General features: G+C 39.8%; 2 protein-coding genes, 1 long non-coding RNA gene and 1 pseudogene across 3 annotated transcripts; 3 read left to right on the top strand and 1 right to left on the bottom strand.

The window, feature by feature from the left end:
- Positions 1-13,650: 13,650 nt before the first annotated feature.
- On the top strand, positions 13,651-15,582 carry LOC114929450 (uncharacterized). Its single transcript, XM_029300998.2, has one exon. The coding sequence runs from the start codon at positions 13,651-13,653 to the stop codon at positions 15,580-15,582; it is 1,932 nt and encodes a 643-aa protein (XP_029156831.2).
- A 447-nt stretch (positions 15,583-16,029) lies between these two features.
- LOC114929451 (uncharacterized) lies at positions 16,030-16,683 on the top strand. The gene has a single exon (XM_029300999.2). The coding sequence runs from the start codon at positions 16,030-16,032 to the stop codon at positions 16,681-16,683; it is 654 nt and encodes a 217-aa protein (XP_029156832.2).
- Positions 16,684-42,675: 25,992 nt separating this feature from the next.
- Positions 42,676-60,992, top strand: LOC146722900 (uncharacterized; annotated as a pseudogene).
- A 7,103-nt stretch (positions 60,993-68,095) lies between these two features.
- Positions 68,096-69,656, bottom strand: LOC146722899 (uncharacterized). The gene is made up of 2 exons (XR_014924866.1): positions 68,340-69,656; positions 68,096-68,258 (listed from the first exon to the last, which is right to left on the bottom strand). It is a non-coding gene; the product is annotated as an uncharacterized LOC146722899 (long non-coding RNA).
- Between the last annotated feature and the right edge of the window lie 2,433 nt (positions 69,657-72,089).

Raw genomic sequence — 72,089 nt, 5'->3', positions numbered from 1 at the left:
CCGCGTAGGAATATATCTTTAAAGGTTTTTTTTTTTTCGCTGTTCTTCAGATTCTTTACTTGAAAAATCGAATGATTTCTTCGTCTCGGTAGAATTATTACTTGACGATTCCTAGTTGTTTCTAATTCCCGGGAAAATGTTGTTTTCATCTTTTTAGTAAATTTTTTTTGCCTTTTTATTAATTCATAAACCCTTTCCCTTGACTTCCTTATCAATTATTATTCCGGGTTCGTTGGCCTTTTTTTTGTTTATTTTCTGGTTGCCCCCTTCTTTTTTCGAGAAGTACTTGGTTTTGGGGTTTAAACTTTCGCAGTTTTTTTTGAAATTGTTTCTTTCTGACGTTGAGGTGGAAGATTGGTTATTGTCTTTTTGTTGTTGTTTTTGACATTGTAGGAGGTTGTACGTTGTTATTTCTTCTCCATTGGTAATTTTTTCTTAATCGGTGTTGTTTCGTTGGGTATGATTTTCTGCATTCTTTTGATGCACTGTTCTTTTTGTGCAATTTCTTTTCTTGAAAGTTTTCTTTCGCAGATAATTGAATTTTGCAGCTTTGAGTATAGTCTTTTATTTGGTTGTTTATTTCTTGATCTCTGTACTCTGGCATTTATTACTTGCTGATGTTCGTTTTGCAATGATTTCGTTTTGTTTGCCCCCTTCGTGTTTTCGAAGTTGTTTGATTTATTGGGTTGTGGCTTTGTTTTATTGCCCCCTTCTAGATTTGGATTCTTCTAGATGTTTTCTCGTTGGTTTAAATAGATGCTATTGATGCCACTTTGTTCTTGGTTTTTTGACTCTTTTGGTTGTAGTTTCGTTTTTTTTATTCCATGTATGTTTATTTCTTAATTTGTTTTTCTTTTGTGCCCCCTTCTTTTTTTGATTTTGTTGGTTTTGTCGATGGGGTTCTATTGACGGAATTTTCTTGATTTGGTTGTCCCTTGTACGGCGTAGCCGTTACTAACGCCTCGCGGGCCGATCACCCGCCCGCCACTTGAGGCTATGGCGCCTAAGGCGCCCCTAAGCACAAAATCATAACTGATACACGGGTCACCCTACCCCAGGGGCGCCCCACTACAACCCCAGAGGCGCCCCCACTACGACGCCGGCGTTACCCCCCACCACAGCCTCGAGGTAGAGTGGGGGAACCGCCGGCAGGGTATATAAGCCGGCTCGACGGATGAGCCGGCACCAGTCCTGTTCCGGACCTCCTAGCCAGGCAACGGGCTTTCTCGTTGTTACGACGGGTTTCTCGGTTTCTGGCCTCCTACCTTTAGTATCGGGCACGGGTTTCTCGTTGTTACGCCGGGTTTCCCGGTTTCCGGTCTCTTCCTGCTATACACCGGGTGACGGGTTTCTCGTCATTACGCCGGGTTTCCCGGTTTCCGGTCTCTTCCTGCTACACGCCGTGCAACGGGTTTCTCGTAGTTACGCCGGGTTTCCCGGTTTCCGGTCTCTTCCTGCTACACGCCGGGCAACGGGTTTCTCGTTGTTACGCCGGGTTTCCCGGTTTCCGGTCTCTTCCTGCTACACGCCGGGCAACGGGTTTCTCGTTGTACGCCGGGTTTCCCGTTTTCGGTCTCTTCCTGCTACACGCCGGGCAACGGGTTTCTCGTTGTTACGCCCGGGTTTCCCGGTTCCGGTCTCTTCCTGCTACACGCACGGGCAACGGGTTTCTACGTGTTACGGCCGGGTTTCCCGGGTTTCCGGTCTCTTCCTGCTATCACAGCGGGTGACGGGTTTTCTCGTCACTTACGCCGGGTTTCCCGGTTCTCCGGTTTCTTCCTGCCATAGGCCTAGTACGCCTCCGTACCACCGTATCTCTAAGTTATACACGGGTCAATTTGTAAATCTTTCCGGACACCGCTACAGTCTATACGCCTCCTTATATTTGTTTATACCGAGTAGTCAATAAGTTTCTCTATTTTAGGGCGTTATTGCCAACAAACATTTCGTTTATACCGAGTACTGTTTAAATAGTGTTCTCTATTGAGGCCCTTCTATGCCAACAATCATTTTGTTTTACTTGTTTCTGTTTGAATAAACCGAAAGTATTGTTAATAAGGAATAAGCGAGTCTGAATCTCCCCCTTCCTCCCGAATCCTGGAACCGGCGAGCCGATCCGCGGCGTCGGGAAAGGTGAACCGTTACATGGCGCCCGAACAGGGGACCTGCCCAGTGGAGATCCCGACTCGCTTAAGCCTATCCAGATGCCCGCGTGGGTAAATCATTATCAAAAACCGAAGCTATTGCCTTGGCCAAAAGACACGGAATCGATAGCCAAGGAACTTTAGACGAGGTCCGCCGACGCCTCCGCCGATTTGTCGGGCAAAACCCCGCGCTATTTCGAACTCACCTACCTGTGCCCACTATCAACGTCGAAAATGGCCACCGGAAGCCCAACCAAAGACGAAGAAGCTACCACCCCCGACACCTGTTGAACCAGCCAGGATCATGGACCAGATCCGAAAATGGGGGGTGCCACTTCGAGGGCAAGGACCCCCTGGCATTCCTCGAGCGTACGGAAGAAGCTGTGCCTGGGCTACTGCTACACCGACGCCCAGATGCTGTTAGGGCTACCCGAACTCTTACGGGGGAACGCCCTGCTGTGGGTATCGCAACATCCGCGATACCATAGCCAGCTGGGCCGACTTTCGCCAAGCTGTCCGCCAGCAATACCTGCCAAGCGGGTATGAGAGACAGATGAAAGAGACGATCCAGGGACGTCCAACAACGCCCTAAAGAGTCCTTCCAAAAGTACGCCACCGAGGTCCTGACCATGATGCGGCGCGCCGGGGGATATTCACCCCTAGACCAACTGGAACAGCTCTACGAAAACATGGATCCGGAGTAACCAATTGTACATCCGTCGGGCGGACGTGCTCAGCGTCGGGGATCTGAGCATCCGAGCCAACCGACAATACGAAGAGGCCGACCGCCGAAGACAGGAACGACGAAGGGACGTGCCGCAAAGCCACACCCCGGTTGTAGCTTCCGCGGTCTACAGTCGGGAGGAATGTTGCTGGAGGTGCAGCAACGAGGACATACACGCCTGCACTGCCAGCGACCCTCCGCAAAGAAATCTGCTCGAGATGGTGGCAAAGGACGGGGTCCTCACCCTGTACTTGCCACCCCCCGACGGGAACGGGGTGCGGGCCGGAGACGTCGCGGCCGTCGTCCAGCCCAACTCGGCCTAAAATACAACCCGAGAACCGCACCTCCCGGATCCAGATCGCCGGACAACATTTGTGGGGCCTCCTCGATTCCGGCTCAGAATCTCATTCGTAAACGCTGAAACGGCCCGCCGAATCAACCGCACACCGTCTAGCCAGATCTCAAGGGCAGCCCAGATACGCCTGGCCGACGGGACGCAAGTCCCCATTGCCGAGACCATCGAAGCAACGGTCAGGTTACGAGAAAATCGTACCGCCACCGCTTCTCCGTACTACCACAACTAGACAACGCCGTACTAATAGGCATAGACCTCTGGGCAAATTAGAGTCGAGCTGCGCCCGCCGCCCAGACCTGTCACCGAGACAACAACCAAAGATGGAACTCGCGACAGCCAGTATCAGCCCAGGAACTACCAGCGAGGCGCTAAGGCTACAGGGCCTTTCTAAATAACGAACTTCCAAAGTTCGAATCGGTCCGCGGCCCGACCGACAAAGCCACACACCAAATTCGGCTAAAACCGGGGCCGCCCATTAAAACAACGATATCGGCCCCGTAATCCGGCCATGCAAGCCGTGATCGACCAAGAGGTCCAAAAGATGGAAGCCGAAGAGTCATCGAGCCCTCCACCAGCGCCTGGAGCTCTCCGATAGTGCTGGCAAAGAAGAGAAAGACGGGACCTACCGATTTTGTATAGACTTCCGCCGATTAAAACGCGGCCTCAGAAAAAAGATGCATACCCGCTGCCTCAACATTGCCGCCACCTTAGATAAGCTACGAGGCGCACACTACTTGTCCACGTTGGACCTACGCAGCGGGTATTGGCAAGTGCCACTAACTCCGGAGAGCCGCCCCGCAACCGCCTTCACGGTGCCAGGGAGAGGGCTGATGCAGTTCCGCGTCATGCCATTCGGACTGCATTCAGCACCGGCCACCTTCCAACGGCTGCTCGACACCGTGCTAGGACCCGAGTTAGAACCACACGTCCTCGTCTACTTGGACGACATAGTTGTCGCAGTCCCGTACTTTCGAGGAGCACCTAGGCCACTTGGCCGAAGTCTTTCGCCGCCTCCGTGACGCCCGACTCCGCCTCAACCCAGAAAAGTGTCACTTCTGCCGGCCAAGTCTTCGGTACCTCGGACACGTTATCGATCGGCCACGGAATCCGGAACGGACCCAAGAAAAGTGCGAGCCATTACCGATTGGCCTGCCCCCACGACCCTCCGCAGGGTTCGGCAATTTCTGGGGGTAGCGTCATGGTACCGCCGATTCATCGCTGACTTCTCCACTATCGCCGCCCCTCTCACTCGACTCACTAAAAAGAGAGCGCGCTGGACCTGGGCAAAAGAAGAAGAAACCGCGTTCCGGAAACTAAAACAGGCCTTAACCACCGCACCTGTCCTCGCCTGTCCAGATTTTGCGCGAACCATTTCTACTACAAACCGACGCCAGCGCCCACGGGTTAGGGGCCGTATTAACCCAACACCTCGGCGAAGGAGAGCGGGTTATCGCGTACGCCAGCCGGACCCTCAACGCAGCCGAGAAGAATTATAGCGCTACCGAACTAGAGTGCTTGGCTGTCGTGTGGGGTATACGCCGGATGCGGGATTACCTCGAGGGCTACCGATTCACCGTCGTGACCGACCACCAAGCTTTAAAGTGGTTACAACACATCGAGGCCCCTACCGGACGACTAGCCCGCTGGATGTTCGAATTACAACAACATGATTTCGACATCCAGTACCGGCGCGGGACACTTAACCAGGGTGGCAGATGCCCTCTCCCGCCTCCCGGAAAGCTTTGGCGGTGACCCGGCCGAAATGCCGGTGGTACCACCGTAAACTAGCCGAAGTACGGAGACATCCGACCGATCACCCGGACTATAAAATCCAGGATCAACGATTGTACAGGCATATACTCCACGATCTGGACTTCCGGGAAACACCAGCCGAAGAGCAATGGAAGCAGTGCGTGCCTACAGACCAACGACCCGCCCTGCTTCAGCGAATGCACGACGACCCGGCCGCCGGGCACCTAGGCATTTCCAAAACATTGGCTCGGGTGGCCAGCTATATTACTGGCCCGGCATGTTTCGGGAAATTGCCCGGTACGTCCGAGGGTGCGCTAATTGTGCGCGGCACAAGGCCAGTCAACAACGACCGGCTGGTCGGATGATGGCCACCTCTGTCCGCGCACCATGGGAACAAGCCGCCGTAGACCTGATCGGTCCCCTGCCTCGATCCACTAGCGGCCATACCTGGCTATTAACCATACAAGACCGGTTCAGTAAGTGGATCGAAATGGTCCCGCTTAGAAAAAGCCACCGCCGTAGCCGTAGCCCGAGCACTCACCGACCGCCTGATATACCGGCACGGGTGTCCGGTCGCCCTGGTATCCGATAACGGGACTCAGTTCGTCGCGCAAACGCATTAAGGCCTTGCTAGCTTCCTACGGGGATACAACATCGGACATCCCCCGTGTACACTCCGCAATGCAATCCGGTAGAGGCGAGCGAACCGTACGGTTAAAACAATGATCAGCCAGTACGTAGGCGGCGGCACAAAGACTGGGACGAGCGAATCCCCGCCTTACAGTTCGCCATCAACACCGCCCGACATGAGCCCACCGGATACACTCCGGCCTACATCCTGCATGGCCGAGAGCTCGCTCGCCCACATCCAGAGGATCGACCAGGAACCGCACCAGCACCAGGACCAAGCACCCGCCAGACCCAGTTGGAGGACGCCTACAAGGTGGTCCGAATCCACCTCGCCCGGGCCTTCCAGCGGCAAGAGAAGCCGTACAACCTGAGGCGACGAGACTGGCGACCGCAGCTGGGCGAACGCGTCTGGAAACGCGACCGCCCCCTGTCCAGCAAGGCCAACGCGTTCAACGCCAAGCTGGCCCCGAAGTACAGCGGACCGATGACTGTCCGGAGGATCGTATCCCCGTAATTGTTGACCTCAAGGACGCCAGAGGACGATGGGCACCGCCACATCCATGTGCAGGACCTCAAGGCGGCATCCGAGGAAGAGGACGAGGAAACCAGTCGGGGCGTAGGACCGGGCCAGCCGCCGTGATTCCTCCCGCCATACCGCCCCACGCCACTCGGAAGTTCCGAGCCACCTCCCCTACTGGACGGTGGACCGATACGGTCGACCGATTCGGCGACCACACGTGCGATCGCCGTCTAGGGAGGGGTAGTTGTAACGGCGTAGCCGTTAACTAACGCCTCGCGGGCCGATCACCCGCCCGCCACTTGAGGCTATGGCGCCTAAGGCGCCCCTAAGCACAAAATCATAACTGATACACGGGTCACCCTACCCCAGGGGCGCCCCACTACAACCCCCAGAGGCGCCCCCACTACGACGCCGGCGTTACCCCCACCACAGCCTCGAGGTAGAGTGGGGGAACCGCCGGCAGGGTATATAAGCCGGCTCGACGGATGAGCCGGCACCAGTCCTGTTCCGGACCTCCTAGCCAGGCAACGGGCTTCTCGTTGTTACGCCGGGTTTCTCGGTTTCTGGCCTCCTACCTTTAGTATCGGGCAACGGGTTTCTCGTTGTTACGCCGGGTTTCCCGGTTTCCGGTCTCTTCCTGCTACACGCCGGGCAACGGGTTTCTCGTTGTTACGCCGGGTTTCCCGGTTTCCGGTCTCTTCCTGCTATACACCGGGTGACGGGTTTCTCGTCATTACGCCGGGTTTCCCGGTTTCCGGTTTCTTCCTGCCATAGGCTATACGCCTCCGTACACCGTATCTCTAAGTTATACCGGGTAATTTGTAAATCTTTTCCGGACACCGCTACAGGCTATACGCCTCCTTATTTTGTTTATACCGAGTAGTCAATAAGTTTCTCTATTTAGGGCTTTATGCCAACAAACATTTCGTTTATACCGAGTAGTTAATAAGTTTCTCTATTTAGGCTTTATATGCCAACAATCATTTTGTTTACTTGTTTCTTTTTGAATAAACCAAAGTATTGTTAATAAGGAATAAGCGAGTCTGAATCTCCCCTCTCCTCCCGAATCCTGGAACCGGCGAGCCGATCCGCGGCGTCGGGAAGGTGAACCGTTACATCCTCTTCTTTAGACAGTTTAAGATCGCGTAATCTATTTTCTAGCCTTGAGATGTTTTCTTTTTTCTTCGCGATTCTTCTGGTTGTTCTTAATTTTTCTTTTTCCAACTGTCTAATCTGTTTATCGAGCAGTTGTTTGCGCTCGTTAATTCTACTTTTCTCCTTTCTACTAATTGATGATATTAATTTGACAGGTGTTTTGACATTTTGGAATTTTACATCAAATGTGTCCTCGTGATAATTGATTATCGCGTTGAATTTGATCAAAATGTCGTGTCCTAGAACCATCGGAAATGCTAGTCTGTCCACTACGTAGAACTCGTGAATCAGCTGCTTGTCGTCGATGTCTAGTGTAACTTGTATCTTGCAGGCGATTGTTAGTTCCTGCTCGCCAAATGCTCCTTTTAATTTGCATTTGCGAATTGGGATTCTGTCTAAATTTTCTCTGGCTTTTGTCAGCCTTTCCAGTGTGTTCTTTGACATCACTGATATCTCAGCTCCAGTGTCGATTAATGCACTGATCTGGGTTTTGCCGATTCTTAAGTCGATGATTGGATGACATGGTTGTTCGTCGTTGTCTTCGACGTCGTCATCGCTCAAATCTTTGAGAATCTTGCTTGTTCTCATTATTGAGACTTGTTTAGTCTCGAATTTCTCTTTCGGTTCGCTGGTCTGCGAATTTTCGTCCGAAGATGAGATTGAATCCGTCGACGATAATTCTCTCTGCCGTATCGATGAAATTCCCTTCTTTCCCGGCGCTTTCGTCTCAAAGCTCGAGTTTTTTTGTGCATTGCTGCCTCTCTTTGATTTCGCTGCGTTTTTATTCCGGGTCTGATCACTGTCAGATTCTGGAAACTCCACTTTAGGTTTCGATTTTCTCGTCTGGTTTTGTCCATACCAGGGTAGTGCTTTGAGCTCTCCCTTTGCGGTATATGGACTCTTCTTTGCGTTCCATTGCGGTCTGCGATTGTGTGTAGCCGTGTCTTGCTTCTTTTTGGTTGCGCTCTTGTTGGTTGTTTTTTCCGAAGATTTTTCTCTTGCGGTTTTAGCTTCAGCAGCTGCCTGTTTTTCATCTTGAATTTCTTCTAAGACTTCAGTCAGGTCGGATATATTTTTGGTGGTGGACCATCTAATCTCGCGCGAAACATCTTTTTCGAAGTGTCTCTTGATGCAACGGATTATTTCGATATCCGCCATGGGTGGATCGAGGTATTTAGCCTGTCTCGCTAAGTCCAATGCGTAGTCGGACATATTGCTTGTCTTCGTCGCATGGTACTGTCCCATGTATAATTTCTCTCGAAATTTAGCTTGCTGGTTATCGCCCCAGTAGTGCTGTATAAACGCGTCTCGGGCTTCGTTTATGTGAGCGAAGTCCTGAATCTCGAACCATATCGATGCTTGGTCCTTCAGGCACCTTCCAAAGAAGTGTAATAGATCACGGTCATCGATCTCTTCGTATGTTGCGATCGAATTAAATTTTTTTAAGAATCTCATTGGATTCGTATCCTCGGTTTTGCCGTTAAATCTTATTTCATCAAAAGGATTTTTCAACCATCCACCTTTTGGTAACCTAATCCCGTTCATCGGAGCGACGTACTGTCTTGTGCCGATCACGTTTGTAGCATCGCCTGATTCTGCAACAGAATTCTGCGAATCGCATCGGAACATCAAGGCGTTGGCGTTTTTTAATGCCGTCAGAGCGGTTTCGAGTTTTTCCTCTAGGCTTTTGATTTTTTCTTCGGCTAATTCCAAAGGAGTCTTAATTATTGAAGTACCTTGCAGGTTATTCTCGGACTTATGCATCGGATTCCTGATCTTTCCAGATCTGAGGGTTGAGACAGGTGAGTGTTGTACTCCCTTGAAAACTTTTTGGTCTTCGTCTCTATCCATTGTGCCGTAGAATTTAATAACCGAATTTAAAAGCTTATTTTTGCGCGAAATTGCGTTAGCTTTAAATATTATTATTCGTTTTATGGAATTAATAATATTAATTAGTCAATAATAGACTATTACCTTTGATTACTTTAATGATTTTATATTAAAACGGACTGTAATAATCAAATCACCCGGTATATAACGCGAATAATTGAAAATAAACCGATTAATTAAAATCAACGCGATTTTATTTGGTGGACACCCGTTGGTTGAGTCGTAATCGTTTGACCTTTCGATTTTGACGCAGGTGTTCACGGTGGCCGTTTGACCTTTCGGTCGCTGCGCGGTACGCGTTTCTCGTCGGCGTAACACGAGTAGACTCGCGGCTTCGCCTTTGATGCGCGGCTTCCGTTTGTTGCGCGGTTTCCCTTTGTTGCGCGGTTTATCTTTGATGCGCGGTTCTTCTTTGATGCGCGGTTTTCTTTTTTGGTGCGCGGTTCTAATCGATCGATTTTTTGGAAAATTTTATAATTTCCTTCGTAATTAACTGAAATTAACTAAAATCACAATTAATTAACATGAAGCGGCTAAGCAATATCTTGCTTTCTTTTATTAGCCAACCAACGTTTATTTATTTGCGTTAATTAGGAAAAATACAAGGAAAATCGGGATTTTCTTGTATGCACTACACTTCGTGCCAGACGTCACGCTTTGTTTCGTCTTCTTTTATTGGCGAGTGTATTAATTGTGCATTTACATTCCATGCAAACTTGTTGGTTATTTATCCGTTTTATTTCACTACGGTTTGTCCCAGTCGCTACATATCTTCACGTCTTTGCAGAGATGTAACCGATAGTTATTTTAACGAATTTGATATGATCGATACGCGTCTTATAATTCACGAGAAAACTTTATGAATCAATAAATTGACGGCGGTTTTATTAATTTCGGTTCGTTTCGGACTTAACTTTCACGAACGTTTGCCGTCGGATGCGAATTTGTCTGTTCGCGATCGTTTCGGATATTTATCTTCGCACGAAACGATTTGTATTCGATGCACCACCGTTTCAGGCCAGGGTGACTAACTCTCTGTTTGTTCGTTTCGAATTTAATCTATACGAAAAACAATTTAAATAGTTTTATGATTTTTCGATCAAACATATTTTCGTTTTGAATTTAATCTACTTTGAAAATTCGCGATACTTTTGTTAAAGAATTAAACGCGATATTAGTTTAGTGATTTTTCGATCAAACATATTTTCGTTTCGAATTTAATCTACTTTGAAAATTCGCGATACTTTTGTTAAAGAATTATACGCGATAATAGTTTAGTGATTTTTCGATCAAATATATTTTCATTTCGAATTTAATCTAATTTGAAAATGCGAGATACTTATGATAAGAATTATACGCGTTAATAGTTTAATGATTTTTCGATCAAATATTTATTGTCGCGGTATGTTACTGACGCTACATAATTTTCACGTTCTTTGCGTAACTTTAGTTTTTATTTTCGCGAATAGATTTTAATTTGACTCGTGTTTGCAAGCCCTATCCTATTGACGTGTTATGCGCTCGGTTTACCTTTGATGTATTTGGTAACCGTACGTGACTTTATTTCAATCTTATCGGAACGTTTCGGATTTATTTTCGATGGCTGTCACAGTCATCGTGCGGGGATTTTATCCGCAGATTGCATATTCTATCCAAAAGGACTGTCAAAATACGTTTGACGGCTGTCACGGTCACCACGTGGGGTTTATGGACCCTCGTGGCTCGTATCCGAAGATTACAGATTCTATCCAAAAGGACCGTCAAAATCCGTTTGACGGCTGTCACGGTCGCCACGTGGGGTTTATGGACCCTCGTGGCTCGTATCCGAAGATTGCAGATTCTATCCAAAAGGACCGTCAAAATCCGTTTGACGGCTGTCACGGTCGCCACGTGGGGTTTATGGACCCTCGTGGCTCGTATCCGAAGATTGCAGATTCTATCCAAAAGGACCGTCAAAATCCGTTTGACGGCTGTCACGGTCGCCACGTGGGGTTTATGGATTTCGAAGTACCGAAAACCACGGGCTAATGATCAGGCAATACTAACGGCGACGTTGCGACGAGCGCTATTTCACTGTGACCGAACGTTGTGAGAGAAGAGGCCCTCCTTCCGACTTACCAGCCAACAGACGTCCCGCTTTCACCTTTGATGGTCGCCACTTACTTTAACCTCAACAAGTAAGAAGGTGGAAGTAGCCAAAGTGTCCCTTTGATGTAGGTACGCTCGGTGATGCCGCCAGGCTCGAGCCGTCCTTGATGTATGCCGCGCCGTCCTTTGAAGATGGCCGCTGCTGCGACGCAGGTCGATGTTGCGTCAGGAGAGTGCGAACAATGAAAATTCGCAGGAACTTGACTAATTGCTTTCACTCCTTTGATTTCAGGATACCGACGGACTATTTCTACGCCCTAGGAACGGATTCACACCCGAAGGAGATACGACGTGGGATGCGGATACGTAGGTAAGTAACAGATCACGTTTTTTCAGGTTTCACTACGAACGTTTATTCAATAGCGTCCTACGCTTGAACTCTGTACAATGGCTACGGATTACACTCGCTTGATTTCCGCACGACGGTAAATTTTACCGTTCACAAACACTCGCGATCAGTTCGCTTGCGACAAGCGTTATGCCGCCTATTAGTTTGCGCATTCGTTGAACGGTCTCGTAACGATTGTGACTTTATCGCGGACTAGATTCGCCGTGGCTCGTCTAGCAGTTGCACGCGAATACACTGATCGAACGAAATTAACGAGACGGTATTGTCCCGGACAAGTCGCACAACTTTCGCACGCAAAGATGCTACTCGCCTAATAACGGTATTCACACGACTGCCACTCGCGTTATCCCGAATCACGATACGCGTAAAACAAAGTCTACGCTTCCGTAAGTACGACTGTCTTCGAACCGTGCAGACTACGTCTGACTGTGCGATCGAGTCCGTACCGTGCCGACTGTGTCGAGTGATGTTCGCTCCCGACTTTTATAGTGCGCCTCCCGCTTGCCCTACCTTGGCCCGCCGGCCAATCGCGGAGCGGCGCCCCACCTGCTGGGCTCAGCGCGAATCGCTGCGCGGCAGTGTAGCGCGTGTTCAGCGAGAGTTCCTATTTCGTATTTTATCGGTGTAAGGTGCGTTCGACAAGAGTTCCTATTTAACCAATTTTTGGTTATCGCTCTTTTATCGTGTCCTGATGTTCGGGATCGGTTCACTATCGCATAAACATGCTAAATAATTTATAAAATAAATAATGACGTACGTTATTCTTGTGGGTGTTCCGTAAACAACTAAAAATAAATTATTATTAAAATATTGCCACCACAAGTTTGTTTAGGAATAAACGAATGTCTCGAATGTTTAACTAAAAATGCCAATAAACGTAAATAACTTTTTACAGGTAAACAAACGTAACGATAATGTCTCAACATTCGGGAGTCTCGTTTATTCGACCTTAATATTAGCCTATCGGTTATATACTTAATTTAACTAAGAGAATATATATTGGGTTAACTGATATATTTTAGAATATTTATTTTTTTGTGTTTGGCTCAGCGTGCATCCGATATAGATCATGTGTATCTTAACATCTCATCTTGTCTTTCTGGGCGTATGTCCCCAAATTGACTTGGGATGCTGTTCTATCCCTAGGTCCTTTACGTTTGAACAAAGATTCAAGTTTTTATAGGTTATGGGGTTCCAGGTCATCGGGAACCCTATCTCGACCTTTGATCTCTCGGATGTCCGCTGAGACAATTTAAGGTTTAGTTTTTATTTGCTGTTTTTGTGTTTTTATATTACGACTTATAATTAGGCGTCCAAAGTCATCGCTTGACTTTTCGGTAACTAAAAATTAATGAAAACTAAAACTGGCTTTGGAGAGTCGTTTGCTCCGGGTTCACACTTGTATCTGATTACTTAATGATCTGGACTAGTGATCATGGTTCCAGCGCACCTCTATCGCATCTTGCGATTACGCCTTATTTGGACATTTGCGTTGGAGATTTAATTAACGCAGTTCTTGACTTACTGTCTTACTGCAAGTGTGAATTCGTTGCAAGCACTCTTCCAAATGCTTTGTAAATAAAATAACAAAAAACGCATGGACGCGATCGCTTAACTTAAATCTACGACTGTAATTATACTATATACATATTTACATCTTTTAGGCGACTATCGTCCCGGATGTGCTGGGATCTCTCTGGGGACCTTGTTGACCATGGGTCACCTTGCTGAATACGCAGAGATGCTCATCAGTCGCTCACCTGGTATGTATCAGTTCTGGGTATTTAGATCACTTGCGATCGCTGTCGACTCACCTTCCGGATCATCTGGAATAGTTTCTTTGCCTGTTTCGACTGTAGGGGACCTCTGCGGATCGCGACCAGTGGTCGGTCGCAGTATCGCATAGAAAAACGATTCGAATCGAATCCATCGCTCAAAATCCAGTATATCGACTTTTTACGTGAGTATCGTTCTCTCGATCACATGCGTCCCGTCGCATCAAACCGCGCTCAATCTCGCGAGTTTTTTCTACCGCATCACGGTGTTACGCGTGAAACTAGCACGACAACAAAACTGCGCGTCGTGTTTAACGGATCGCAAAAAACAAATCTCGGCTTGTCGTTAAATGAGTGTCTCCTTGTTGGGCCGAAACTACAAACGGATCTCGCGGACATCCTCATCCGTTGGCGACGGCATCGATACGTGTTCGCGGCCGATATCGAGAAAATGTATCGGCAGATTCGCGTGGACGAGGATGATTGGCCGTTACAGAAAATTCTTTGGCGGGACTCTCTCGACGAAAGGCCTCAAGAATATGCATTGTGTACCGTAACGTACGGCCTCGCGTGTGCTCCATATCTCGCGCTACGCTGTTTACGGCAACTCGCTCTCGATTACGATTCGACTCGCCCTCACGCTTCCGAAACTCTTCGTCGCGACACATACGTCGATGATATTCTCTCCGGCGACGAAAGCATCTCTCAGGCGAAAGAAAAAATCTCGCAACTAAGAACCACTCTCACGGCGGGCGGCTTTACGCTCCGAAAATGGATCGCTAACGACTCAAATCTGCTCGACGATATCCCTGCCTGCGATCGCGAAACATCTCCTACGCTCTCGGTCAACGACAGTGCGATACATCATACTCTCGGTGTGCGTTGGGAACGCCAATCAGACAGTTTCGTGTTTTCTCCGCCGTCGCTCACGATCTCGAAAAATCGCGTTACAAAACGCTCAGTGCTATCGCTTATCGCACGCATGTTTGATCCACTCGGATGGATTACGCCTATCACAGTTACCGCAAAGCTGTTCATGCAAGAACTGTGGGCCATACGTCTCGACTGGGACGACGAACTCCCGGAAGATTTAAAGTCACGATGGACAAGCTACGTCGCTCAACTCACATGCATCTCTCGTCTCGCTATCTCGCGTTGGTTTGGAACAAGTGCTTCGAATCTCGCCGTGGAAGTGCACGGTTTCGCGGACGCATCTCAAAGTGCACTCGCCGCGGTCGTTTATCTCCGCGTTCTCAGTGACATCGACGACGCTCAAATAAAACTCATTTGCTCAAAGACTAAAGTTGCCCCTCTCAAACGAATGACTATACCGCGTCTCGAACTCTCAGCCGCAGTGCTGCTCGTGCGTCAAGTTCTCAAAATTCGCGAAGTGCTTGAACTACAAACCGCGCCAACCCATCTCTGGACCGATTCGACGGTCGCTCTTACGTGGATCAAAAGTCATCCATCCCGGTGGAAAGACTTCGTACGGAATCGTGTCTCCTTTATTCAAGAGCTCTCAAACTCTAGATGGCATCACGTCTCCGGGAAGGAGAATCCCGCTGATCTAGCATCACAAGGCGTGACTCCTCAACGTCTTCAACAAAACGAACTCTGGTGGACCGGTCCTCATTGGTTACATACGCATTCGACATCTTGGCCGTCTTCAATTCCGATTCTCGAGTCTACGGACAACCTTGAAGAACGGCCTCCGCAGTGTACAACTGCATTGGAAAATCATGAACATAAACTTTCGATGCTCGATCGATACTCATCGCTGACGACCCTCATCAGAACTACCGCCTGGGTCAAGCGTGCTCTTCAACTCTTTCGGAAATCTGTCGCATCACGCTCATCTCACGAGCCTCTCACCGTCGAAGAGTTAGAATCAGCGCTAATGCTGTGGGTTAAACTCACGCAGCAAATGTACTTCTCATCCGAAATCAAAACCTTGAAGAGCCAACGATCACTCTCAACCTCGAGCTCTCTCTATCGTCTAACGCCATTCCGCGACAGCGAAGGACTTTTGCGTTTACGCGGCCGTTTATTCCGGTCACAACTAGATCCAGAAGAAAAACATCCTCTGATCTTACCTCGAAAATGTCGCTTATCCATTCTCGTGATGGATTATCATCATTGAAAGACTCTCCACGGCGGACCGCAGTTAACGTTATTATCGATTCGTCAAAGGTTTTGGATTATCGGCGGTCGCGTTCCTATCAGAGCATTCATCCACAAGTGCGTGATTTGTGCTCGTCATCGTGCTACTACTGGTCACCAAGCTGTAGGACAGCTTCCAGCATCACGAGTCGTTCCGCGCCGACCGTTCTTCAACTCTGGAGTCGATTATGCCGGGCCACTGACTCTCAAAACTTTTCGCGGACGAGGCTGCAGAACGTACAAGGGATATTTCATCATTTTCGTTTGTTTCAGTACGTCTGCGATACATCTGGAAGTCGCGACTGACTATTCTACGGACGGCTTTCTAGCGGCGTTCAGGCGATTTACCGGACGGCGAGGCATATGCTCTACTCTGACTAGTGATTGTGGCACGAATTTGATCGGTGCCGACGCAGAACTCAAACGGATGTTCACGGCATCTTCTCGCGAGTGGGCTCACATCGCTAACATTCTCGCAAATGACGGAGTGAAGTGGAGTTTTAATCCACCCTCCGCCCCCCATTTTGGAGGAAAATGGGAAGCTGGGGTGAAATCCGTCAAATTTCACTTGCGGCGAGTTCTCGGCGACGCTCGCCTCACCTATGAAGAACTGACAACGCTCTTAGTGCAAATCGAGGCGATTCTGAACTTTCGCCCGCTCACTGCACTCTCAGATGATCCGTCGGACCCTACCGCTCTCACGCCTGGGCACTTTCTCGTCGGGTCCACTCTCGCTACCGTGCCGGAACCTTCGCTTCAAGAGGTACCTCAAAACCGGTTGTCACGTTGGCAACTATTGCAATGTATGAAGGAATCATTCTGGCAACGATGGTCGTCAGAATATTTACAGCAGCTACAGACTACCTCGAAACAATATCGACCTCAAGATGCCTTTCGAAAAGGCGCTCTCGTTCTAAACAAGGACGAACGATTTCCTCCAACTAAGTGGCCTCTCGCACGCATTACTGACGTGCACCCTGGAGTCGACGGACTTATTCGAGTCGCCACAGTGAAAACAGCTACCTCAAGTTTTAAGAGACCTATAGTGAAATTGTGTTTGCTGCCGATCGAAAATCAATAGACTAGACAAATACTCTGCGCTAACCGCTCGTATATCTTAATTCGATACTTTGTCTACTACGAGTAGACAAGGCGGGCGGAATGTTTCGACACAATAATGTAATAAAATTATATCCATTTTAAGATCACGTTGTATCGTCATGTTTAGTAATATTTGCTTCTAAAATTTAGTAAAGTCACGAACGGTAAATTCGAACGTCAAGCAAATATTGTCTGTAAATGTTATCGAGTTAAATTCTATGGATACTGTCCTCCGCGTTCTTATTTGCGCACCTTTTTGTTGTTTTCGCGCCGACTTCGCGTTCGTAATACAAAAGAGTCATGTGTCCTCTACATTTCTGTGTACACTCTCTCTTTATCTGTACATGAGATATTATAAATCTATCAAAACTGTTTGTCAACCCCCTCTTCATACTTGTTTGTCAAAATTCACGGCTTGCCGTCTGCGGACGGGTCAGTCGTCTCTCAGCGTTCGTAAAGAATAAATCGATATCCACGACAAGTTCTCCTCTAATTACTTTCCTAACAATCTCAAGATTTCGACGTCGCCAGTGCCGGATCACGCGTATATCTCAACAAAATGAGGTATGGAAATATGGAGGAAGGAATATAGAAAATTGGGCACTGGATTTCTGTAACAGAGTATGGAAAGGGGAAGGATGGCCGGAGAGATGGAAGGAGGGGGTGATAGTCCCGATAAAGAAGAAAGGAGAGGGAAAGGTGGTTGAGGATTATAGGGGAATAACGCTGATGCCGACACTGTATAAGGTATATACAATGATATTAACAGAAAGATTGAGGAAAGAGGTGGAGGAGAAAAGGATTATAAAAGAAAACCAGATGGGATTTAGGAGAGGAATGGGGACGATGGACAACATCTATGTGATGAACTATTTGATTAATAGACAACTAGAAAAGAAAGGGGGAAGGATGACAGCATTATTCGTAGATTTGAAGGCAGCGTTTGACTCGGTGGACAGGGAGAAAGTAATGGAGGCGATGGAGGAGAGCGGAATAAGGAAGGGATTGAGAAAAAGGGTAGAGGAAGTGATGAGGGAAACGGTATGCAGAATAAAGATAGGAGAAGAAATAGGAGAGAAGTTTTGGATAGAGAAAGGGGTAAGACAGGGATGTCCTCTGAGTCCGCTGCTATTCAATATCTTGATAGCGGACTTAGAGGAAAAGATGGGGAAGGTGAAAAGGGGAGAAATGAGATTAGGGGAGAGAAGAATTTACACACTGGCATACGCAGACGATATGGTGTTGCTGGTAGAGGAGGAGGAGGAACTAAGGAGCATGTTAGAGAGACTGGAAGAATATTTAGATCAAAAAAGGTTGGAACTAAATGCGAAGAAATCGAAAGAGATGAGATTTAGGAGAAAAAGAGGGAGGTGGAAAAAAAGGGAGTGGAGATGGAAAGGGGAGAGAATGGAGGAAGTGAAGGAATTCACGTATTTGGGGTATAGACTACAAAGGAACGGAGGACAAGAAGGACAGGTGAGGAAAAGGTTGAGGAAAGCGGCGTCGATTATGGGACAGGTGTGGGAGATAGAGAAAAGAAGATTCGGAAAGGACTGGGGAAGAAGGATGTGGTTGTTCGATAAACTGGTGTGGACAGTGATGAGCTATGGGGTGGAAATATGGGGGTAGAAGGAGAGAGAGGGGATGGAAAGATTAGAGGAAAGGTACCTGAGATGGACACTAGGGGTGGATAGGAGGACGCCAGGATACATGGTGAGAGAGGAACTGAAAAGAGAAAAGCTGAGAACAAGAGCGGGGAAGAGAGCATGGAGCTTTGAGAAAAGAATGGAGAAAGGAAGAGGAAGTGAGCTGGCAAGAGAATGCTGGGAAGAAATGAGAGAAAGGGCGAAGGAAGGGAAGGTGGGCTCAGAATGGGAAAAGGAAAGGGAAGAATACTTTAGGAAAAGAGGGAAGAAGATAGAAGAGGTAGAAAAGAGGAGAGAGGAGGAAGAGGGATGGTTCGGAGAATTGTTGAAGAAGCATTGGGAGGAACAGAGGAAAGGAAGGGAAGAAAGAATGGAAAAGTCGGAATATAATAAATGGTATAAGGAGATTAGAGTAGTAGGAATTCCGGAATATTTGAAAAAAGGTTGGGGGGAGAGTAGGTGGAGGAGGGTGGCGAGGTTTAGGTTAAGAAATGAGATGTTAGAAAGTAGGTACTGGGAGGAGGAGGAAAAGAGAAAATGCAGGTTATGTGGGGGAGAGGAGGAATCATGGGAGCATACATGGGAAAGATGCAGAATAAGTAGAGAAAGGGAGAGGAGCTGGCAGGAGGTAGTCAAAGAAATTTTAGGAGAGGGAGGAGAGGGAGAAGGATGGATGATAGGGATTGAGGAAGAGAGAGAGAGGGAAGGAGAAAAGAATAGGGGGAATGGAATGAGAGAATAAGAAAGGGAGAAAAAATGTAAAGAGTAGAAAGCAATAGGAAACGGAAGTCCCGCGCGGCGAGATGTGTGTGTGTGTACTGGGGGGTTGAGCGGAAGCTAAGGGGAGAAGGCCATAAGGGCGACCCGAAGTAGAAGCTCAACCCCTTAGAAGCGTTTAGGTTAAGTAGGTTAAGTTAGATTAAGAAGATAATATAAGCGTTTTTTGTTTTTTTTTGTTTTATGTTGTGTTTGTTTTTTAAATTGTAACCCTACGGGGAATCAATAAAGTTTATCTATCTATCTATGTAATATATTGTATATTATGGTAGAGGAGAGAAGAAAGGAGACTGTAAGGGGTTGGCGTCCTCTGAAAACGCCCCGGCAACCTCAAGGGGAGTCCGGAATAAACCTAAGTCTAAGTCTAATAGAGGAAAATTAGGAAGAAGAAAGCGGAAAGAAAAATAGGATTTTCAGGCAAAAAAGAAGATGACGCTAATAAATTGTTTGCTAAAGAGCGATTTTCAAGGTCATTTAAAAGTCTTTATGTTATATATATATTATATTGTTACGTCCCTGATCTTTCATCCCCTGAATATCATCCCTTGTGTCGTGGAGCTTCATCGTTAAGGGGGGTTGTTTATTGACAACCGCCCGGTGGTTGTTTTCAGGCTCCATGACAGTTTTGGTCTAGCTGTCATCTCGTACGGACGTGACTTGACCAGAGAGCAATCTTCTTTCTTTCGCGTGTACATTAGTCATTGTATTTCATCATTGTATAAAGGATCATTTCTTCATAAGAGAGTGTATTTATTTCGCGAGCCGCGAGTGAGTGAGAGTGTGTGCGAGAGACGTCTTTTGCGAGAAAGAACGTCCGGAGGTCGTAACATTTTGGGGGCTCGTCCGGGATCGGATCGAAGGAATATCTCACCGCAGTGGAACGGAAACGTCGAGAATGATACATTCCCCGAGAATTACCCGTTCACAAGCTCCGTCTCGAACGACTGGCAGCGAGGAATCAGGAGAGCAAACGGGCTCGTTACCGGACGCAGGAGAACCGGCGGTAACAGAATCTACAGCTCTTCGGGTTCTCCTTCTTGAAATGCGAGAGATGCGACAGGAACAGACTCGTCGAGAGGACGAAATTGCGGCGATACTGCGTCGTCACGACGAGGAACTTCTAGCCTTGAAGGAGATTCATTCTCGGCCACAAAATCTACAGCTAAGTCCTTCTAATGATAGAACGTGTGGAAATTCGGGTACGCATTTTTTAAATGAGAGAGAGAACGATTTTCGCGCGATATTAGGGTACAAATTAAAACCTGATACTTATGACGGGACAGTATCACTTCGTGAATTTTTCTCGCAGTTTAACTTAATTGCTCAAGCGAATAGTTGGGATGATACGACAAAGACTGTTGCACTCGCTTCGAGTTTGAGGGGAAAAGCGCGTTCAGTATTAGAGACGGTAGAAGACGTGTCCAATTTAGAATTCAACGAATTAAAATCAAAACTTGAATTGCGTTTTGGAGAAGGACTCTTATCACAAAATTATTACGTTCAATTTACAAATCGGAAACAAAAGTTTGGGGAAGATTTGGCAACATTAGGTTCGGAACTTGAAAGATTGGTTCGCCTTGCGTATCCCGAGTGCCCACACGAAATCCGAGATAAAATTGCCTGCGCGCAATTCATTTCAGCGATATATGATAATTTTGTCAAACAAACTTTACAATTAGAAAATATAACCTCATTGAGTTTGGCAATTGAAAGGGCAAAAGCCATAAAAATAATTCAAGGGCAGGGTTACGAAAGAAAGAGAGGAAATTTTAATTTTAATAAAAATTTTTCGAGTATTGAAAAAAAGAACGCGCAGGGTAATAAATTAGAAGGCGAACGGGATGAAAAAGATAAGAAAGAAAAGAACGGAAGAGGGAATTGGCCAGGCAGCAAATTTAGCGCCGGCCAAAGAGAATGTTGGACGTGTGGGAAAATCGGACATTTCCGGTACGAATGTCCTATTGAGAAGGGAAACTTGGTTTAGCCGAGCTTACCGGGGAGAGTTTGGCTTCCGTGAAAAATTCCTCGGAAGTTATATTAAATGTAAATAGAATTAAGGATAATGATTATTTCATTTTTAAAGGAAAAATAGATGATAAAGTATGTTCTTTCAAGGTTGACACGGGCTCCGATGTTTCCATAATAAATAGCAAATTTGTTGAAAAAGAGAAAAGGGAGATTTCTAAGAATTTTGTTAATTTAAGATATCCCACCGGAGAAAAAGTTTGTGTAGAATTTTGGGCAGAAGTTAAAGTCGAATTAGGGAAATATTCGTTAAAAATTCCAATGTTTATTGCAGACATAAATGATGAATGTCTTTTGGGAATAGATTTTCTAAAAATGGTAAATTTGGAAAAAATCTTTGATTCGGCTTTTGGAATTCCGACGTTTGAAAAAGAAATAGCTAGAATTGAAGATTCTTTTAAAAAAGTTCCAATTCCCTTGAAAGAACTCTATGAAATGAATTCTCAACATTTAACTGAAATAGAAAAGGAAAGTTTTGTCGATTTTCTTAATGAATTTGATGATTTATTTTCTGAGAACATTATTGCGGGAAATTGTACTGTTGTAGAACATAATGTAAATGTGCGAGATTCTCCTCCCATAAAACAGGTTCCTCGTAGGATTCCGATTCAAATGAGGGAAGAAGTCGATAAGATTTTGGAAGATATGAGTTCACGTGGAGTAATTGAGGAGTCACATAGTCCATGGGTTTCTCCTGCTGTCATGGTTAAAAAGAAGGACGGTTCTATAAGGTTCTGTGTTGATTATAGAAAATTAAACGAGGTGACTATTAAGGATTCTTATCCCCTTCCCCGAATTGATGACATTCTTGATCAGCTAACAGGTAATTCTTGGTTTTCCACTCTTGATCTTAAAAGTGGGTATTGGCAAATTAAAATCCGTCCCAAAGACAAAGAGAAAACGGCTTTTTCAATAGGAAAAGGACTTTGGCAATTTACAATTATGCCCTTTGGGTTGTGTAACGCCCCCGCAACATTTGAAGGCCTTATGGAAAAGGTCTTACAAAATTTATTATCAAAAATTTGCCTTGTTTATTTGGATGATGTGATAATTTTTGGGAAAAGTTTTACTGAAATGATAAACAATCTTAGAACAGTATTTTTACAATTAAGAGAAGCAAATTTAAAAATAAATCCGAAGAAATGTGTGTTATTTAGTAAAACTGTAAAATATTTGGGTCATGTGGTTTCCGCGGAGGGCGTTGTTACAGATCCCGATAAGATTTCCGTTGTTAAAGATTGGCCAATACCTCACACAAAAAAACAATTACGAAGTTTTCTGGGATTTTGTTCTTATTATCGTAAATTTGTTAAAGGATTCTCTTCCTTAGCTAAACCCCTTTACATGTTGACAGAAGGTCAAATTAAATACATATGGGGAGATGAATGTCAAAAAGCTTTTGAAAAGTTAAAGTTTTTATTATGTTCTTCTCCAATTCTTTCTTTTCCAAGGGAAAAGGGAGAATTTTTATTAAATACCGACGCATCGAATATAGGAATCGGTGCAGTGTTGTCTCAGAAACAAGATGGAGAAGAGAAAGTAATTGCTTATTTTAGTCGTGTGCTTAATAAAGCCGAACGGAACTATTGCGTTACTCGCCGGGAACTTTTAGCGATAGTAGATTCTATAAAATTTTTTCGTCATTATCTTTTGGGACAAAAGTTTTTAATCCGTACGGATCATGTTTCGTTACGATGGCTTTTATCTTTCAGAGATTTGGAAGGTCAATTAGCTCGATGGATGGAAAGATTACAGCAATACGAGTTTGAGATTATCTATCGTAAAGGGATTTCTCACAATAATGCTGACGGATTGTCTAGAAGACTTTGTGAATCAAACAATTGTCAATATTGTGCAAAAGTGGAAAAAAAAAATTCAGAGGAGAGAGAACAAACAGTTTCTCGTATTGTGTTCGAAGGCGAAAATTTGGAAAATTGGCGTGAAATGCAACGACAAGATCCTGACATTTCATTTATTCTTCGTGCCAAGGAAACAAAAATTCGTCCCCCACGCTCAGAAATAGTCGGAGAGAACATTTCAACTCTAATATATTGGTCGTATTGGGATTCTTTGATTGTGAAAAATGGGATCCTTTATAAAAAATGGGAAGCTCCAAATTTAAAATCAAATTTTCTCCAACTCGTGGTTCCTCGAGTACGAATAAAGGAAATATTAGAGGAGACGCATGATTCTCCAACAGGAGGACATTTCGGAGCCAATAAGACTCTAGGAAAAATTCGAAAACGATTCTTCTGGGCAACCTGCAAACAAGATGTTGAGGAATGGTGCAAAACCTGTAAAATCTGTGTTTCAAAAAAAGGTCCTTCAGGAAAAGGGAAATCTCCTCTACAAATTTTTAACGTTGGAGCTCCATTAGAGAGAATACAGATGGACATACTTGGTCCTCTTCCTTTGACAAAATCCGGAAACAAATATTTGCTTGTTATCGTAGATTGCTTCACTAAATGGGTGGAGGCTTTTCCTATTAAAAATATCAGAGCTAAAATGGTCGCTGAAATCTTTGTTAATCAATTTATCTCAAGGCATGGAATTCCAACTGAAGTTCACACTGATCAAGGGAAGAATTTTGAATCACAACTTTTTTCAGAATTAATGAAATTACTCGGGATAAGAAAAACCAGAACTACCGCCTTGCATCCTCAATCTAACGGACAAGTAGAACGCCAACATCAGACTATTTCAAATTTCCTAGCGAAATACGTATCGGAAGATCAAAAAGACTGGGATCGATGGATTCCCATGTTTCTTTTAGCTTACAGATCTTCGAAGCATGAAACCACTGGCGTGACTCCGGCAGAGCTATACTTTGGTAGTGAACTAAGGTTACCAGTGGATCTTTTACGAGGAAATCCTGAATCTTCTGAAGGAAGACTTCCAAGAAAAAATTTTACTAGAAATCTAAAAGAGAAATTAAAAGAAATTCATTCTTCGGTTAGAGAGCGAATGAATCTAAAATCTTCTCAGATGAAGATTCGTTATGATCGTAGTGCCAGAGGAATTCTTTTCGAAGTAGGACAGAAGGTTTGGTTTTATAATCCTCGTAGGGTTAAAGGGAAAGCTCCGAAATTACAAGGAAGTTGGGAAGGTCCATTCCGGATAGTAAAAAAACTTAGTGACGTGGTGTTTTGCATAGAAAGATCGTCTAGACATAAGAGGAAAATTGTACATTCAGATAGATTAGCTCCTTTTCTCGAGAGAAGTTTAGAAAAATAATTAAGTAGATTGGAGCCCGAAAATGTCGATTTTTATTTAAAATTCGGGGGGATGTTTTAATTAAAAAAAAATAGAATAAGTTACTGCGCATTTTATTTTTTGTTACAGAGTCTTCAATTTGGAAAGAAATTTGTCTTTGACCTGAGAAGAGTTTCCTGAATGGCGGAAAAATTGATCTCCCAGCTTAGTCTTCGAGGGAGAAAATCTTCATCCGTCTTTATTCTACTCTAAGAAGACTGTCTTGCTCGCGGTTTTTGATCCGTGGTTTTCCCGCGGGACTTTGGGCAAATGCCGAGACAGGGACTTGGGGAGTCCATGAGAGACGATGGGTCCACGGAAGATACCCCCCCCTTGTCTGAACCGGAGGACGAAGGGAGACTGGGACTTATCTTCAAGGAATTTTGAAAGTCGATTGGGACCAAATTGACGGAGTCGCTCGGTAACCTGCGGCAGCAGCCCAGGGTAGGGCAGGAAGACTCGTCGGTGCCCTGGAATCGACAATTGATACAGTTGTACTGTGGACTTGGATTGGCGAATATAGTCCAACGAATGTGCGACGGGATCCAGAATGGCGGATTGTTTGGTAACCTGTGGCAGGAGCGCAGGGTAGAACAAAAAAATTCGTCGGAGTCCTGAGGTCGGCATCGGAATGCAGAGTTATTGTACAGCGTTGGATAGCCCTCTGTTTTTGATTGTCGGGACGACAATCTTGAAGAAGGGGGCAGTGTTACGTCCCTGATCTTTCATCCCCTGAATATCATCCCTTGTGTCGTGGAGCTTCATCGTTAAGGGGGGTTGTTTATTGACAACCGCCCGGTGGTTGTTTTCAGGCTCCATGACAGTTTTGGTCTAGCTGTCATCTCGTACGGACGTGACTTGACCAGAGAGCAATCTTCTTTCTTTCGCGTGTACATTAGTCATTGTATTTCATCATTGTATAAAGGATCATTTCTTCATAAGAGAGTGTATTTATTTCGCGAGCCGCGAGTGAGTGAGAGTGTGTGCGAGAGACGTCTTTTGCGAGAAAGAACGTCCGGAGGACGTAACAATATATATAATATCGATTTGTTGCAATATTCACTATAAAAAATTGTAAGGGTAAGATGGCTAAAAATGAATAATTTACAAGATAGTTAACATAATTTTACATAAACTGAAATATTTCATAAAATAAAATATTTGTAATATTTCGAAGTTTATGTAAGATTATGTAAAAATTATACCTTTATAACTTTTTATAGTAAATATTGCGAGGAATCGATTTATATAAGAAAAATTAAGGTAATTTTATTTTGAAAATATAAGTGACCTTTAAATAACCTTGAAAATCGCCGTTTAGGAAAAAGTCTGTGTCAACTTTTTCTTTTTCGAAATCCTGCAACTTTTGTCTAAATTTAATAGAAAATGTATAAAAAATGCTCGACATTAGTACACACACACACGCACACGCGTGCGCGCGCGCGCACACACACACACACACACACATATGGGTACATTTATATAAATAGGGTGCTTCAGGAGGAATGATCAGGATTCTAGGATATGATTGTACACATCATTTTAAGCAAAGAAGTTTAGATAAACATGTTTAATAATTGTTCTATTCTGGTCATAAAAATACGTATTTAGTCTAAGAACGTATCTATTTATTAACTTATTAGAATGAAATTGTAAATGTATGAAACATTTTTTAAGCTTACACTTTTAAATAATTATTATAATTTTGGCATAAGTAAATACATGAGCCATTCTATAATTATATCAGAAACCAAAAAGTTTAAACTAATAGGAAATGGTAAAAGTTTAATATAATTATTGTTTTATAGTTCGGTTCTTCTAAGTTAATAAATGTATTTGTTTTTAAACTTGAATATGTTGTATCTTTATAACTACCCAGAATCCAAAATAGAATACATGTTTATATTAACATTTTTGCTTAAAATGATGTGTACATACAATTATGTCCTAGCTTGCTATACGTTTAAGGCCATTCCACAATAGGTTGCAAATGTTCTTGTTGCAAGTTGACAATTGCGGATTGACCAATCAGCTGACAAGTTGCTTTGCTCTGATTGATCAATTCGCAATTGTCAACTGGCAACGGGAACATTTGCAATTTATTGTGGAGAATGGCCTTTAAAAGTATACTTCTAAATGAATCTAATAAAAAATTTCTCAATAAAGTAACAAGCTAACAAATTATAACATAAATGTTATAATTTCCCATTTAACAATGTAACTGTTACATATGTATAAAGTATGTTACATTGGAGTTATATTGTTGAGTAGTTCTTGTACGTAGTTTTTCTTGTATGTTTGTGATGAACGTTTTCATTTTAAGAAATAAATTAAATATCTTCATTTTGAATACGTATACAAATAAAATTGATTTGTATGACAAAATAAATAAAAATAAACAAAAATAAATAAATTAAATTTATTTAATAAGAAAAATAAGATTTGTTTGTCAAATTTGTTATAAATATTTAAAATGATAACCTGAAATATGAAAGAACTGACAATTTTTCATTTTATTGTATCTATTCATATATTATAATTTTACATTTCAATATCATTTGTAATGTATGAATAGACGATATATTTAAAAGAAATACAATTTAGGAAACTTATAAATAAAGTTTGGAAAATTGTGGGTTTTATCGAATTTAATTATTTTCAATGTATTCAGATTTACTAAGTTAAATGCCGCATCTCGTATATAGAAAAATAGAATACTGGCAACATTTCCTTGCCATATAAATCTTTATGTAACCAAATTAAAATTTAAAATAAAATTACGCTTTTATTTAAGAAGACGTGCAAGAAGATCAAGAAAGAAGAAAAGAAGATCAAGAAAGAAGAAAAGAAGATCAAGAAAGAAGAAAAGAAGATCGAGAAAGAAGAAAAGAAGATCAAGAAAGAAGAAAAGAAAAAAATTATAAGGCTGCTGTGCGCCTGTTATGTTTTGTGACGTGACGCTTTTGGAGCGCCGTCACAAGGGCGAAAACGCCCGATCGGGTAGGCCGCGGAGACCTGGAGCGCCCCTCACTTCGGGGAGGGTGCGATCCGTCGTTTTTTTGAATTTTGTATTACCGTATTTTTGCGAGAATTGCCGTTGCACGCAGCATCGGCCTGTCGATGCGCGTGCGACGCGATTCATAGGTAGAGCGACAAGGACGGCTCGAGAGAGCGGCCGGAGAGAGACATGTTAAGCAAGAGAGAGAGGGAGGATGCCGGAGTGCCGCAGCAAGAGAGAGAAGGAGGATGCCGGAATACCGCAGCGCGAAAGGAGGATGGAGCGATCATAAGAGAGAGAGAGCGCGGGACCTCGCGCAGTTAAGTATCAAATATTCGTAGTTTAATTTGATATATCTCGCGCAGAATCTAGGCGTTGGCATATTATAAATACCGAGAGGACTCCGGGAGCCAAATAAACCACGGGGCCGATCCTGAAGGGGGACTACGGAGGGCCCGGCCAGCCTCCCGTTTGTTCCCGAAGGAGAGAGGCCGCGGGAAGAAACCCGGAGAAAAATCCTGTCGACCAGCGATACATTACCGGCGTAAGAATTACCTCAGCTAAAGGGGGAGGCGGGGGGAGACCTTAGGGCCCCCGCCATCGACCCTATCATCGAGGGATGCGCAAAAGATCGGCGCGGAAAAGAAGGTACCGAGACGCGCGAGGCCCGGCTCTCCACTGTTCGGTGTGCCGTAGAATAGAGAGGGTGCCTCCAGGACTCCCCTAGTGCGACTCAAGGACCCGAGATCACCGCCAGAAACTGTAAGCCGCCTCTCGAGTAGTCGTAGTTACGTGTTGGTTGGTACCGTAGAGATTGATAGTATACCGTAAGTACCGTGAGTACCGTACTCTCTCATTTTTCGTATCGTTTTGTGTGTGAGAGAGCGGTCTCTCTCTTTTCGTTTTTTCGGGATATCGTATCGCGGGGCCAGCCGACTTTGCGTTTCGCGAAGAGAGCCCTCTCCGAAAAGTGCCGCCGACAGTCTATCGTCTCGAAATTAATTATCGTAAATTCGGGTTACCGAAATATTCAGAGTCACGTTTGTATTAGCTCGAGTATTAGATTTTCGGGATTTGCGTGTAGCCGTCTCCGCGAGTTTGGTAACTATTTCATTGTTCTCGACTCGGCGGGAGAGTCGTGCGAGAGAATCACGAAATCTCCGTCATCTAGTGGTTACCTTGTTTTTTTCATACCGTGCCGTGTCTCGGCATATCGTATTGTGACCTCTGTCTATTCCGCGTGCCCGCGAAAATAAGTTAGACCATCATAATGTTTACCGATTTTGTATTTGTTATTCCGCTTGTATATTATTGTCGCGAAAGTACATAGAATGTTTCACCGTGTATAATTAATACTGATTTTATAAGTCAATTCCGAAAATACCGTTACTCACAGATTTTATTATATTCTATTTCTGATTCGCTACCGCTAGTTTATATCTTACTGTTTGTTACATAATTTTATTGTCCAATTGTATGTATCCGATGTCAAATTGTAATTCCTAAGTGTCAAATATATATATCTGTCAAACTCTAACACCACGTGTATGTCTCTCGATACCTCTCTCCCAACCATAGACCCATCACTCCTATAGACCCGCGACTCTGTATGACTTTTGGAAAAGTGACGTTAAGTACCGTTCACAGTATTATCGTGGCGCGTTCACACGCGCCTGGCGCCCAACTTTACCGTGAGTTAATGAACGCCCCTAAGGGCGTAGAATTAACTCTTCTGATACCGATTTTTTACCGTTTATTAGTTAAACTTGGAGAATCTTTAAATTGAACGCTCCCCTGTCCGAACTTGGCGTTTCGGCACAGGAAAAGACGTTGCAAATTTTTGGCGCCCAACGTGGGGCCACGCCAATAGAATATTATAGGAAGAGAGAGAGAGTAATATTCCTGAAAATTTTTCCTTTTCCTTTTTGAATCTGTGTACCGAACATATTTTTTTGTAGGTGAGTTATTATAGTATATGTTTTTTTTTCATATTATCTGGAAAATTTTTTTTTTCTCGTTCTTTCGCCTTTTTGGTTCTCGTTTTCGTTCTTTTTCGTTTATCGTTCGTTTATTAGTGGGGAAAATTTTTAGTGTCGTACAGTGATACCGTAAACTGATCATTCGAAGATTGTGGAAAATATTATCTGGCCGTAAGTAATTGAGCCAGCTATCCACGTCTTTGAAACTTGTGAGCCATCGGGAAATATGCCAATTTTGATACCGCGGCGCCGTAATTGAGTGCGCCCATTTACCGTTTATTTAGTATAATTCGTTAGGGGAAAGTGCCGACAATTTTTCGCAGTTTTTTTTCCCTTCTTTGTCTTTCGTTTTAGGCCTGATATCGACCATTTTGCGAATTTTCTTTTTTTTGTTACCGTCTATCTGGATACCGAATACCGTTCCAGTACTTTCGTCTGTTGAATATTTAAGCTTGTTCGTTTTTCTTTTGGGTTTTTTTTTTCTCTCTCGCCCGTGTTTCGTTTATTTTGGTGACCGTCCGGAAATTTTCGGTTATTCGCCGCCATACGTGTGATTATCGTTAGCGAAAATAAGTCGAGGGAAATATAGGAATATATTATTGTTAGGGATAACTTTGTTGTTTTTTTTGCCTTCTCGCTTTCCGTATCGGTTTTGTCTCGACTTCTAAAGAAGTCGAGCAAGTGGATATTTTTAATTTCAGTTATATACATTTTTTTGTTTTGTTTATTGTGCGCGGATACCGTTACTCAGCCTTAAGGCGAGTACCCTGGCCTCTTGATACCGTTTCGACCTAGACAAATATACCGAACCTGATCGTTTACTTCGTAGTGACTGTTATTAATTTTTTTTTCTCTCTCGTTCGTGTTATTTTTTTTGGAATAATAGTCGTGTTTTTATTTTTCTTGTTCTTTTTTCGGATATCTGGAGTCAACCGTTGAGAGTTAACCTTACTTATTATTAGTTTATATAATTTTTTTTTCCCCTTTTCTTCTCCTTTTCTTCTGCCTTTATCTCGAATATTGTTAGAGTTATTTTTATTTTTTTGTTTTTTTGCTTTGTTCTTTTATTATCATCTTTCAATATTGTTAGAGTTATTATATTTTTTTTTGTTTTTTCCTTTTATGATCTTCACTTCGTGACGGACAGTTATTTAATTTTTTTCTCCGTTTCTTGTTTTAATACCGAGACTTATCATTATCGTTTTTATTGTTTTTGTTTTAAATTCTAGCCTCACGAAATTTCTTAGCGAACCTATATATATTTTTTTTTGTTTTTCATCTCTTTTCCTTTTCGTTCAAACTTATTATTATTTCTTTTTCTATTTTTAATATTTACTTATACGGGTTTAACTTCGTGTCGCATATAAGATTATTATTATTATTGCTTTTGTTTTTTTCTCGGGGCACTTCGATTCTTTATTGTAGCTTATTCCTAAGTATAATTTTTTTATTATTCTTATTATTCTTTTTATTATTATTTTAGTACTACTTCAGATTCCCTTTTATAAAATTTTTTTTATTTATCGCGTGGAATACTTTTTTCTTTTTGTTCTCTTTCTTTCTTTTCGTAAATTGACTACTCACTTTTAACAGTTTTGCTCGGTTACTCTCAACTGCATTCAAACTTTCCGATTTTATTACCGTTCCGTTTAGAGTTACCGATGAGGCCAGGCAGCGATCCACACCAGTGGATACAAAGTCTGACGGAAAGTCAAGCGCGACATCATTTGGCGGATAGGAATTTAAGCACGCAGGGAATTGTACCGGTCTTAAGGGCACGATTGTTACAGTACGAGGAAAGAATAGCGAGAGGGCAAATGTCGACAGAAGAAGGGACCTCCAGTGGGGTATCGGAACCTCAACTGAGTAGGAACCCCTTAGAAGAGGGGGCCGCAGTTGACCCCACACCTCCCTTATTCGAATCCTTCGACGGGATTCATGAGGTCGAGCTGAAATCCGTAAGGCCTCAAGTTAGATACCGCAATCCCGCGCCGGAGGCGAGTAACCCGCGACCCGGACGAGCTTCCACCGCAGAGGCATACAACCTCATGCGGAAATGGAATTTGAATTTCTCGGGGAAGCGGGGTAGCGACGCGGAGGCATTTTTGTTGCGTATTAAGGAGGCCCGCGCCATAGTGCCGATTTCGGACGCGGATCTGTTCAAGTGCCTGCCGTTGTTCTTATCGGATACCGCACTATATTGGGTGAGGTTAGAGGCGGAAAATTGGAGGGATTGGCGGGATTTTGAGACTGCCTAGGAAGGGGGAGATTCGGAAGACCCCGATTATCAGTATGCGCTCCGAGACGAAATTTTCCGACGAACACAGGGAGAATTCGAGAGCGCGGCCGATTATTTGACGTGTTTGAGGGCTTTGTTAAGTCGGAATGTCCCCACAGTGGCCCCTGGCGGAGCAGCTGAATTTCGCACATCGCAACATGTTGCCGAAGTTGCAAATCACGATTCGGCGGCAGGAATTCGAGGATTTTTCGACACTCGAGTATTTGGCAACGCGAGTCGAACGCAGTTTTCTGGCCGAGAAAAAATTACCGTCCCCCGTTACCGCCCGAACAATCTATTTTCCCGGATTTGGCGTATCACGCGCCAAAGGGGAAAACGCGAGCCCCGATTACCGTTGCGGCCGCGACCGCCACTCGCAAGGAGAAGAAGGCCGCGAAAAATACAACCGCGAATACCGCCTCAAATATCGGAGCTCCAGTAAACGCGGCGGCTACCGTTTCAGATACCGTCTCCGGGGATACCGTCAGGCCGGCTGCAGATAACACCAGCACGATAAAGTGCTGGAACTGCAATAAGACCGGACATCGCGCACGCGGGTGCGCGGAACCGCGCCGAAAATATTGTTACCGCTGCGGGAAACCGGACGTTACCGTACAAACGTGTACAAAGTGTGCGGGAAACGCGAACCGGAGCCCGTAGAAAGGGTCCCTACGACTCCGAGTTTGAGGAACGAGACCCGAAATTATTCGTATGTTACCGTCGGGGAAGAAATATTACCGTCTCTACGTTTCTTCTGTGTCACGATACGCGGCCATAGTCTCACGGCTCTCGTGGACTCGGGGTCCAATCGCACATTAATAGGCCGCGAAGGGATGAAAATAATCGAAGCGCTAAACATCCCGACTTCCCGTACTAGAGGGATTCAGATCCGCACCGCAAACGGTCAGCTCGCGGATATTATAGCCGAAGCCACTGTACCGATACAATTAGAGGATAGATGCCGCGAAATTACCGTTGGTTTGTTACCGAATTTAGCTGTACCGTGTATACTCGGGATTGATTTCTTAACAAAATTCGGAATAGTGATAGATTTCGCCACAAGCGAATGGCATTTTTCGCAATCGCCACACATCCGTTACCGCCTCACTACGGAAAGTACGCAGGGGATTTCGTGCTGTGGATTATCCGACTTGACGCCCAAACAAGAACAAAGTTTAGAATTTTTTTTACGAACGTTACCGCCAGTTTCAGACACCCCCGGAGTTACCGCATTAACCGAACACACGATAGACGTGGGTTCAAGCCCCCCGATTAAACAACGCTGCTATGTAGTATCGCCGAAAGTGCAGGAAGCAATACGGGCGGAGACCGAGAAAATGCTCGCGACGGGAATTATTGAGCCATCCTATAGCGAGTGGTCGAATCCGATCGTAATGGTGAAAAAGCCGACCGGTAAATACCGCTTTTGTTTAGATTTCCGCAAGGTTAACGGGGTATCAAAGAAAGACGCGTACCCGTTGCCAAACATGAACAGAATTTTGGACAAGTTACGGTCGGCAAAATACATCTCGACAATCGATTTAAGTCAGGCATACTTTCAGATACCGTTGGCAAAGAACAGTCGAGAAATTACCGCTTTTAGCGTCCCAGGGATGGGATTATATCATTTTACGCGAATGCCATATGGTCTTACGGGGGCTCCGGCTACCTTCCAACGCTTATTAGACCGGTTGATAGGGCCCGAAATGGAACCGCACGCGTTCGCGTACCTAGATGATATAGTAATAGTTACGCCTACATTCGAGGAACACATGATTTGGTTGAAGAAAGTGTTAGATAAAATAGTTACCGCCGGACTTCCAGTTAACCCGGACAAGTGCGAATTTTGCCGCTCTCAGGTGCGTTATTTAGGATTTATCGTGCAACGAGAGGGCCTTACAGTGGATCCCGAAAAGACGCGACCGATCTTGGAATATCCCGCGCCGCGAAATATCAAGCAGTTAAGGAGGTTTATGGGGATGTCATCTTGGTACCGTCGCTTTATACCGCAGTTCGCGACGCTCAGCGAGCCTATAACGCGTCTGTTGAAGAAGGGCAGGCGCTGGGAATGGGGGGATGATCAGGATCGCGCCTTTCAGGAGATCCGAGATCATTTAGTTACCGCACCGACTCTGGCTTGTCCAGACTTCGAGATACCGTTCGTGCTGCAGACAGACGCGAGTTCGGTGGGATTAGGCGCGGTGTTAACGCAAATGATAGACGGGGAAGAAAGAGTGATAGCGTTCGCGAGTAGAGCACTGGCAGATCCCGAAACGAGGTACACGGTTACCGAACAGGAATGCTTAGCGGTCGTATGGGCGATTAAGAAGTTTTCGGCCGTACCTCGAAGGATACCGCTTTACGGTAGTTACCGACCATAGTAGCCTACGCTGGCTACATAATTTAAAGAACCCGACGGGTAAATTGGCAAGATGGGCGTTGGAATTATTGGAGTATGACTACGAGGTCATACATCGTAAGGGAGCGCTGCATCATGTACCGGATGCCCTATCGCGAATGTACGAGGGGGAAGATACCGACATGATACCGTATACCGAGCACACTAACGCTTTGGTGAATGCCGCGATAGAGACAATAGATGTAGAAAACATTACGGACGAATGGTACCGAAAGCGATTGAGGGAGGTTATCGAAACCCCAAATAAGTTCACGCAATGGAAGGTGCTGGACGGTAGACTGTATTTTTTGAGACCGAAGCGCGTAATTTCGGATATCGTGGAGGACTTAGACCGATGGAAACTTGTACTACCGAAGGAATACCGTATAGAAGCCCTAAGGGAGTCGCATGACATGCCGCAGGCGGGACACTTGGGGGTGGAAAAAACTTATCAGCGCGTGGCCGTATCGTATTTTTGGCCGAATTTGTTTCGGGAAGTTACCGCTTATGTGCGAGATTGCGATTAGTGTCAACGGACAAAGGTGGATCAGGCAGGTCCGGCGGGTCTGATGGGACGTCGCATCGCGGACGGCCCGTGGACCGTAGTCGCGGCCGACATCGTAGGTCCGTTGCCCCGTAGCAAGGCCGGATTTTAGTATCTTTTAGTGATACAGGATTTATTTACAAAGTGGGTCGAATGCAAGGCCCTAAGAACGGCCAACGGGAGTAAAATTAGCGAGGCCCTCGAGGATTTAGTGTTATCCCGATGGGGTGCGCCGCGATTTTTGTTGACCGATAACGGTACCGAATTTATAAATAAAGTCCTGAAGACGTTCGCGGAAGAACACAATCTAACGCACACTACCGTACCGCCATACCACCCCCAGGCTAACCCCGTAGAGCGAGTGAATCGAATTCTTAAAACGATGATAATCTCGTTCATAGATAAAGATCATCGAGAATGGGACGAACACCTTCCCGAATTTCGGTTCGCTTACAATACCGCATGTCATTCGTCGTTAGGCGCGTCTCCTGCTTTCTTGAATTTGGGGCGGGAATTAGTACCGGTCTACTCCCTGAGTAGGCGCACTCAGCAAGCTACCGAAGTTACCGCCGAAGATACCGCGAAGTGGGCAGATAGGATGCGGAAATTACAGTCATTGAGAGAATGGGTAGTCGAGAATTTGAATAAAGCGTACGAGAAACAGGCCTCCCACTACAATTTACGTAGACGGGATAAAAGATTTCGGGTGGGAGACCTGGTACTGAAACGACAACACGTTTTATCGTCCGCCGCGGAAAGGATCGCGGCGAAATTGGCTCACAAGTTTCAGGGACCATATAGGATAGCGCGGGTGATCTCTCCAGTTGTGTACGAATTAGAGCAACTGGACGGGACCCCCGCAGGCAAATGGCACATTAAGGACCTTAAAGCTTATCACGTTCCGGATACCGTTTTGTAGATGCCGCGTAAATGTTACGGACGTGTCGCAGCCCGGACGCTGCTGCGGAACTTCTGGAGGCGGCACCCCGAGGTCGCGGCCTTCATCGAGGAGCACGAGGAGGGCTTCTGGCCCGACATGGAGGATACGGCCACAGTACCAGGAGGCCGTATACACTACCGAGGGGGCGGTGGTGCGGGAGTTCCCGGAGACCCGGGAAACTCCGGTTCAGACGCCCGACGAGCCGCGGGTGGAGCCCGAGCCGCGAACACCTACAGCGCCGCGGACGACGGAGCGGGCGACATCTCCGGGGCGAACCCCGAGGGTGCGCTCCGGCCGAGTGCAGCGCACTCGGTCTCCCCGAGGGATGCCGGCCCGCGAACTCCAGCGAGGGTGCTGGAACTGTGGCAACCAGGCCCACGCATACACGGCCTGTCCGTTGGGGCGCACCCACGACTTCTGTTATGGGTGCGGGTGGCGGGGCGTAACCCTACGCCAATGCCCCCGCTGCGGCCCAAACTACCGCCGGGCAGAGCCGTGTACGGCCGGGCGAGGACCGCGAGCACCCCGAATGCCATCGCCGGCGCGCGAGGACTCGCCGACGCGGGACGGGTGGCCGTGGGCCCGTGACACGGACGGGAAGTCCATATAAGGACGTCGCGGGGGCCGCGGAGACGAGCGAGGAGTTTTCTTTTTTATATATACCTCTTTTCTTTGTTTTCTTTCTTTGTTTTTCTTCTTTTGGTTGTTCGATTTTTTTTTTCTCTCTTTCCGCATATTTTTCTTTTTATTTTTATTTCGTGTTTGTTTTTTGGAGAATTGTGTGTATAATGGACGAGGGCCAATGAGGGAAATAAACCCATAGTATTGGAATCAGAGTTCTTTATTTCCTTTTTCCTAATTTCCCCCTGTCGCGAGGTCGCGGAGCGGCTCATGCGAGGTTTGAGAGCGCGGACGGTAAAAGAATATGTCGCGAGGTTGCTGTCGGGGCAGTCAGGGAGATACAGGGCGGACTACCGTTTTCGATTTTTAAGCATGTGAAAGAGAATCTGCCGGAGAGGCGGCAGGTGAGGGGTTCGTAGCGAGACCTCCTCGGTCCTCCCCTAGGAAGGGGGGAGTTGTGACGTGACGCTTTTGGAGCGCCGTCACAAGGGCGAAAACGCCCGATCGGGTAGGCCGCGGAGACCTGGGAGCGCCCCTCACTTCGGGGAGGGTGCGATCCGTCGTTTTTTTGAATTTTGTATTACCGTATTTTTGCGAGAATTGCCGTTGCACGCAGCATCGGCCTGTCGATGCGCGTGCGACGCGATTCATAGGTAGAGCGACAAGGACGGCTCGAGAGAGCGGCCGGAGAGAGACATGTTAAGCAAGAGAGAGAGGGAGGATGCCGGAGTGCCGCAGCAAGAGAGAGAAGGATGCCGGAATACCGCAGCGCGAAAGGAGGATGGAGCGAGCATAAGAGAGAGAGAGCGCGGGACCTCGCGCAGTTAAGTATCAAATATTCGTAGTTTAATTTGATATATCTCGCGCAGAATCTAGGCGTTGGCATATTATAGATACCGAGAGGACTCCGGGAGCCAAATAAACCACGGGGCCGATCCTGAAGGGGGACTACGGAGGGCCCGGCCAGCCTCCCGTTTGTTCCCGAAAGGAGAGAGGCCGCGGGAAGAAACCCGGAGGAAAATCCTGTCGACCAGCGATACATTACCGGCGTAAGAATTACCTCAGCTAAAGGGGGAGGCGGGGGGAGACCTTAGGGCCCCCGCCATCGACCCTATCATCGAGGGATGCGCAAAAGATCGGCGCGGAAAAGAAGGTACCGAGACGCGCGAGGCCCGGCTCTCCACTGTTCGGTGTGCCGTAGAATAGAGAGGGTGCCTCCAGGACTCCCCTAGTGCGACTCAAGGACCCGAGATCACCGCCAGAAACTGTAAGCCGCCTCTCGAGTAGTCGTAGTTACGTGTTGGTTGGTACCGTAGAGATTGATAGTATACCGTAAGTACCGTGAGTACCGTACTCTCTCATTTTTCGTATCGTTTTGTGTGTGAGAGAGCGGTCTCTCTCTTTTCGTTTTTTCGGGATATCGTATCGCGGGGCCAGCCGACTTTGCGTTTCGCGAAGAGAGCCCTCTCCGAAAAGTGCCGCCGACAGTCTATCGTCTCGAAATTAATTATCGTAAATTCGGGTTACCGAAATATTCAGAGTCACGTTTGTATTAGCTCGAGTATTAGATTTTCGGGATTTGCGTGTAGCCGTCTCCGCGAGTTTGGTAACTATTTCATTGTTCTCGACTCGGCGGGAGAGTCGTGCGAGAGAATCACGAAATCTCCGTCATCTAGTGGTTACCTTGTTTTTTTCATACCGTGCCGTGTCTCGGCATATCGTATTGTGACCTCTGTCTATTCCGCGTGCCCGCGAAAAATAAGTTAGACCATCATAATGTTTACCGATTTTGTATTTGTTATTCCGCTTGTATATTATTGTCGCGAAAGTACATAGAATGTTTCACCGTGTATAATTAATACTGATTTTATAAGTCAATTCCAAAAATACCGTTACTCACAGATTTTATTATATTCTATTTCTGATTCGCTACCGCTAGTTTATATCTTACTGTTTGTTACATAATTTTATTGTCCAATTGTATGTATCCGATGTGAAATTGTAATTCCTAAGTGTCAAATATATATATCTGTCAAACTCTAACACCACGTGTATGTCTCTCGATACCTCTCTCTCAACCATAGACCCATCACTCCTATAGACCCGCGACTCTGTATGACTTTTGGAAAAGTGACGTTAAGTACCGTTCACAGTATTATCGTGGCGCGTTCACACGCGCCTGGCGCCCAACTTTACCGTGAGTTAATGAACGCCCCTAAGGGCGTAGAATTAACTCTTCTGATACCGATTTTTTACCGTTTATTAGTTAAACTTGGAGAATCTTTAAATTGAACGCTCCTCTGTCCGAACTTGGCGTTTCGGCACAGGAAAAGACGTTGCAGTTTGTAAAAAAACGGCTGTTGTGCGCCTATAAAAAGTAGCTGCTGTGCGTCCATACGAGGCTGCTGTGCGCCTAAAAAAAGTGGCTGCTGTGCGCCTATAAATAGTGGCTGCTGTGCGCCCATACAAGGCTGCTGTGCGCCTATGAAAAGGAGCTGCTGTGCGCCCATACAAGGTTGCTATGCGCCTAAAAAAAGTAGCTGCTGTGCGCCTGTAAAGAGTGGCTGCTTTGCACCGATAAAGAGTGGCTGCTTTGCGCCGATAAATTATTACATATTTCAAAAAAATATCTATAAATAATAAAAATGTCTATAAAGACAAAAAGATATAGAATTTTATCTCCTGAGGATAAAAATATAATTGTTCGAGGTGAATGGTTAACTGATAAACATATGGAACATTTTGATTATTTATTACAAAATTTTTCGGATTATAGACCTGTCGAAACATGGCGATTACAACTTCCTGATACGATTCAGCCTATGCCAATTGATAAAAAACATATACAAATATTACATAGTTCGTCAGGTCCATCAGATGGACATTGGATGTGCAGTTACTACGATACAAAAAATATATTTATTTATGATTCATTAAATAATAAAAAATTGCATAGACATCATGAACAATTCTTGAAAAGATTATTTCCAACATATAACTTCGAAAAAAATTCTATCCAATTTCCTACTGTACAATACCAACCAAACAGTAGCGATTGCGGAGTTTTTGCAATAGCCTTTGCAATTTTATTGTTATTCAATATTAAACCCAAAAAAATAAAATATGATCATAGTTTAATGCGTTTGCATTTAATTAAGATTTTTGAATCTAATGTTATTGAGCATTTTCCACAAAATCCACAATATGCTCCTCAAAAGGTGCTTCCATTAGCAGTAATAAAAGCAAAAGAGATTGAAGCATCTCGTAAACGTACTATACGTTAATGTGAGACGGAACGACAATATTTGAATCGGTTAGAAGAGCAACGTCATATTTACCAACCTGAAAAAGAGTTAAATAATAATCAATTTCAATTAACAGTAAATAATTCAAAGAATTTAATGAAAACAAACATTGATATTTATGAAGAAACTAAGCAGCATGACTTGGAAAATCATTGTGTAAATAAACGTGCACGCTATTCACAAGATTTAAAACAAAATCAGGCTAAACAACATGATTTATATGAGCAAGATTCCAAGAATAATTGCATTGAACAGCACGATCTGTATAAACAGAACTTAGAAGATAAACGCGCTAAACGACGTGAAACGATCGTTATAAACAAAATATAGAAGACAATCGCGCTAAACAGCGCAATCGATATAGACGAAATTTAGAATACAATCGCGCTAAACGTGTGATCGTTATAAACAAAATTTAGAAGACAATCGCGCTAAAAAGCGTAATCGATATCAACGGAACTTAGAAGATGAACGCATTAAAGATCGATATCGATATGAACAAGATTTAGAAAATAAACGCGCACAAAAGCGTATGCGTTATTGGAAAAACTTTGAGTATGAACGAGATAGATAAAAAAGATTGGATCCTAATCGCAAATGGCTTTATAATAAGCGATATTATCAGACAAAAAGACAAAAAATCAAAACAAAATCTACATTTGAAATAAAAACTTGCAATATTGCTAAAAAAATTACTAAAATGTATAAACAATTCTGGTCGAAGAATACCATAAAACTTTGTAATTGTTCAGAAATATTTATAAAAAATATTATTGAAAAAATCAATATTAAAGGTTATATTGAGAAACGATTGGAAGCCAAAAAAATTGTACGTTGGTGCATGTGTATTAGGAAAAATTATATTCGCAATATATACAAAATGTTAAGTTTAATTAAAAAGAAATCAGAAGTGTATTTGACTCTTGTCGCAGATTGTTCTACAATCGAAGACAAATTAACTGCACTATGTGGTGAATCTAGATATACAGCCTCATCTGAAAATTATTTTATTGAGTCTACATATCATTATGATGTAAATCCATTGGAACCTTTGATAATAAATGTAAAAGGAAAAGTAGTAAACATATTACCATTAACAACAGAACAAGCTAAAAAATCTTGATCGCGTAATATTTCAGACTATAAAACTAACAATCCGCTTTTAATTGACCGTGTTCTCAGAAGTCTCTTAAAACCATAAATACATGTACCTTAAACAATGAACCAAAACTGATGTGTAATACTGCAAGCTGTAAAATTAACGATCCGCTTTTAATTGATCGTTATCAGAAGTTTCTCGAAACCGTAAATACATGTACTTTAAAAAATGTACCAAAACTTATGCAAAATATTCATAAATGTACAATGAAAATTGCAAATAAGAAATTGGGTCATACGCGTAGAAGTTATATTGATATAACACTTTGCGAAGGAATGTTTCTTCCAGTTCAATTATTATCGCCTCATTTTCCAAAAGTAAGATATATGAAGCGTTTAATTTATCAACTTACATATTTTTATCGAAAGTTGGAAAATCTAGATGATGCTTTAAATAATGTAGATATGAATACTTTGAATGAAATTGTGACTTCTGCACAGGAGAAAGTAGATATGTACAGACATCAACGGATTGATACAATTTTGAGTGATGATGATATTATGTTTAAATATCGTTTAGCATTTAAAGCATTGACTGAACGCTCTGTGGACACATCACGACATGTTTGCGTATCATGCGAGAGATTGTGTTATAAAAAAAAGTGTTTCTAAAGTCAATAGTCTTCAGACACTAGTACATGTTAAAATTTGGAAAGATTTAATGACGTATGTACAACAACAAAAAGTTGATTGTAATATATATGTAATTATTGTGCAGGCCAATTTCGTAAAGGCTTAATGCCTGCATACTGCGTCTTAAATAATCTCTTTACAAATCAGGTGCCTGAAGTAATATCATCTCTTAATACATTCGAAAAAATTCTTATACAGAGAGCTAAAGCGTTTCAAACTGTCCTTAAAATAGGAACTGTTATTAATAATAAGTTGCCTCAAAGACAAATGGTATCAAAAGTTAAAGGTAGAACATTTCATTTACCACTTCCGTTACAGGAGACATTAAATAAATTATGTTCTAATACTGATCCAATAAATATTAATCATGAGTTATATATATTAGTTAGAGGTATCCCGACAAAATCAAAGATTATTTGGGAAGAGGTAGTTGATGTTAAAAAAGTATTTGACGCTTTAACGTGGTTAAAGCGCAACAATACTTTATATTCTCATATTATATTGCCAAATGAATTACAATGATTTACGTTTACCAAAATTAAAAAATTCAGAATTTCAAATAGAAGATGAGACAGAAGATAATGCAGAAATAGCTGATGATGAGACTGAATTATTAAATGAGACAGAAGATAATGTAGAAGTAGCTGATGATGAGACTGAATTATTAAATGATCCGATAGAAGAGATAAAAAATGATATGTTAGAAGGTCGACGGAAAGCAATGTTGACTCAAGTGACTAATGCTGAAAACGATGGCTATTACGAACAATATACCATCTATCCCTTATATGAAAAGAAAGCAAATAAAACTGCGACAGCTTTATATCAAATGTTAAAAATTCAGGACTTGCCTCTGAACAATCGTGAGCAACATTTAGATTTAATGTGTTTTCCAGATTTATATTTTTCTGGTATTAATGGACAACGTGAGATTAGACAAGTGAAACTTCATGATCATGAATTTATTAAATGTTGTTTGACATCTAAACATCCACCAGTATAGATTAAATCTACAATATGTATTTTATTTATTGAACGATGCAAATATGCGTCAATTAAGTCGTGGAATTTTTCATAAAATGAATGTAACTAATCCGCGATTTCGTTATACAGCTGCAGAATACCTAGACGTAATGTCGAAAAAATTGTTGGAATCTAATTTGAGTACAATATTTGCCACACTTCGAAATACGGAGCAATATTAGTGTAAATCGAGAAACGATTTAAATTGTATGACGCAACATTATGGACCTGCGACATGGTTTTTAACACTCAGTCCAAGTGAGTAGTTGTGGGAAGATTTAGGTGAATATATTCGTGAAGTAAATGAATGGCATGACGCTTCCTTAAGCGTTAGCGCACTCGTTGTTAGAGATCCAGTATCAACATCCAGGTTTCTCGATAATAAGTTTCGGGCAATGCTTGACTTCATTAGGTCTAAAGATCATCCAATTGGAGAAGTAACGTACTATTTCTGGCGACGAGAATATCAAGGTAGAGGTATACAACATTTTCACTTATTAATTTGAATTAAAAATGCACCAATTTTCGGTAAATCTACTATTGAGGAAGTTTCCAAATTTATTTCACAACATATAAGCTGCACAATACCGGATCAAAATATTTCGCCATTGTTGTACAGACGTGTTGATACGCATCAGCGACATACACATAATGATTATTGTCTTCGTTCTAAAAAAGTAGGACGTAAAGTTATTCGTCGATGTCGTTTTTGGATTTCCTCGTCCCGTTACTGAAACTTTGAATATCAGGGATGTGGCAACTTCGATAGCCGGTAGAAAACAATTGAAACATAAAAGTAGACTTTACGATCTTCCTCGAACGGATAATGAAGGTAATATAAATGACTATAATCCTGTTCTTCTTACTGCATGGAAAGGTAATATGGATATACAATTTATTGGTAAAAAATCATCGCTGCTAACCTGGTATGTTACTAAATATATGAATAAAGCGGGAAAAAGTGAATTATTTGAGAATATTCTTGATAGTAAGGATAACAAAAATAAATTATTAGCGAGTCATCTTTGGAATATTGCTTTGCGATTTACGAATAATAGAGAATGTGGAGCTCTCGAAGCTGCTGATATATTGTTAGGTATTCCTTTGTATGGAACTGATCGAAATACAACCATCAGATGGTTAGATGTTAATCAAATACGATATAGAAAATTAAAAAGTCGTAAAGAAATTGAAGCTCTTGATTCTGAATCTACAGATATATTTTATCAATCTTTGACAGATGATCATTATCCACATAGACCAAACGAATTAGAAAATACGTCTCTTTATGAATTTGCACAGTGGTACGATATCTCAAAGATCAAACCGAAAAATAAGTTTATTGAATATTATAAAATAGGTAATGGTTGTGTTATCTTAAACGGCGACAGCGCGGATATCTTATTAATCATTTTAGATATAATGTTAATACACAGCCGGAAAATTATTTCTTTGCGTTATTGCTTATGTTTAAACCATGGCGAAAATTAGAGGATCTTAAAAATGAATGCGATACTTATACCGAATCGTTTCACAAAGTAAAACTGCATCTTGTAGAAGCATTGCAATATTATGAAAAATTATAAGAATTGCAAAAAGCATTTGAAACTGCAAAACAGTTAGTTCAGCAATGCTTAGATGACGATTTGCAAAAACAACAGTCTCAGGATGATCCTGAAAATGCAATAGGTATTCAAAATATAGAGGCTGGTGAAGCAATGCAAGATTTTAAAGATCTTGGTGATAGAGCAATTCAAGAAATTGATGTATCTGACATGATAGTAAAATTAAATACGGATCAAAAACGAGTATTTGATAAAGTTACCAATGCTATAGAGTCCGATAAATCAATATTACGATTATATGTTAGCGGAGAAGGTGGTACTGGAAAAAGTTTCTTAATCAAGACTATTAAATGCTGGATAAAACAAAATCTCAACAAAGATACTGCTGTAACAGCACCTACTGGTATAGCAGCATTTAATATAAATGGTTTGACAGTTCATAGATTGCTTCAATTACCCGTTGAACATGGTCAAACTCCTAAGTATAAACAATTATCTGATTGTGTATTAAAAGTTTTACGAACAGATCTTAAAGATGTTATTCTTTTCGTAATTGATGAAGTGTCAATGATATCTAATTTGACTTTAATATATATTCATCTTTGATTGTCTGAGATATTTGATACTAGTGATTGCGATGATGGTTGGTTTGGTCGAAAGCATATTCTTTTATTCGGAGACTTGCTTCAATTGCCTCCTGTACGCGAAGATCTTATCTTTACACATTTATCCGATCAAAAAACTGCTAATTATCTTGGTTCTTTAAATGCTGTTAATTTATGGATTACATTATTTGAATATGATGAATTGATAATCAATATGCGTCAGCATAAGGAGATAATTCATACCGTGAATTATTGTCGCGAATTCGTATTGGTTTAGTGACAAAATCTGATTGTAAAATTCTAGAGAGTAGAAAAATATCTTTCAAAGCTGATTCTTTCGAATCTAGATTAAATGAATTATGTGATTTTATTAACAGTTTATCATCGGACATTGTTTGTTTATTTCCTACTTGTAATATGTGTGATGTCCTTAATAATGCAATGTTAAGTCGCATTACTTCCAAAGAACTATTATTAATTGCTGAAGATACGATTGATTGTACATCATATGTAAAAAAGAAAGTATTAAAAGTATTGTCAAATAACGATGATGATAGTTCTCGAACAGCTGGACTTTCAAAACAAATTACAATTAAAATTGGAGCAAAAGTTATGATTCGGCGTAACATCGATGCCAGTTTGGGTCTTGTAAACGGTACAATTGCTAAAGTAATTTTAATTGTACGAGAAACATCTACTGATGACGTAGAAAAGATTAAACTTCTTTTACCATCAGGTTTAGAATATGAAATTGAAAGAGTAACGGCTAAATTTCAGGTATTGGATAGAGCGTATGTGATTCGAAAACAATTTCCATTATCTTTAAGTTATGGCATCACTATTCATAAAAGCCAAGGATTAAGTTTGCAAAGTGTTGTTATGGATATTGGCAACTCTGTATTTAGTTGTGGTCAAATTTATGTTGCCTTGTCGCGAGTAACATCTCTAGAAGGAGTGCATTTAATAAACTTTGATCCTTCAACAGTAATAGCTAACGAAAAAGCTATTATTGAATATAATGTGATAAAAATAAGGCCAACTTATCGAGCTGAATATTCGAGATGTTCAGTCAACTACCATTTATTACATGTATAAATTATGAAACTACAGTCATTATATTAAAACTAACGCAAATTACAATCATTCTATAAACGTTTCGACCGCACGCGGTCTTCTTCAGTATAATTATTGAAATATAAATTCATACAAATTCACATAATATCGAAATTTAATTATAGTTATTCAGAATCGAGAGTTTTTGAGCAATTAACGCGTGTTCTAATCCGTCCTGTCCAACAATGTTCGCCTCGATATGATCTCTGATTTTGTTCAGATCTCGGATAGTTTCATCGTTAATATGCGAGAAATTAACCCGTTCCGTAGGCGCTATCATCGTCCTTCTTGACAATTTTGCCACTTATTAACAGTTATTAAGGATGACACATAACAAACCAACAATACAGAAAGACAGCTCATTTTAAACTCTCAACTCGCAGAGTTGAGAGTTATTATTATCACTTTATCACCTTATTTTTATCACTTTGTTTTCAGTATACGAGCGACAATTTGTATTAATTTATTGAATATAATCTTTAAAACAGATATACAATCCGAAAGCAGAAATGATTGCTGTGTCAAAAGAACGTTGTCGTAAAGTAAAAGATGTTCCATGGGCGTTACCAAACATAGTTACTTCTGTTCAAAAATCAAATTCAGATCGAAAAATTCAACATACAGTTTCAAATAAAAGAATTCAAAGCACTGCTTGGATCATACGTGGTTTTCAGAATACAGACAAGATTTCATGTTATGCAAATACAGTATTGCAATGTTTATTACATTTAAATATTATTAGGCAGCAGTTGATTAATTGCGATAAAACAGACGTTTTACGTATATTAATCCATCGATATAAAAATGGAATGCGAAATCTAAATACATATGCAATACGGCAATGTTTAGGAGAATATTTTTCGAGTATGGTAAGACGCGAAACGCGTACGATTTTCTTACGGCACTTTGCGAAAAATATAATTGCATTACAAATTTGATACATCAAGTAACTTTTACCAAGCGATGAAAAAACATGTGGTAATACAAAAACTATTGTTGAAAATAATATTGCTATTTCAATTTCCCTTGATAATTTAAAAAAAAAAAGTTGTAATCTTAATGAATTATTAAATTCTACATTTTCACATTGGTTTCACTTACACAACGAATCATGTGAATATTGTACTAGAACTGATCAAATATTTAAAAATAAAGTAATATTAACAAGAGAAATAATTGTTATTCGTTTAATACTATTTTTAGCACAAGATGGTAAATTAATAAAAGCAGAAAACAAATTTAATTTATGTGCTGTTCCAACAACTAAAGTATTAAAGCGGGACAATTGTACAAGACGATGAGTGCTATACTTTATGATAGTTCGTGCACCGATGAAGGTCATTATGTAAGCATATGTAGAGAAGGACTATCTAATATTTGGATCGAAATAGATGATGCAGAAGTAAAAAAGAGGCAGTAGCCTAGAGGTGCTAAAGATGTTTATATAATATTTTTACAAAAAATAGGTAATAAATAATACTAATTCGATATAAAATAAAGTAGTTATAAAATTCTTCCTAAATAGATTTTTATAATATCAAGTTTATGACTATTACTATTTAATCATTTAATATTGTATTTCGATCAGTCCTATATAAAAAAAGGTTTCGTAATATATTAGCAATTTTATGACAACGCTTACATTCTGCATTATTCGTGAAATGCAAAAAAATATTTTTTACTTAAAATACAAGATAGTTATTTTTATCTATAATAAGCAAAGATGACCGTCGTATTTTAAAATATGACGGGGGTGGTGGCGGGTTCTTTGCTTATTTATTTAAAGATCCTTATTATATACAAAAATGAATGATATAATCTCTAAAAACTCACCTTTAAAAAAAGGTAAAAAAAGGCGACCAGTAAAGGGCACGCCATTAACAAAAATTATCCATTGCAAACCCATGTAGAATCCTATCCTATTGCAAACCCATGTAGAATCCTATGAAAAATTAATCATTGCAAACTCATGTAGAATCCTAGGCAAAATTAACCATTGCAAACCCATGTAGAATCGTACCCATTGCAAACCTATGTGGAATCCTATGAAAAATTAACCATTGCAAACCCATGTAGAATCCTATGAAAAATTAACCATTGCAAACCCAAGTAGAATCCTATGAAAAATTAACCATTGCAAACCCATGTAGAATCCTACATTGCAAACCCATGTACAATAGAATTGTATGAAAAATTATCGATTATAAACCCATGTACAATCGTAACAAAACAAAAATTTATGTTCTAAAATTAATATCTCTACAAAAAGTAATGTCCAAAAATTGCGCGAATAAATAAACATTTTTATAAAAAATTAAAATTTAAAAACTTATGCAAATTTAAAATTAATATAAAATAAAAAGAAATAAAAAAATTTTAGTTAAAAAAACTTAGCGCGCTGCTAAATAATATTCTAATGGTATTAAAATAAAATTGTTACTTTTAAACTCATTGCAGTTAAAATATGTTTTGTGTTTAAATTAATTAATGTTACATTAAGGTGCATTGTAATTTTGTAACCAAGCAGCGCGCCCAGTTTTTTTAACTAAAATTTTTTTATTTCTTTTTATTTTATATTAATTTTAAATTTGCATAAATTTTTAAATTTTAATTTTTTATAAAAATGTTTATTTATTCGCGCAATTTTTGGACATTACTTTTTGTAGATATATTAATTTTAGAACATAAATTTTTGTCAATTAATAGATTTTTTTATTTAAAAATACTTTTTTGTTGAACACTTTTTTACATGGCGCATGGACTTGGCATCTTGTTTATCTTTTTTTTTAAAAGATAAGTTTTTTTATAGTACGATTCTACATTTGCAAATTTAAATTTTTACTGATTCATTATACAACTCTATATATGTCTGCAACTTTAATTGCAAATAACATGTGGAAATAAAGACACTTTTATTATATAATTCGAACTCAATCTATCGATTAAGTCTAATACAAACTCGATTGCTTCAGCCGTTATTGAGGATTCGAAATTTATAATAGACTCAAATGTCCGACTCGCGTTAAGATACACGGTGTCTCGGTTACGCCCTTAACTGGTCGCGAGACACTACTGTGTCTCTTGATAAACTCTAATAGTTGACTAATTAATAAAAGGTTAATATCCAAATAAGATATTATAAATGTAAAACTTTATAGTTAATTAGAATATTGTATGTTATAATTAACGATAAGTTAACGCCCGAAATTTAATGATATAAATATATATTCAATTCAATTCTTTATTCTTCCCCTGAGGGATTGAAGGCGCTTTTGAAGGAGCGTTCCCCAACCTTACACAAGCTCTTACAATCTTTACTTATATCTACTCTTACATCTAATTTACAATTAACTTAATTCTACCTTAACCTACTTATCTACTACTTTAGAGAGAGAAAGAGCCGTCCCTACCTACCGCTTCGCTTCGGCTTCCGATTCCCCATATATTCTCCACCACCTCATTCATACCTCACTCATTCTCCTCCTCATACTTCCTTCCTCCTTTTCCCCTCCCTCCCCCTTTTCTTCCGTTCTTCCCTCTTCCCTCTTTTTCTCTATTTCTCTCATCCATCCTTCCCCTTCTCCTCCTTCCTGCAATATTTCCTTCATTCTTTCCCACCAGTTTCCCTTCTCCCCTTCTCCCCCACATTCTCCTATCACATGCTCCCATGTTTCTTCTTCTATCCCACATAACCTACATCTTCTTTTCTCCTCTTCTTCCCAGTATCTTGCCCCTCTCATCTCATTGTTCATTCTGAACCTAACTATCCTTCTCCATCTACTTTCCCCCCATCCCTTTCTCAGGTATTCCGGTAAACCCTCCTCCTTCCATTCCCCATACCATCTATTATATCTCGACTCTCTTATCCTCTCCCATCTTTCCTCCTTTTGCCTTTCCCTGTCTTTCTGCTCCCACCCCTCATATACTTCCTCTCCCCTTCCCCTTTTTTCCTCCATCTCTTTCCCTTCTATTCCTCTTTCTTCCCAGAATTTCTCCCTCTCTTCCTCCCACATCGTTCTTTCCTTTCCTCCTCTTATCCTCTCTTTCATATCCTCAAAACATTTCCTCGCTAAACTTCCTCCCCTTCCTTCCTCCAACTTCCTCTCATACCCTACCGCCCTCCTTCCTGCCCTTATCCTAAATTTGTTTTTTCCTATCTCCTCTCTTACCATATACCCCGGCGTGCACCAGTCTACTCCTAACGTCCACCTAATCCATCGCTCCTGCATTGCCTCCACCTCTCTCCTCTCCTTCCATCCCCATATTTCCGCCCCATATTCCAACACCGTCCCCACCAACCTTTCCATTAGCCATACTCTTTTCATCCAGTCTCTTGCAAACTTTCTCTTTCCCATTCCCCACACTTGTCTTATCACCGCTCCTGCTTTCCTAACTCTGTTCTTTACCTGCGCCTCCTGCCTCCCATTCCTCTGTAGCTTATACCCTAAATATGTAAATTCTTTCACTTCCTCTAACCTTTTTCCTTTCCATCTCCACTCCACTCTTTTCATTCTTCCTCCTCCCTTTTTAAACCTCATTACCTTTGTCTTATCCACATTCACCTCTAACCTTTTCTTGTCCATATAACTCTCCATTTTCCCCAACATATGTATCATCCCTTCCTCATCCTCCGCCAACAGTACCATGTCATCTGCGTACGCCAAACAATGCACCTTTTCCCCTCCCAGTATCACCCCCCCCCCAACCTCCTTTTCTTAGCACTTCCTCTATATCCGCTATCAGCAAACTGAATAAGTGCGGACTCATTGGGCAACCTTGCCTCACCCCCCTTGCCGTCCAAAAATTTTCTCCCTCCTCCTTCCCCACTCTTACCTTACTCCTCGTTTCCCTGTACACCTCTTCTATCCTACTCCTTAAACCCTCCCTCACTCCCCTCCTCTTCATTGCCTCCATTAACACCTTCCTATCTACCGAATCAAACGCCGCCTTCAGGTCCATAAATGCCGCGACTACCTTTCCTCCCTTCTTATTTACCCTCTTATTCACCAGATAATTCAACACATAGATACTATCCATCACCCCCATTCCCTTCCTAAAACCTGTCTGACTCTCCGGTATCATATTCTTCCCCTCCATTTCTTCCTTTAACCTTTCAGTTAAAATCCCCACGTATACCTTGTATAGCGTTGGCATCAATGTCACTCCTCTATAGTTTTCCACTTTATTCCCCGTTCCCTTTTTCAACAGTGGCACTATTATCCCTTCTTTCCACCTCTCCGGCCATCCTTCTCCTCTCCATACTCTGTTGCACATTTCCCATACCCACTCTTCTATCCTCTCCCCTCCATATTTCCATACCTCACTTGGTATCCCATCCTCCCCCGCTGCTTTTCCTTTCTTCAGTTTTCCCAGCATCCTCTTCACTTCCTCCCTGCTTATCTCCTGCTCCTCATCCCTCTCCCTTTTTTCTTTTCCTCCTCTTACCACTTTTACCTCTATCCCTCCCAATAAATCCATAAAGTATTCCTTCCATTCCTCCGCCTTTATCTCCTCATTCACCCCTTCTCTCTTTTTCCTTTCCCTGTTAATAATCTTCCATACCTCTCCTTCCGTTCTTGCCTCTATCGCCTCCTTGTACCATCTTAGCCTCTCCTCCTCCCTTTTTCCTTTACACATTAGCTTATATTCCGCCCTTACTTTTCTATATCCTTCTCCTCCTCCTCCTTTTTTCCTCCATTTCCTTAACTTTTTCCTCACTTCTTTCCTCTTCTTCTCACATTCCTCGTCCCACCACCCTTTCCTTTTCCCTTCTCCACTCTCTTTTTCTCCTTCTCTCAATTCCTCTTCTATTCTTCCTATTTTTTCCTCTAGCTCCTCTTCAATCCCCTCCTTCCACCCCTCTCCCCACTCTATTTCCTCTCTTATTCTTTCTCCTCCCCTCTTTGTCCATCTCCCTCTTTTTCTTATTCCTTTTCCCTCCCCCCCTTTTCCCTTTTCAGCTCCTCCTCTTCTTTCTAGCGTTACAATCAATGGGTGATGGTCCGATTCTATGTTATCTCCCACCTCCATTCTCTTTATCCTTTCTTTTACTCTATCCTCTCCCACCACGTAATCTATCACCGATTCCCCTCTTCCTCCTGTGTATGTGTACTCCCCCTTCCTATCCCCTCTTATCCCTCCATTAAAAATTCCCCATCCTACCTCTTCCAACTCTTTTATCAACTTCTTCCCTTCCTCATTAACTTTCTTGTCCTTCGATCTTCTTTCTTCTTCCTCCTCCCCTCCTATCACCCCCCCCCCTTCTACCTGTCCTTGCGTTGAAATCTCCTCCCAAAATCGTCTAATTATTTTCTTCTTTCTCTTCCATCCATTCCTTCATTTCCTCCAATTTCCTTTCCATGTCCCCGTTGATGTATACGCCTATTACCCTCCACTTCTCTCTTCCTACTTCTAAATCCGCCATCATTATTCCCTCCGCCTTTTCTCCCATTCCTGATACTTTTATCTTCCCCCTCTCCTCCCTTACCCCCATGATCATTCCCCCCATCGGTCTTCCTTTCTTCTTTCTCTTCTTTGCTGCTTGCTTCTCCCATCTATATCCTTTCGGTAACCTCTTTTTAATCGCCTCCCACCCCCTTTCCTCTATCCATGTTTCCATCATCACCACCACCTCCCAATCTTCTATTTCCTTCCAGAACTTTTCTTCCTTATTCTTCAGCCCTGCCACATTCCAAAAACCTATCTTCCATTCCTCTCTTACTTCTCCTCCTTTTTCCTTTCTCTCCTGTTCCTTTCTCCTTTCTGCCTCCGTCTCCCTTTCTCCTTCCTCCTTTCTCCTCTTACTATTGTTTCTCCCCTCCTCCTTTCCTTCTTTCCTCTCTTCTCCCTTCTTCTATCCCTTTTTTTCCTCCATTCCTGTCTTCATACCCCCTTCTTCCCCCCTCATTTTCTCTATACCTTCTCTAATTTCTCCTTTCCAATTTTTAAGCACACCTTCCTCCTCTTCCCATCTCCACCATACATCATTGATTTTTTATCCTTCCATAGCTCGTCCATACATTGTTTCCTTTCCTTCTTTCTATCTCCGCGATCTCCATTAGCCTCCATTTTACCTTTCTCTCTTCCCATGTTAAATCATCTTCTATTCTCACCCTCTTTCCTCTTAATATCTTCTTCCTCTCCATTACCTGTCTTTTTTGTTCTCTACTTCCTAGTTTTACTACCACCATTTCACCTTCCTTTCCCTCCTTTCCTTTCAACATCCTTATCCATTCTATCTCTGCTTTCGCTCCTATCTCTTTCATTAATTTCTCTACTCTTTCCTTTACCCCTTCCTTCCCTTCCTCCATTCTTTTTATTACTATGTTATTTCTTCTCTCTTTTCTTTCCTTCCATTCTAATTTTTTTCCTATGTCCTTCACTTTTCCTATTATTGTCTCGTTTATCCCCTTACTTCCTCCTTCGCCCCCCTCTCTTTCTCTTTCCTCCTTTCTTCCTCTTTCCTCTACTCTTGCTTCCAAATCTATTACTCTCTTCTCCAGGCTCTCTATCTCTTTTCTCAATTCTCTTCTTTCTTCTCTCCATTCCCCCTCCTTTTTCCAAATTTCTATCTTCAATTTTCTCATTTCCTCGCCTAACTTCTCTGTTATCTTCTCCCCTATCTCTTCCATCATTCTCCTTAACTCCTCCTTTTCTATCCCCCCTACCTCTCTATTCAGCCTTTCTGTCTTCTTGCTCCTTCTTAGTCTTCTTTCCTTTTCTTCCTTATCCTCCTCTCCCCCTTTTTCTCTTTTCCTTTTCAAAAAATCCTCTATACATCCCATACTGCTCCTCCTCTCCTTCCCTAACTCCTCTACTCTTCTCGGCCTCCCTGCCTTCTTTTTTATTTCTTCCTCATCTCCCTTTTTTCCCCCTTCCTCTAACATCCTATCTCTATTGATCTCTATCCTCCTATCTCTAATATTCTCTTCATTAATCATTTCCCTCTTATCGCTTTCTTTCTTCGATTCACCTACTCTATGCTCCAACTCGCTCCAACTCGCTAGTGAATTCCCTAGTGAATTCCCTATCTTTTTACTTTACTGCACCTACTCCCTACACCTACTCTCTTTCTTCCACGTGTCTACGTGTACACGTGTCTCACCTTTTCCTACTTTCTACTTTCTAACTCCTTACCCCTTTATCTTCTCCTATCCTTTCAATCTCTCCTCCTCTTTTTTCTACACCCTCTCACCTCTTATCTCCTATTCACCTCACCCCTTTTCTCACTCTTTCCTCACAAATACCTGCCACGCTTTCACACACCTGTCACTCACTCTCTTACCGGAACCGGAAGCCGATATAAATATATATTATATTCTATTTAGGTAAATTTTATTTAGAATTTTGAATTAATATTTCAAAACCAGAGGCGAATGTCTAAATATAGATAGTCTAAATATATTATTATTTAATGTAGCATATTGTAAAAAGCGGATAAATACAACGTCAACGATTTATGCATGTCTAAACATTATTATTATAATAAATGCATATGAGTGAGTTGGATGAATGAAAAAGAAGTTAAATAAAGTAAAATGAGAACCCCTAAGGAGTGTTATTTAGTTACGGCGAAATAAATCTTTGATAGAATATGCGAGCATAAATAAACCCATTAGTCAATTAGAATTTACGTAACAAAAAGTGATTTTTATATTGCCCATATCAAGAATATGTGTCACTAAAAGGGGGAAAAATTTTATATATATATTTTATATATTAATAGTATATTAGCTAATAAGTGCGGGGAATCGTAAATCGGCCGAGAGTGCGGAAGTTTGGCGCACAAGGCGAAGCCGAGTGTGACTCCGCATGATCAGCCGATTTACGATCCGCACATGTTGGCTACGATATTTTGTGTGACTGGTGCGTGGAAAGAGCCCTTTCTAAAATCCCATCAAAGAACGACTTTCCGCGCGCCGGTTGCACAATAACTTTTTTTTCTTTCTAACTCTCTTTTTGCTGTCACTATCGTAATCAACCTTAAAAAGATTATAATATTTTATACAACAAATTAATATTATAACATTACTATTCTTATTGCTCATAACACAATATATCTTTTTTTAATTATATTTTTCAATAAAAACTTTTATTACCCTGAATGATATTTTAGAAGTAGTTTCTTCTTACTTGAGATATTTTCTTATATCTGGAGAGACATGCTAAAGTCATTATATATTATATCTATCTTCACAAAAATTCTATCAATAAACGTAAAATAACTTGATACTTTTGACAAATGTAATATATCGAGTGCAGTATACCTAAAAGTTACCACAATCAAATAATTCAGTATAATTTTCTTATACAATACACATTGTGACGTGACGCTTTTGGAGCGCCGTCACAAGGGCGAAAAGCCCGATCAGGTAGGCCGCGGAGATCTGGAGCGCCCCTCGTTTCGGGGAGGGTGCGATCCGTCGTTTTTCCGTGTTCCGTTTTACCGTATTTCTTGCGAGAATCGCAGTTGCACGCAGCATCGGCCTGTCGATGCGCGTGCGACCCGATTTGTAGGTAGAGCGACAAGGACGGCTCGAGAGAGCAGCCGGAGAGAGACATGTGAAGCAAGAGAGAGAGGGAGGATGCCGGAGTGCCGCAGCAAGAGAGAGAAGGAGGATGCCGGAATACCGCAGCGCGAAAGGAGGATGGAGCGAGCGTAGGAGAGAGAGAGCGCGGGACCTCGCGCAGTTAAGTATCAAGTATCCGTAATTTACTTTGATATATCTCGCGCAGAATTTAGGCGTTGAAAACATTATAGATACCGAGAGGACTCCGGGAGCCAAATCAACCACAGGGCCGATCCTGAAGAGGGACTACGGAGGGCCCGGCCAGCCTCCCGCTTGTTCCCGAAGGAGAGATGCCGCGGGAAGAAACCCGGAGGAAAATCCTCTCAAACAGCGATACGTTACCGTCGTAAGAATTACCTCAGCTAAAGGGGGAGGCGGGGGGAGACCTTAGAGCCCCCGCCATCGACCCTATCATCGAGGGAATGCGCAAAAGATCGGCGCGAAAAAGAAGGTACCGAGACGCGCGAGGCCCGGCTCTCCACTGTTCGGTGTGCCTTAAGACCAGAGAGGGTGACTCCAGGACTCCGAAACGTGCGACCCGAGGACTCGACTTCGCCGCCAGAAACTGTAAGCCGCCTCTCGAATAGTCGTAGATCCGTGTTGGTTGGTACCGTAGATATTGATCGTGTATCGTGATTACCGTGAGTACCGCACTCTCTCATTTTTCGTATCGTTTTGTGTGTGAGAGAGCGGTCTCTCTCTTTTGTTTTTCGGAGTATCGTATCGCGGGGCCAGCCGACTTTGCGTTTCGCGAAGCGAGCCCTCTCCGAAAAGTGCCGCCGACAGTCTATCGTCTCGAAAATAATTATTATAGATTCGGGTCACCAAGATAGTCAGAGTCACGTTTTTTCTATAAGCTCGATTATTAGATTTTCGGAATTTGCGTGTAGCCGTCTCCGCGAGTTTGTTAACTATTTCATTGTTTTCGACTCGGCGAGAGAGTCGTGCGAGAGAGTCACAAAATTTCCGTCATCTAGTTGTTATATTTTTTTTGCATACCGTGTCGTGTCTCGGAGTATCGTATTGTGACCTCTGTCTATACCGCGTGCCCGCGAGAATCAGTTAGACCATCATAACGTTTACCGATTTTGTCTTTGTTTATCCCGTTCGTATACAATTGTCGCGAAATTACCTAAGATGTTTCATATTGTATAAATAATAAGAATTTTGTAGATCCATTTCGAAATACCGTTATTCGCAGATCTTTATATTATATTTTTGTTTCCCTACCGCTAGTTTATATATTACTGTTGGTTACATAATTATATTATCCAATTGTATGTATCCGATGTTAAATTGTAAATCCTAAGTGTCAAATATATATATCTGTCAAATTATAACACCACGTGTATGTCTCTCTATACCTCTCTCTCAACCCTAGACCCATCACTCCTACAGACCCGCGACTCTGTATGACTTTTGGAGAAGTGACGTTAAGTACCGTTCACAGTAGTATCGTGGCGCGTTCACATGCGCCTGGCGCCCAACTTTACCGTGAGTTAATGAACGCCCCTAAGGGCGAAGAATTAACTCTTCTGATACCGATTTTTACCGTTTTATTAGTTAAACTTGGAGAATCTTTAAATTGAACGCTCCCCTGTCCGAACTTGGCGTTTCGGCACAGGAAAAGACGTTGCAACATTTTAAAATAATCAAAAAAATAAAAAAAATATCCAAAAAAATAGACAAATTTTAGAGAGTTGACTTTGGACGGTATTCATAAGTCCAAGCTTAAACATCGTCTTAAGATTTTCTTGATTAAGATCGTCTTGTTTGTATAAGTATGACTTGAGACTTCATGTATTCATAGTTTTAATTAAAATGAGACGATCTTCATAAAGAAATAAGCACTTCCTTTTATTTAAGATTTTATTACTGAAGTTAGTGCTTAAGATGATCTGATTTACTTTCAGTAATCTTCGGAATTTTTCTGATGTATCAGCCAATGAAATATGTGTTTAAATATAGAAAAATTTAACGAGTTGTATGTCTATACCATTTATTCATGTATCAAATTATTGCAGACTCTAAAGTATTGTTAGAAAGTTTTTAGAAAAGTTGTTAGAAAGTTAGAAACTTTTCTGTAAAAGAATGTCAAGCAAAAAACATTATATAGATCCCGAAGAGAATTCTTTCTTAAAATTTTAACAAAATATTCTCCTTGAAAAAAAGTGATGCTACAACTTTGAAAGACAAAGAAGAAGCATGGAATCAAACTTGCGATGCATATATCTATTGTTACAAGGTAAGAAATCTATAAATTTTTTCTAATTAGGTATATTAAATGCTTAAAATAAAAACGTTAATTATATCTGAAGAAAATCTAATATGATATTTGCGGTAGATAGCTTCATTTTTAAGCTAGATTTTAAATACTTTTTATATTCAAAGTAATTTAATTTTTAACATTTTAAAGTGTAATAAATTATTACAGAGAAGCGTTCAATTTAGAAAATTATGGAGTAATTTAAAATCAGTACAGAGAGATGTCCTTACGCAGGAAAAACATGCACGTTTATCAACAGGTGGTGGACCTGAACCTAAATCTGCGAGATTGACCCAGACATTGCCGCAATAGCACCCAATTTAATGACAATTGCACCAACATTATTTTCATCAAATTTATCAGATAAAATACTAGAAGGTAATTTCATCTTTATTTTATTTATTTATAATAAAAATTGAAAAAATAGTAACGATAAATATTTTTCAGAACGACAAAAAAGAATATTAATGATTATATTCCTGAAGAATTAATTGAAAATGTGGAGGGCATAGACTTTATTGATGATGATTTCCAAGAAGTTAATAATGATTCTATTATCACACTTCATACAAATGATAAAATAACTAATTTTATTGATATTTTCTATTAACATATGTGTTTATAAATAAGAATTTAGAATTAATGACAATGACAATTGAATGTTACAGACTCAAGCAGTGATGAGACTAATGATGCTGAAAAAGAAAATAATCCAGTAAATGCAATATTAAAAAATAATAAGGATAAATTTTATTAATATATTTATATTTATTTTTAGACACACTTCTCTCTCTCTGTGTGCGTGCGTGCGTGCGTGCGTGCGTGCGTGTTGCGTAGTATCTTAAGCATTTTAACAATTTGTATTGTACTGGTGGAACCGGCAGACCACGATTGTTAATTTTTGCTAATTCTTCTTCTTTAATTTTTGTTAATATTCCAAATAGGAGGAATCCTTATTAATCTATAGCGTCTTTTAATTGTAAATTATTATAAAAGGGTTTTAAGTCCATCACGAATGTATCGTTTTCGTACACGTTCTCTACTTGAAAATCACGATCAATCAATATTTTCAATATCATCAATTTCTTCCATTAATTCCATAATATTTAATAATAAGCTTATCTTAAAGTCATGTACGACTGACTTGAAAACATAACCTTTCTTTCTAATAAACATGTAGATCGATTCTGTAATTTAAGTGAGATCGTTCGTTTTTCGCACTTTCATCTCACGTGAGTTTATTCGTGCGATTCTGTAACGTCAAAGTGAAAATACGAAATCACTAGATTTGCTAATGTGATAATGTAAATAATTGTGGGAGAGAACTATCGATGGAGAGAACTCTGTGAATACCTCAAATAAAAAGTATCACGCCATTATTGCAAAAACTTTTTTTAACAAAAATGAATGTGACGGAGAAGCAGAAACAAATACTTATAAACTTTATGCGATCTCATCCCGATTTTGGAAGAGGCAGATTACGTTATAACCGCGAAAATAAAAAAAGAATAGTAAATGATTTTATAAATTATTTTATTATGATATAAATATTATTTTTAAAAACGATAAATAATAGAAGTAATAAATTGTAAATAAAAATTACAAGTAAATATGTGCATATTTTTTTATAGGACGAGTTATGGGAGGAAATAACATCAGATCTCAATTGTGCAGGCTGCGGTCCTCAAAAGTTGCCAAAAGAATGGGCAAAGGTAAATATACAATATATATACGTTAAATAAATAATTTACTTGTTAGTTACTATTTTACATAATACTATCTTATTTTACATAATACTAATGGCAAGATTATTCTTTTTTTGTTACAGACATGGCGTGATTGGAAATCGAATTTGTTAAAACGAGTAGCCACATATAAAAGTTACTCAGCAGGCACTGGAGGAGGACCACCAAAGACTTTAGACACTAGCCCCTCCGAAGACGATTTATTAGAATTTCTAACACCTGAAGCCAGTGGAATGTCTAATATTCCTGAAGGAGGAGCTATTGGCGATAATAACTTTACTTCTCCTTACTTGACCGCTAAAAAAATGTTGACGTCACAGAATCTGCAGGATTCTCCTATCTGGCAAACCAAAGAATTCTCAACTTCGCAGAATTCACAGATCAAGAAAACTTCATGCTTCCAAAGATCTCAAGATATGACTTCCTCCTTGCATCTCAATGCTGAAGTAATGTTATTTTATTGTAGAATTTTAAAATTATTATTATATACTATAGTTTTAATATTAATTTTATCTTACAAATTTCAGGAAAATCTCTTCGATTGTGATGTAATAAATGTCAATGATACAGAGAATCTTCCAATAAATGTAAGTGCAATCATAATATATGATGTTTCTTTTGTTCACACAATGTATCTATTTCTTGCAAAGTAGTATATAAAAGTATTCTATTCTGTTTCAGATATCTTCTAATGTACTCGCTTCTATAGGAAATGTACAGATTCCAAAACAAGTACATTGCCAGAACTCCAGTACAATATCAACAAAAAACAAGAGATATTCTGATGACAGAGGTAATGAAAATTAATTACTAATGACCACTCCTTTCTTATGTGATATATCATCACTATTTCATTTTATTTAATCTTTTGACATCTATTATTGAAGAAAACTGATATTAATTATAATATTGAATTTCTTTTAGATATGGGTAACAAAAAAATTAAACAGAACTGGCAAACCACCAAAGAGTTCTTGACCTCGCAGAGTTCACAGATCCAAAAAACTTCATGCTTTCAAAGACCTCAAGATACGACTTCCTTCTTGCATCTCAATGCTGAAGTAATATTATTTTACTGTAGAATTTTAAAATTATTATTATATACTATAGAGTTTTAATATTAATTTTATCTTACAAATTTCAGGAAAATCTCTTTGACAATGACATAATAAATGATGATACAGAGAATCTTCCAATAAATGTAAGTGCAATGATAACATATATAATGTTTTTTTTCTTTACGCTGTATCTATTGTATTTCTTGCAAAGTATATGAAGGTATTTTGTTTTGTTTCAGATATCCTCCAATGTACTTGCTTCTACAGAAAATGTACAGATTCCAAAACAAGTACATTGTCACAACTCCAGCACAATGTCAACAAAAAACAAGAAATATTCTGATGACAGAGGTAACAAAAATTAATAACTATTGACGACTCTTCTCTTGTGTGATATATTAACACTATTTTATTTTATGTTATTTTATCTTTCGATGTCTATTATTGAGAAAAATTGATATTAATTATATTTAATTTTTAGATACCGGTAACAAGAAAACAAAGCAGAATGTTAAACAATTATTTGAACAGCACACCGTGGATTATTGCAGTATTCAGGAGCGATCATTACAATTGAAAGAGGAAAAATTGACTGTAGCAAGAGAAGAGTTACAATTAAAAAAAGAAACTTACCAAGAACGCAACGAACTTCTAACATCGTTGATTGAAAAGGTAGATGAATTAACGAATATAATTCGATCCGTTGCTCCGCAATATTTGGAATAAAATAAGAAAAACAAAGTACATTGATGGGAAGTTTGCACGGGAGAGTTTCATGTCTGTCATAAATATTAAAAGAATTGGTGCAATTTTTTTGTTAATTAGTTTTTATTTTACATGTTATTTTAAGTTGTAGAATTATATTATTTTTTTGTAATATCATTAGTAATTGCTTTGCCACTCTCCATTATGTAGATGGTTTAGAAAATAATTTTACTACTAATTATAAAATTACTTATTAATTACAAAATTAGTTATTCTAAAATTAATTATTTAATTTTTGCAAATTTAATTTCCAAAATCTTGATTGATGTGTAACCTGTTTAGATATATTAAAATTTACAAATAAAGTACACTATTTTTTATGTAAATAAACATATATATTTATCATACAGTTGTTTACAAATAAGATAATATACTTTCTCATTCCCACTATTAAAATAATATACAATACGTTCAATATACATCTTAATTTCTACGTAAAATATTGTACAGATTTGTTGGACAATTCAATAATAGATTTGTTTAAAAAATGTTTCAAAAGCACCTTAAAATTACTGATAAAATTACAAAAAATCTAAAAAAATACTAGTAATATAACATCGAATTAAGGATTAATTAATTAGTAAAATACCATTGAATCACTCGAGTTTGGGTTTGTTCTCCAGTTTCTTCGGCAATATTACATGGTATCGGTGGTTCAATATCCATTTCATCCAGATATATTTCATCGTTTGGAATTCTCCATTTAATTGCCATATTGTGTAGAATGCAGCAAGCATTAACAACGAGAGCTATATAACAAAATATTTCACCAATATATACAGATTGCAAAAAATAGTAAAATTATAAAATAGTGACCTTAAACTAACATATAAAATAACGTAAAAGCAAAATAAAACTTAATCATGGCTACTTTCGCGACAGATCAAAATGATTCAGATTAAAATGATCTCTACGCTATAATTATTCAAATTTTAAATTTCATTAGAACTATTATAATGAAATTTCAAGTTTGAGCAATCATAGCCACAGATTATTTTAATGTAGATCATTTTGATTCTGTTGCAAAAGCAGTTAAAAATACGAAAAAAAGTTATAAAGAAAATTATAAAACAATAAATAGAATTAAAAAGTGAAATTACCAGCAAATTGTGGAGAATAATGTAAAGCTCGTTCTTTCCGTAAGCAACGCCAGCGACCTTTTAGAATGCCGAAACATCGCTCTATAGTCACACGAGTCCGGACATGATGATCTGTATACCTTGCGCCTGGAGTTCCTTCTACTTGATTTAATTGTGGCGTCAGTAAAAAAGGTAGAAGAGGATATGCAGAATCACCTAAAATACGTACAATGTTAGTCTTTAACCAACGCTAATATTTTTGTTTGATAGATGCATAATTAAAGAAAATTATAAGTACTATAAGAGAAGTTCACTGAAGCTTGAATATAATTGAATATAATTCTTATTATGGATTTTGTAGGCTTTCCAGCAACGACACAGAGCGACAAGTGTATCGTTCTATCTTTGCTGTTCACTAGTATTGAAAGATAATAGAACGATACACTGTGTCGCTCTGTGTCATTGTTGGAAAGCCTACATTATTACAATATAATTATTTACCTATAAGCCAGGAATTTATTTCACCTTCTCTGTGCCTTTGCTCTAAATGAGCAAATACTCTCGATGATCGGAGCACTCGGGCATCGTGTGTTCGGCCACCATGGGCACTATTTACGGCAAGAATTTCGCACTTGGAATCACAAGTCTGAAATTACATTATTTAGTAGTTTATTATTATTATCATTAGTATATATATGTATTATTATTATTAATATTATTATTATTATTTATTTATTGTGATACATATTCTAGCATTACACAGTATATTTATATACTTACAACCAATACATTTAATGAATGATATAACTTTCGATTGATAAATAGGTATTCCCTTTCAATTTCTGGTGGAAAAATAGCAACGTGTGTTCCATCAATTGCTCCAATAACTCCTGGAAAACCGCCAGTTTCTGAAAAATCTGAAAAATAAATATTAGAATACTAAAATATTTTTATCCTTCATAATCTACTGATTAAAACTTATATTGAATGTTATATAAAATAAATAATAAAATTATAATATAAAAACTGACTAGAAATTTATATTTATTCGATCTGCATTCTACGTACATACATAAATCATATAATTATTAATTATTACCTTTGTTTGATGCTTTGAATTCTGTCAGCGGTTACTGGAAAACAAATCCAATCGTCAATAATACAATTCAATGCATTGACAGTCGCATGAAGGGAACGGCTTAATGACGTTTGAGACATACACGTAAAGAAATCTTGGCCTGTTCTTCTCTGATAGGATCCTGATGCAAAGAAGTTTAATGATGCTAGTATCTAAATAAAATAACAAGAATTGAATCAGAAAGATTAAAAAAATTATTAGGAATTTAATAGCTTTACACAAATAGAAAATTCAAAATACATTGTACCTGTAATTCATGAGATATTGCAGTTTTCCGTGATATTTGTGGCATGAATGCCACCAATTGTGCAATAAGCATACGAGTTGCATCTTTTGTCAGTCTAAAACAGAGCTGTCCACATTTTGCTCTTTTCGGCCGATTTCCGAGATTCACCGCCCAGCGACCCCCACTCGCGCTCGAGGCCTTAGCAACGCGTTGACCGATAGCCGTAACTAAGATGCACGGCGCTCCGTCTCAGGGACGATGCATCTGTAACGCGATGCCGTTCCGTACCCTTTCTTTAACTTTAAATTTAACTAAATATTTTCAATATTTTAAAATCGCGATTTTTTAATTATTATTTTTATTATTAATTATTTATTATATTTTATTTATATATGTTTATTTTTAGATTATATTTATATTTATAATAATTGTGGCAATAGATTTCCACGTCACCCATGAGGTACTATTGTTAACGCGTTTTTTTTTATAGTGGTTTCCCCTGTAGGCCTAGTCCACTTAAAAAGAAGAATTAAGAAATGAGCAAAAACGATAGAAAAATCAAAAATTAAAATTTTGTGCGACTACGCCGTTCGTACGATTCGATAACAGATGGAACATCTATTTCAATATTTGAAGTACTTATTCGCATCAACGAAGATAATGATGCATCCTTCAAACAAGAGCGTCTGTCGGTTTTTATATATTTCATTTTTGAAAAAGAGCATTCACATAAGTAAGTCGAGCCAAACATAGAAAAAAATCGAAGACCGAAATTTCTAAGCCTCGGATAAGTCGCTACGTCTAAAATTTTAAAAACTTCTATTCCTTTTTCCGGTCGCGTTTTAAGGGAAAGTTCAGATTGTAAATCACAAAGTTCCTGTTGCAATTCTATATTTTGCTCTTCGATTTGCGCAGTAAAAGGATTCTCGAGAAGAATAAGATCATTTCTCAACATTTCAAAATCACTAAACCGTGTATTAAATTGACTAATAAGTGAATCGATTAACTGGAGATGCTTCTGAAAATTGCAACTTTTGCCATGCTCTTCGAAAAGAACTTGACAAGATGGGAAAAAATGTAAATTATCTGTCACTATATGATTTTTAAATAATAATAACTGTCTACGGAAAGAATCAATGGCGCTAACTAATTGAGAAATAACTTGATTCGGTCTTTGAAGCTTCAAATTTAAAATATTTAAATGGTTAGTCAAATCAGTAATAAAAGCGAGCTCACTGAGAAATTCTAAATCTTCTAGAAAAAATTTATATTCGTCGCATTTTGCAACAGATATTTCTTGCAAGAAAAGGAAGATTTCTTTTCTTATTGCAAAAAATTTCTCTAAACATTTTCCGGCACTAAGCCAGCGGACCTCGCAATATAAAGGGAGATCGGTCGGTATAAGTTGCGTTATGCTCTTCGAGAAAGTGTTGAAACTTGCGATGGGAAAGAAATTTATGACCACCTTTAATAAAATTAACAATTTGCGTTACCGTTTGCATAGCACTACTAAGTTTAACAGTTTTCCCGCATAACGCTTCTTGATGAATAATACAATGAATCATCGGAAATTTTAAATCTCGCTGTCTGATCTGACCGAGGAATCCATTTTTTGAACCTGTCATCGCTTTGGTACCATCTGTTATTATAGACGAACATTTTGTAAAATCTAAATTAAATTTATTGAGAGTTTTTTCTACAGCTCTGAAGATATCTATACCCATAGTTGTATCATGCAAAGCAACAAAGTCTAAAAGCTCCTCGACACATGAGAAATCGTTTTGGACGATTCGAATAAAAATACTCAACTGGCTCACGTGTCGATTATCGGTGCTTTCATCAAGACACAATGAGAAGTACGAACAAGTTGCTAACAAAGATTTTAATCTATCTTCAATAGATAATGCAATATTAGTAATTCTACGTCCTACTGTTTGATGGCTAAGCGGAATACTCGTAACTTCGTCAACTGTCAATTTACCGTCAAAGGATTTTACTGTCTCAACGAGACAGTTTTTTATAAATTCACCATCACTAAACGATTTGGAATGCTTCGCGATGAGGAACGAAATAGCGTATGATGCAGCCAAAGCTTTTGCATTATTGTTACCGGCGTTAGAAATTAATAAATCAGAAGAATTATCTGCCTGATAAACTAATTTTAAACCTTCAAGAATTTTTAATTTTTCCTCAGACGTATAACTAGAATATTGTCCGGAATGTTTGACTCTATAATGTCTTTTGAGATTGTATCTTTTTACGACAGACGGCTCGTAACCACAGAGAACACAAGTTGTTCGATTGCGAACAAAAACGAAGAAAATATCTTCCCATATTCTATCATACCTCTGTTCGTAGTTCTGCTTACTTCCATCAGCCATCCTTCAAATAATCGATGAAATCTTGAAATTCTGAGCACTCTCTCGCAGGAAGACGGATCCCACGCAAAGTCTGCGCGGCCAGATTATACGCAATTGTTTAACCGTTATTTATTTGTCTTAACCGATTCTTTACTCCAAAGCGTGTCTCAGCGTAACGTCTTCCTGCGAGAGAGTGCTCAGAATTTCAAGATTTCATCGATTATTTGAAGGATGGCTGATGGAAGTAAGCAGAACTACGAACAGAGGTATGATAGAATATGGGAAGATATTTTCTTCGTTTTTGTTCGCAATCGAACAACTTGTGTTCTCTGTGGTTACGAGCCGTCTGTCGTAAAAAGATACAATCTCAAAAGACATTATAGAGTCAAACATTCCGGACAATATTCTAGTTATACGTCTGAGGAAAAATTAAAAATTCTTGAAGGTTTAAAATTAGTTTATCAGGCAGATAATTCTTCTGATTTATTAATTTCTAACGCCGGTAACAATAATGCAAAAGCTTTGGCTGCATCATACGCTATTTCGTTCCTCATCGCGAAGCATTCCAAATCGTTTAGTGATGGTGAATTTATAAAAAACTGTCTCGTTGAGACAGTAAAATCCTTTGACGGTAAATTGACAGTTGACGAAGTTACGAGTATTCCGCTTAGCCATCAAACAGTAGGACGTAGAATTACTAATATTGCATTATCTATTGAAGATAGATTAAAATCTTTGTTAGCAACTTGTTCGTACTTCTCATTGTGTCTTGATGAAAGCACCGATAATCGACACGTGAGCCAGTTGAGTATTTTTATTCGAATCGTCCAAAACGATTTCTCATGTGTCGAGGAGCTTTTAGACTTTGTTGCTTTGCATGATACAACTATGGGTATAGATATCTTCAGAGCTGTAGAAAAAACTCTCAATAAATTTAATTTAGATTTTACAAAATGTTCGTCTATAATAACAGATGGTGCCAAAGCGATGACAGGTTCAAAAAATGGATTCCTCGGTCAGATCAGACAGCGAGATTTAAAATTTCCGATGATTCATTGTATTATTCATCAAGAAGCGTTATGCGGGAAAACTGTTAAACTTAGTAGTGCTATGCAAACGGTAACGCAAATTGTTAATTTTATTAAAGGTGGTCATAAATTTCTTTCCCATCGCAAGTTTCAACACTTTCTCGAAGAGCATAACGCAACTTATACCGATCTCCCTTTATATTGCGAGGTCCGCTGGCTTAGTGCCGGAAAATGTTTAGAGAAATTTTTTGCAATAAGAAAAGAAATCTTCCTTTTCTTGCAAGAAATATCTGTTGCAAAATGCGACGAATATAAATTTTTTCTAGAAGATTTAGAATTTCTCAGTGAGCTCGCTTTTATTACTGATTTGACTAACCATTTAAATATTTTAAATTTGAAGCTTCAAAGACCGAATCAAGTTATTTCTCAATTAGTTAGCGCCATTGATTCTTTCCGTAGACAGTTATTATTATTTAAAAATCATATAGTGACAGATAATTTACATTTTTTCCCATCTTGTCAAGTTCTTTTCGAAGAGCATGGCAAAAGTTGCAATTTTCAGAAGCATCTCCAGTTAATCGATTCACTTATTAGTCAATTTAATACACGGTTTAGTGATTTTGAAATGTTGAGAAATGATCTTATTCTTCTCGAGAATCCTTTTACTGCGCAAATCGAAGAGCAAAATATAGAATTGCAACAGGAACTTTGTGATTTACAATCTGAACTTTCCCTTAAAACGCGACCGGAAAAAGGAATAGAAGTTTTTAAAATTTTAGACGTAGCGACTTATCCGAGGCTTAGAAATTTCGGTCTTCGATTTTTTTCTATGTTTGGCTCGACTTACTTATGTGAATGCTCTTTTTCAAAAATGAAATATATAAAAACCGACAGACGCTCTTGTTTGAAGGATGCATCATTATCTTCGTTGATGCGAATAAGTACTTCAAATATTGAAATAGATGTTCCATCTGTTATCGAATCGTACGAACGGCGTAGTCGCACAAAATTTTAATTTTTGATTTTTCTATCGTTTTTGCTCATTTCTTAATTCTTCTTTTTAAGTGGACTAGGCCTACAGGGGAAACCACTATAAAAAAAAACGCGTTAACAATAGTACCTCATGGGTGACGTGGAAATCTATTGCCACAATTATTATAAATATAAATATAATCTAAAAATAAACATATATAAATAAAATATAATAAATAATTAATAATAAAAATAATAATTAAAAAATCGCGATTTTAAAATATTGAAAATATTTAGTTAAATTTAAAGTTAAAGAAAGGGTACGGAACGGCATCGCGTTACAGATGCATCGTCCCTGAGACGGAGCGCCGTGCATCTTAGTTACGGCTATCGGTCAACGCGTTGCTAAGGCCTCGAGCGCGAGTGGGGGTCGCTGGGCGGTGAATCTCGGAAATCGGCCGAAAAGAGCAAAATGTGGACAGCTCTGGTCTAAAACATAAAAAGCATGTAATCACGCGCTGCAATATAAAGCTTTGTCACTACTAAAGAACTTTAAATATGAAAATTTACCTGTACAGCTTGCGAAATTGGCTATCAGACACTGAAAAAGGATCTAATGTATCTCTGAGTAACATTCGTGTAACCTTCATAATCTGATTGCGTTTCAAAGCCTCTTCATCATCCTCTTCTTCAAGTATTAAAACAGCCATGAATATTTCCATTTTTGTTACTTTTTCGGGCTTTATTATTTGTACGACACTTAACCTTAAATAGAATCTGTGGTCTCCACACGCGTCACGACGCTGTCTATAGTTTCTCTCTCGCTCTGTTTTTCAACTTCTCTCTCTCTCTCTCTCGGATTTCACCATTCGACAAGAAATTTCTTGCCGAACAAACTCCCGTGAGATGGCACGCATTTCCACTAGGATGAAAGTTACTGAATCGCTCGAACTGCTCACTTTTAGTATTTTCATTAAATTTTAGATACAGAATCGACCCCATGATCTTATTTGATTCAAATAAGGCCATCAAGATTTGATTATAAATCTGACTAGTTTTGAAGACATGCTTAAGAAGAGAAAGGCATTATCTTAGAAGACTTTGTGCTTAAGACAGTCTTAAATATAAGAACGGAATATGGAATACCGTCCTTTATTTCAAAAAATGAGAGTTTAAATTTAAAAAGAGTTAGCTAAAATCTTTATTTCGAAAAGTCACAGTTGTTTTCCGACATATTTGCTGACCAAAAATGTCTCCCGAGTAAATCTTACAATAAAATTCTGCGCTATTAACAGAGTGTCCAATAATAATTTAATGGCACTCATTGGTCGTATATATGTATACGTATATATTCACAAATATGTTTCGGCAGTGCAGCGCGTGGCCTTATATCCTCACTCAGCGGAATTCTAACTGCGAGAAAAGACGCCGCGTAGCGGCGAAAGCACGAACGAGTGCACGACTTTACGGACGGTTTTCCGCGAGTGCTTTCGCGCGCAGTCTTGTCTGGCGGTGTAGCATATGTTACAGGCGTTTTACTATCAAAATATAATTGTGGCTTACGGAGATTCTGAACGCCTTTGAGAAGTCTGTTGTTTTTTTCCTGTTTTATCGTCAAAATGTGATGTTAGATAAACTATAAATCTATTTATTGGCTATACGGATTGCTTTTTACCTAAAATTGCTCAGAAACGTATATAGTGCTCGCAAAATTTAAAACTACACTGACTTTTTTCTTAAGGGTTTGAACGGCCAATTTCACATTTATTCGAAACATGATATGCTTTTTTATTTTTGTGCTCTCCAATCTTCAGGTTGCAAAAATATAATTTCCTAATAAATTTTTTTATAACATAATTCTATTAATTTCGCAATGCAATAATCGGTTTTAACATTTTCACATGAAAAAATATGTATGTAAATATATATTTAGAAATATATGTAAATATTACATATATTTTGAAATATATGTATGTATATTTATATTTTTTTATTTGTTATTGCTTTATAATCATTACTATATTTGCAAAATATAATTTATATATATCATTTATATTATAGAATTATATGTATTTATATTAAATTTTTTTATTTGCTATTATACTTAAGTAATAACTCACTTAATAAAGTAATAACAAATAAAAAAAATGTATAATTTTATTTTATTATTATTCGACACATTTGGATAAAAAATGAGAAATTCTAGAACAAAGGAACATTTTACTTACAGACAAGTGACGCAGTTTACTAAACTTATATTTTATTAACGCTCGTATTTTCATTTCTGTGATAATAATTCTTTCTAATTTGATAATAGATTTGTAATTAGCAGAAAAGTGCGTATATAAGTACAAATATGTTAGAAGAAATTCTGCTCGAAATTTACAGTGCAAATACTCTTCTTTCTTCTGCAAGCAAAGGAAATGTTATTACTTTATCTTCTTTTTTATACTCCACATTTCACATGGTAATTTTTTAAATCAAGAATTTAATATATTCGATAAATTAACAAATATTGTTTGTAAACAAATCAATTATAAATTTCCAAAAAATTAGTGCATGCTTAGTTCAAACTCGAACATATAAAATTACGGAATATTAAAAAAGATATATTGAGATAAATAATTATAATATAATAAGAAAATATATAAATTAAGTAACAAAAAGCAAAAATTATAAATAGTGTAAAGTTTAATAATTTTATAGTTTAATATTTTAATAGTTTAATCATTTATATATATATAAGTTTAATAGTATATAATTAGTATATTATATGTATATATATATATATATATATATATATATATATATATAAGTAGTCCCCACGGGCGGTCTCGCAGGTCACGAATTTTACCGAAATAAGTCGATCACTTCTCCGTGTCCTAAATCAAAATCTCTAAAAACTCACCTTTAAAAAAAGGTAAAAAAAGGCGACCAGTTAAGGGCACGCCATTAACAAAAATTATCCATTGCAAACCCATGTACAATAGAATTGTATGAAAAATTATCGATTATAAACCCATGTACAATCGTAACAAAAGTAATGAAATAAAAAAAAAATTGCGCCAAGTGAAAGTAGAAACTTGTACCAGTGGAAAAAAAAGTTGCAGACATATATAGAGTCGTATAATGAATCAATAAAAATTTAAATTTGCAAATGTAGAATTGTACCATAAAAAAACTTATCTTTTAAAAAAAAAGATAAACAAGATGCCAAGTCCATGCGCCATGTGAAAAAGTGTTAAACAAAAAAGTATTTTTAAGTAAAAAAATCTATCAATTGACAAAAATTTATGTTCTAAAATTAATATCTCTACAAAAAGTAATGTCCAATTATTGCGCGAATAAATAAACATTTTTATAAAAAATTAAAATTTAAAAACTTATGCAAATTTAAAATTAATATAAAATAAAAAGAAATAAAAAAATTTTAGTTAAAAAAACTGGGCGCGCTGCTAAATAATATTCTAATGATATTAAAATTAAATTGTTACTTTTAAACTCATTGCAGCGCGCCCAGTTTTTTTAACTAAAATTTTTTTATTTCTTTTTATTTTATATTAATTTTAAATTTGCATAAGTTTTTAAATTTTAATTTTTTATAAAAATGTTTATTTATTCGCGCAATAATTGGACATTACTTTTTGTAGAGATATTAATTTTAGAACATAAATTTTTGTCAATTGATAGATTCTTTTACTTAAAAATACTTTTTTGTTTAACACTTTTTCACATGGCGCATGGACTTGGCATCTTGTTTATCTTTTTTTTAAAAGATAAGTTTTTTTATGGTACAATTCTACATTTGCAAATTTAAATTTTTATTGATTCATTATACGACTCTATATATGTCTGCAACTTTTTTTTTCCACTGGTACAAGTTTCTACTTTCACTTGGCGCAATTTTTTTTTTATTTTATTACTTTTGTTACGATTGTACATGGGTTTATAATCGATAATTTTTCATACAATTCTATTGTACATGGGTTTGCAATGGATAATTTTTGTTAATGGCGTGCCCTTAACTGGTCGCCTTTTTTTACCTTTTTTTAAAGGTGAGTTTTTAGAGATTATATCATTCATTTTTGTATATGATAAGCATCTTTAAATAAATAAGCAAATTCAATTTTTCTGGCATTTTCTTATTTTAGGTACATATACAGGGTGTCCGGTAACTAACGGACCAACGATTACAAATGGATTCTTTGGTCAATTTGGGAACGATTTTTCCTCAGCGAAAATGTCAAAAAAGGTCATCATTTTTTACAACTTTCCAATATTTGTCATTATGTATCTTTATAACTAAGCCTCAAATTAAAA

This window comes from Nylanderia fulva, unplaced genomic scaffold, assembly GCF_048542155.1.
Source record: "Nylanderia fulva isolate GAGA-0341 unplaced genomic scaffold, ASM4854215v1 Scaffold258, whole genome shotgun sequence".
Lineage (NCBI taxonomy): Eukaryota > Metazoa > Arthropoda > Insecta > Hymenoptera > Formicidae > Nylanderia > Nylanderia fulva.
This window is presented reverse-complemented; position numbering and strand designations above follow the sequence as displayed.

Excerpts from the sequence above, each read along its gene's own strand:
- LOC114929450 (XM_029300998.2), top strand. The coding sequence starts at position 13,651 with ATGCGTCCCGTCGCATCAAACCGCGCTCAATCTCGCGAGTTTTTTCTA.
- LOC114929451 (XM_029300999.2), top strand. The coding sequence starts at position 16,030 with ATGTTCACGGCATCTTCTCGCGAGTGGGCTCACATCGCTAACATTCTC.